Genomic DNA, 72,089 nt, shown 5'->3' on the forward strand with positions numbered 1-72,089 from the left:
CTTAGAAGATTCCAAACAGCATCTTCAACGCATTCTGGTTCACTCGCTACATGGTGTGGTAATTGATTAGCATACTTGTCTTAGTCTGCACCTCCCCTATAATTTATTTTGGCGATAAACATATGTCCGTGCCAACAAGGGTGATGAGGAGTTGGGCTATGAACCTCATATCAATGGCATAGCTCACATTCCTAACAACCTCTTCACTACATCTATGTGGGGTGTATCTACTGATCACAAAATAGTGCTCATATTTTGGCTTATGTGCTTGTGCAAAGTAAGGACAATTCGAGTGCTTGATACACCTGACCTCATACTCCGTAGGGTTAGACCGGGTGTAGTTGTTGTCTCCTCTTGTCATTACAACATAGTTGCTAATAAAGTGTATGACCTCCCCATGTTACGAAACCGTTGTCTGACCTAGATGTCACTATTCTGGTATCCCCAATTAGATAATGTGTTATACTCCATGGTGCCACAATCCAGCAGCCCAGCACCACGAAAGTACTGGATCGCCAACACCGGGTCATCGTTGTCAGCATCTTCTTCATCCCCACTACCACCAGCTTCATTGTCCATGCATCTTGCATCTATCCCAGAAGGGTCTAGTCTAGCTTCCTATGTACCGGAACTGCTCTCCCTGACATGCCCTCCCTCCTCTTCATGCATCACCTACTGGTCTGATCCTTGTGCAGTAGTCACTGCATCACCTTGCACCAGTCATGGCACTATGTTTACGTACACCCCCATATCAAAGTTCTCCTCCAATGTCTTGCATGAGTTCAGAGTCCATGCATTGTTCCTTCTATCTCGAACAATGTATTGACAATGACCGAGCTATTTGGAACAAGCCGTGACCGCACACCCTCCAGGATAACAGTATGTGACTGCTGGTTCATACATAAAAGGCTCATAACATGTGATTTTAGGCCATCTAGATCAATAGTAGCTCAACCAAACTCTCTATATGCTAGCAGTTCTAAATTGTTATGAGCCTCCCGTGCAAAACAGCAGAACGTTCTCCATAATAAATTTGAATAGTCATATTGTATCTAGCACAAACGTACTTGTAATAAGATAACTAGTTAAATATATGTAAAATACATACTAATTATTTACATGTAAGTAAATTAACAATACAAATTAAATAGTACAGTACTTAACAATGCTAAATATTTAAGTAATTAACAGTGCTAATTAAATCATCTATATGAATTCAAATGAAATAATTAATATTTAGATTGAATTAAAATATTAATTAAACATTACCTAAGTACTAATATACAACTATTATGATTAAATATTTAATAAGTATTAATGCTTTCCGCTAGAATTCACTTTGCAAAATTTCAATTTGACAATTTTTTGGTGCATTGTGATTTTAATCGAATCTTTCTGTCCAACCGTTCTTTGAATCTTTCTAAAATTTATTTAATTTTCTTTTTGCTTTATTTTTCTCTATTTTCTCGCATTGCACCGATACGCTACTTACACATATAGAGAGCATGCATGTACTAGGCCATCACCCTATGCCACCACTTGCACAAAGTGCCACTAGGAGGGGAGGCGCCTATGGGCATGTGGGGCCACCACCATGCATCTTTGCTGCTGCGGCACACTATCTTCCATGGTTTTACTAAACCTAAGTGATGAAGCTAATTAATCAAATTAATTAAATTAACCAAATTAATTGAATAAAACTAGTTTATCTGATTAATCATATAACTATAATAACTCTGATTAAATTATGTAAATACTCTAACTATACTGGTTAATGACATTCATATAATTATACTAAAGAAATAATCTAATTATACCAATGAATAAAATCATGGTATTAAACTAAGTAAATAATCTAATTACACTGACTAATCAAATTCATATAATCAAACTAAGCAAATAATCTAAGTACTCTAATTTATCAAATTAATATAATTAAACAAATGTAATTGAACGGATTAAATAATCTACTTACTCTACTTACTATTATTATTGCAAGTATTAATTAAATACATAATCTAAGTACTTGCCGTAACTCACGCTGCAGCTCCTTCTCGTCTCGGGTTGATTCTTCTCTCCTCGCGCTGCTGCTACTCCTCGCCTCGCGCTGCTTCTCCTCTCTTCGTGCTGCTGCTGCCCCTCACCTCGCGTTGCTTCTCCTCTGCTCGCATTGCTGCTCATCTCCTCTCTTCTTGCACTGCTGCTCCTTAATAGCCCGCTCTCATTTTATAGCAAAACACTGTAGAGCGGGACAGCTGTGCGTGGGCTGTAAAACTTGACAAAAGTAGCACGGTGCGTGAAGCGGTGACAAGACATGGTGACAAGATGCGCGAGCGGCACAAGCAACAAAGGCCAGCTGTATTCGTCACCTGAGGTGCGGAATATAGCCAGGCCCACAATTTTTCGATTCCTCAGGTACCAAAATTGAGTTTTCGATGAATGAGGTGCCGAATACAAATGCTAAATTTACAATACGTCAGCATGTTATCTATTTTGGCAAATACGGTGGCATATGCTATCTATTTTTGGATTTTTATCTTGAAACTAGCTCCATGCATCTATAAATACCAACTCCTACCCCTCTTCCTCTCCATCAACCCAAAAGTTCCTTATACGTATACTTAACTAGCTACCGACAGCTCACACTCACACCATGCGAGTCACACGTTTACACAGCCAATATTCATAACGAGAACCATGTGCCCAAGCTCCCTGCCGTTCTCCTCGCTGTTTGCGCTCACTATAACAGACAGAGTCATCTCTGTCTCCCTTCATTTACCGTTTAGAAATAACCGGCAGCGATAAGGTATCACTAATGGTTCATAAGCTGAACTGACAGATCTAGTTGTGAAGTCTTAAGAACCGCAGTGATAATAACAATCACTGCTGGTTCAAAAGCTCACCGACACAGTAATAATTAAGCCAATACGATCTGGTAGTGATAACTATTGATGTAAGGATGGCCCAATCTTTCGGGAGGTAATGCGATATGTTGATTTGGTGGAGTTTTGACATTGATGATCCAAAGGCTCTGACCAGAACATATCGAAAACCCTCGCAACCACTGTAAGCGAAGAAGACCTTCTTGGCAATGTTGACCTTGCCAAGAAGGCTTTCCCTGCAAATGAATCAAGAAAATAAGCAGGAGAGTAGAAGATGCAATCTGAAATTATATTATGAGTTTAGATGAAGCTCATGAATTGGGGTTCCACAAACTAATATACAACGAAACTATCTAAAACAGAATAATCTAAGCAAAATCCGAGCCTAAACTATAAAGAATACTGAATATATATAAGAGGAATGTGAGGAGGTTGACCTAGGGTTGTGTGGCCGTGGGGAGGGCACACACAACCTGGATTCGGACCCTGATACACTTATAAGGCCCAACATAGCCCAAAACAGTGATGCATCACCTTATTTCATTGACTCTGATTGATTTCTAAGGAATATAAGGGTGAGATCAGATTTGTTGGAAATGGCTCATCGTAAGCTTTCTAGCAAGTCGATGAACTTCTTAATTGGACTCCATATACGAAATTTATGCCCATTTTATTGACGTGTTATCCACAGAATCCGAATCGAATTTGGAGTCCTACTTAAAGTCGACTTTGAATCGGATTAGACTTGACCTTCGAGGAGTGTTGTTCAGAAGATGTTGTGGTGTTTCCCCCATATTCTTAAGCAACAAAAAATCACAAGAACTTAGTAGCATCCTATCATTTATCACGAAAGCATGAATAGCGAGGAACGAGTTTACCTGGTGATTTAATTATCTCACACGTGCTCTTGTAATTGGTCTTTGTATGTCTTGAGGAGTATTATTGTTGCACGTATTTGAAGGAGTGATGTCCTTATCATCCTCCCCCTCTAGAATTGGAGTCGTCCTCGACTCAAGCTCATCTTCTTCTCCCTTGTATGGATTCAAATCTAAAATATTAAATGTGAGACTAACCCCAAAATCTACAGATAGATCTAATTTATATGCATTGTTATTTATTTTCTCAATTATCATAAATGGACCATCAACTATAGGTATAAACTTTGATTTTCTTAACTCTAGAAACCTATCCTTTTTCAAATGCAACCGAACTAAATCACCTGGTTCACATTTATTTTTTTTCCTACATTTACTTCTAGCAACCCTATACTTTTCAGTCATACGCTCTATATTCTCTTTAGTTGTTTCATGCAACTTAAAAATAATTTCATCACACTTCTTAGCATCTAAGTTAAGTTTTTCAGAAGTGGGCAAAAGTAGTAAATCAATAGGTGCACATAGATTAAAATCATACAGTACCTAAAACGGACTTATCTTGGTGGTGGAGTGTACTGACCTATTGTAAGCAAATTCAATATGTGGTAAACACTCTTCCCACATCCTCAAGTTCTTCTTTAAAACAGCCCGCAATAAGGTGGATAATGTGCGGTTAACGATCTTTGTTTGTTCACCAGTTTGGGGATGACACGTAATAGAAAACAATAACTCCCCAATTTGATCTAAAGTGATCTCCAAAACTAGCTCAAAAACTTTACATCGCAATTTGAGACAATAGTATTAGACACTCCATGTAGGCAAATAATTTCCTTGAAAAACAAATCATCTATATTTGTAGCATCATCACTCTTACGATAAGGTATAAAATGTGCCATTTTAGAAAATCAATCCACAACTACAGATATGCTATCCCTCCATCTCTTTGTCCTAGGCAACCCTAAAACAAAATCCATAGAAATATCCTCTCATGGTACATTAGGAATAGGAAGATGCATTTAAAGACCATATGGATTTAAGCGGAACTTAGCTTCATTGCAAGTAGTGTAGTGTGACACGTAATGCTTGATGTCGTGTCTCATCTTTGGCCAAAAGAACTTATCTTCAGTCTTCTTTGCTCCAAAATGTGCCATCGAACCTCCTCCATGCACTTCTTGCAACAACAAAAGACGAAAGGAGCTAGCAGGAATGCATATCTTGTTAGCACGATAGAGCAAACTATCATTCAACACATATTTATTCCAAGTTTTCCTTATTTAAAATGTTCAAGCACCTTTTAAAGTCTAGATCAGTAGTATATACGTCTTTAATGATTTCTAAACCAAAAATCTTATGAGCAAATTGAGATAAACATGGTATAACGCCTAGAAAGCGCATCAGCAATCACATTCTCCTTACATTTCTTATGATTTATGACATATGGAAATGATTTAATAAACTTACCCATTTAGCATGTCATTTATTCAGTGTATCTTGATTCCTAATATGTTTCAGCGATTCATGATCAAAATGTATAACAATTTTTTGGGTCATAGATAATGTTGCCAAGTTTCAATCACACGAACTAAAGCATACAATTCTTTATCGTATGTAGTATAATTCAGGCATTGCCCATTTTATTTCTCACTAAAATATGAAACTAGTTTACCTTCTTGAATTAGCATACTTCCAATTCCAATCTCGCTAGGATCATATTCTAGTTCAAAAGTCTTACCGAAATCCAGGAAGCAATGGAGCGTGGGTGAGCTTTTCTTTCGACAAGTTGAATGCCTTTTCTTGTGTAGATCCCTATTTGAAAGATACTCCTTTCTTTGTCAACTCATTCAATGGGGGCAACAATGATGCTGAAATCCCACACAAAACACGATAGAATCCTGCAAGACCTTGAAAAATTCTCACCTGTGTGAGAGTCTCAGGGGTCGGTTAACTCTTTATGGCTTCAATGTTTGCTTCATCTACCTCTATTTCCTATGGAGTAATAACATAGACAAGAAAAGAAACTCGATCCATGCAAAAGGAGCACTTTTCGAGGTTACCAAACAAACGTGCATCTCATAAAACCTTAAAAACAACACGTAAATTATCAAAATTTAGTTCATATGACTTGCTATAAATCAAGATATCATCAAAATAAACAACCACAAATCTTCCGATAAAAGCATAAAAACTTTGTTCATCAATCGTATGAAAGTACTAGATGCATCAATTAACCCAAAAAGCAATAACCACTCATACAAGCCAAACTTAGTTTTAAATGGAGTCTTCTGTTCATCTCTAAGTTTTATTCTAATATTGTGGTATCCACTTCGCATGTTAATTATAGTGAAAATTATAGAATCTGATGAGGACAACCTTACGACACATTCTTCACCGCCACTTAATGATCAAGATATAGGCATCGAGTTCCCAACTGGACCAATTACAAGAGCACATGCCAAGAAAATAAAAGATCAGGTGAACTTGTTTCTTAATGACCATATCATTAATTTTAAGGAGAATTTTATACTACCCCAATCTTGTAATTTACTTGTGCTTAGGTATTTGGATCAATACGATGCACAAGAGGAAGAAGAGCTGCATTGTTTGTTGGCACATAGACAAAAAAGAGCTGAGGGATGCGTGGGAGAAACAGGTTATCACAAGGTGTCTAAATGTCATATGCGTACATGGACTTTCCAAAGGCATTGGAGACTTTCCTTTCAAGTTCTATACGGAATCAATCAAGGAGCAGCAAAATAGGAAAGATTGAAGCCGACTCGGAGTCGGTTTATTGCAGCCAAATAGATGTTGATTAAAAGTACCATAAGTCTCTCATAAAGGTAGGATTTGGCTGTGTAAATACCCTCTGGAAAGCTTATTTGATAACCTTTCCAATGGATCCAGCCCCATCACCAAATCCGTATCAAGTTGGTCTCAGTCGTCAAAATAATACATCGGTCTTAGCTTAGGTTTCCTTTTTTTAAGTTGTAACGAGTCCAATTCGGTTTCCATAGTCCTAGGTAGTATATATAGTAGAGTCCACCACCCATAGAGGGCAGACCACTTTATGCATAAGATTGAAGCATAGCTATTGCTTGTTCTTTCATACCAGCGTTCATGCGAGGACAACTGAGAGAGAATTAGGCAATCATTGTTTATTGTTCTGCAATCCAAGGTCAAGTTGTTGTTCCACTGAGAATTGGGGACTTGACGATCATCACTCATGGTCTCATGACAATCATCTACAGGTGTGTGTTGGGCATATTCCGAAGAGTTGAGGGTTTGTACATTGGTGCGAGTCTTTAGCTAGAGACATCGTCTACTTCACATCTTTTATCATCGGCTCTTCTTGAGAAGATCGGGCCGCCCCTGTACTATCGTGGTATCAGATTCTAGGGCTACTCGGTGAGAGCTATTTACCTGTAGATTAGTTTTGTTTTTCTGCCCTCTACAACAAACAAAAGTCTCACAAAATTTTGAGACCTTCCTAGCTGCTATTTCTTTCTTTGAGAACCAATATATCCTTTGCGTACCGTTGAACCTTTTGAGACTAGTAAATTGATTTGATCAAGGGACAATTCTCATTTTCAGTTGTGCGCATCAGTTCTATCAATACAACACTCCTATGTTGGATTTTATCTTGTATTTAGTCGAGTAAAAAAAGAAGTAAAACTTGTACAAAATAGAAAAAAAGAGAAAAAAAGAAGAAAACAAAGAGGCAAAGAAAAAGTTGCTCGATTGAATAATCCTTTTGTTTCGGAGTTCTAAGTCTCAAGTTATCTACTCCTGTTTTGCGCACTTTGTTGTTTTGAGCAATCTTGCGCCCTCAGTTATTTCGAGCAATTGCTAGTGTCTCTCCTTAAACTATTGCAATACGAGCTTGGTTTGGCCATCTTCTTAGCTCATTCTTGGTTGCAATAGTCCCATTATCATTGTGAGTCTGTTGCTGTCCTTGATCGTTCGCTGTCACGAGTGTACTTTTGCTATCTTTAATGCACTTTGGAACGGTAAGCTTGTCTTGTTTCAGAATAGTGAGTTGTGAGCGTTGAGTGTTCCACTTATATCCACATATATTTTTCACTCAGTATTTATGAGCTTTTGCCATGTCAGGACAAGAGGAGGATCCGCATAATCTGGATGTACCGGTTTCATGGTCTGAATACACTAGGCTACGTAAGATGCTACAAAAGCAACTCCAAGATGATGACAATGGTGTGCGTGATGAGCTCGGGGAAGTTCAGACTGGATTGAACACACTCGGGGAGGAGGTCACACAGATGCATACAAAAATCAACAACTTCGAAGAGTTATGCGCTACATTTGCAAATCTCCATGTGCGTGGGGGTCTACAAGCTGACGACACAAGTGTACACGGGCCTCAAGCTGTTCAGCGCACCAAGACCGAGGAGGAGCGCGCTATTCGCATGGATGAGGAACGACGACAGCGACAAGCTCATCATTTGGCGGCACAGCAAGATGCAACGGCGCATCTTGTTGCTTCCGGGTGTGGTCGAGGCAACGGTGTTTTTAACAGTGCCCAAGGAGGAGGTGTCAACATAGGCGTTCATAATACTGTTGCACGTATGCATGGTGCACGAAGCTGGGCTGATGATGCTGAGCTTTCCATCGATGATTATTTCCCTGCTGACGCTTACGATGAGTGATAGCCCCGCAACCGCAACAACAACATGCATCACCACAGATAGGACATCGACGAGGATTTTATTGCTAAGCCCAAATTTGCTATTCCTATCTTTTTAGGTGGTACAAATGTGGAAGAGTACCTTACATGGGAACTGAAAATTGATAAGCTATTCCGGATGAACAACTATTCCAATGAGAAGAAGCTATTACTTGCATCCAATGGATTGGATGATTATGTCACACATTGGTGGGAGCAGTTTGTTCACAAGCGGATGGAGTGCCATGAGTTGCCTATTATCACATGGGAGCAAATGAAGCAACACTTGCGTACACGTTTTGTTCCTTATCACTACAAACGCTCACTGTTTGAGAAGTTGACAGGGCTACGACAGGGTCTCAAATCAATTCATGAGTATCATAAGGAGATGGAGGCCATCATGATACATGCTGATGTGCGCGAGAATGAAGAGCAAACAATGGCAATATTCCTAGCTGGTATGAATTATGCCATCAAGCACATCGTCAATCACCATCCATACAATGATATGATTGAGTTGCTTCACCAAGCGCGTGAAGCTGAGTGCCATGTTAGTGAAGATGCAAAGTTTGCTGCCCCGTTCACGTTTTTCAGCAAGCGTGGGGTGGCCATACAACATAATTCATACCAGCTTAGGTTTCCTTTTTTAAGTTGTAACGAGTCCAATTTGGTTTCCATAGTCCTAGGTAGTATATATGGTAGAGTCCATGACCCATAGAAGGTAGACCACTTTATGCATAAGATTGAAACATAGCTATTGCTTGTTCTTTCATACCAGCATTCATGCGAGGATAGCTAAGCGAGAATTAGGCAATCATTGTTTAACGTTCTGCAATCCAAGGTCAAGTTGTCGTTCTGCTGGGAATTGGGGACTTGGCTATCGTCACTCGTGGTCTTGCGATGATCATCTACAGGTGTGTGTTGGGCGTATTCTGAAGAATTGAGGGTTCATATATTGGTGCGAGTGTTCAGCTAGCGACATCGTCTACTTCACATCTTTTATCATCGGCTCTTCCCGAGAAGATCGGGCCGCCCCCGTATCAGAATCACTCAACTCATCAAGCATGTCATCTAACCTAGGATAGGATGGCGGTATCTTATGGTAATATTATTAAGGCCACACCCAATGCTAGTTTCTTGGACATTAATTCGGTGTCCGCCTAAGCAAAAAGATGATGTGGCAAGTAATTTAAAGATAAAAGAGAAGGAGTTTGTTTCTTATGGAAGAAACTAGCTCTTTGAGCAATCCTAGGTAATTATGAGATAATATATTACTTTGGGAGACCTTAAGAAACTAGCAAGACACATGCATCCATTGGAAGCTTGTTTTAACATCCATTTCTTACTTTCTCTATTCTCTTAGACATCACCTAAGAAATAAAGTATTGAGAGTGGCCTAATGGCTCTACAATCAACACACATTCGGGTTCAAAAATTCACAAAAACTGGTCGAATATCACGAAAACCGATCAATTTGATCCACACCGGATTCTGAATTCGATGGGTTTTCAAATTTTAATTCAAAAAATTCAAAAGAATAAAAAATCCACAAAAAATTCTAAAAAACCAGATACAATTCTATGACCTTATGTGATATTTCTCCCAAAAATAATGTCCTTTGCACATATTTTAAAAAGCGTGTAGATCATTCAGTAGGGTTCATATTAAGGAAAATATTAACATGCAAACTCATATTTTTGTGTGTAGGGTGTGCCTTAAGAGGATCTATAAAATTAGTTTCACTTCATTTAGAGTTTTATTAATTTCTCCATGATTTATACAAAATTCACAAGCATAAAGTGAACATGTTAAAAAAGCCTTGTAATTAACTTTGTCATATCGACCATTATTTTTTCTACACAAATAGTTGTTTAGGTAAACTAATTAAAGTGGTTTCACTAATTTTGGGGTGTATTGGATTAGTTATGAATTAATCTAGTTGCAACACATTTACTCAATCTTGCATATTTCAATAGCTATTTCATGATTTTATGTATTTTTAGAAGATAGAGGATCATGTAAGAAGAGTAAAAAGATTGGTTTCGTGATTTTTGGATTAGCAAATAATTAACTATGCATTTAACTAGGTTTAGCAAATAAATTTTCTCACAGAAAATATATGACTTTTTCATTAGTATAAATACTTTTATCATGTAGATCATGTTATAAGGAAAGCAACAAAAAAAATTCACTTGATTTGAAGCTCATATGAATTAGTTATTGATTTTCCAATGTTGAGTTATTTTTTTGGTTTTTCCTAAACTTTACTAAAATTCAATAAAATTGAATGGTTTTTGATGGAAATCAAGCGGTTTTTGACCACAAACGAAATGCGGGATATGCGGTCAATTTTCGGTAGAATTCGGTCGGTTTTCAATTGAATTCGACTGGTTACCAAATGGTCGATTCGATCGGATTTTACCTCTGTCAAACTAGTTTGACCGATTGAATTCGCCAAATTCTCACTGAATTTCGACCGCATTTTTTGATATTCGCAAATTTTGGAAAATCACTAACATCTGGTTTTCGGATGTCAAACGAATTTGTGAACCTTGACACACATACGCCAACTACTGTTTTTTTTAGGAACCAAAATAATAGGAACAACACAAGAACTAAGTCTTTCTCGTACATACCCACGGTCTAAAATACCTTGGACTTTCCTTAGTCTCATCTGGATTGGTCCTATATGCAGCATGGTTTGGCAAAGCCGCTCTTGGGATCAAATCAATTTGATACTCTATCTCTCAAATTGGTGGTAATCCCAGAGTATCTCAGCTGAAAATACATCCTTATACTCTTGCAAAAGGTTAGCAACAATAGGAGGCAAAGAGCTAGATATATCCTGTTGAAAATAAAACATCTTTGCATATCAAAGCATAGTATGGCAGCTCATTATCATAAATTTCAGCATGTCAGATCTAGTTGCAAGTATAACACACCCTTTCAATTTAATTCCATCGGACTTAGAACTTGGGGTCATTTTCTCATTTTTGGGTGGAAAAGTATGTTTTGCTACTTGCTGATTTTTAGATTCATGCTTACACTCTTTTTTCTCATTTTACAATTTCAACAGGGGTTAAAGGTTACAAAGTTATTTTCTTTCCTTTATGCATGAGGGTATACTTATTACTTCTACCATGATGTGTTGTATCAGTATCAAACTCTCATGGTCGGCCTAACAAAAGAGAACATGCTTGCATAGGCACTACATTGAAATCAGCATAATCATGGTATGAAGCAATGACAAAAATGCACCATAGCTATTTGCATTACCTTCACCATACTATTGTTGTTGAACCACTGAATGTGGTATGGGTGAGGATGTGTTCTTATTGGCAAGCTAAGCTTCTTGATTAAATTTGAACTCACCAAGTTGTTGCAGCTCCCTCCATCAATAATGGACGATCAAGGTAATCCTTGACTATGAGGAACATCTAAAATAAATTATGGTGTTGTAGCTTTTTTGCTTATTCCATTTTAGTGCTTAGCACTCACTGCATAATAAGGGTCCTATAGTTCTCGGTGGCAGTGGCACCCAACACTTCCTAGCTACCGCTATCTGTCTCATGTTCGTCCTCATCACTTGTATAGTTAGCTACAAGAACATAATCATCCTCAACATCACTAGCACTTACATAACCACCGTCTTCTATTGCAATGTACGCTCTGACTTGGGCAATCCTTCATGACATGACCCATTCCCTTGCAATAGTGGTAAACAACCCACGTGGAAGCAATTGAAAAAGAACTCTTGGCTAGAGCCTCCACACTAGTAGATTTTCTTATCTCGGGTGCATGTGGTAGTGTCGGAGGTGCTGCTAAATGCGCCCTACTCCAGAAGGTGGCAGCAGATTGTGTAGCAGAAGATGGGGCTATTTTAACTTGTCCCAACATTGATCTTGGTTTAGACGTGCTTCTAAATTGTTCCTTGGCCTCTGCTGTCATCCCTGCAATTCTTTTTCTGCCAAACATACAAGTTAGAACAATCTAGAAACACTATCATATTCTTTGTAATCAACTATGTCCTGAATTTCATGTCTTAACCCTCCATAAAAATATTCCATACCAGCCTCTTCATTCTCAATAATATCGCATCGCAACATACTAATTTTTAGCACATGATAATATTCTTCTATGGATCTATTACCTTAGTTTACGTGCTGCAATTTCTAATGTAAACAACGTTTAAAAGAGGGTAGAATAAATCTGTTACACATAACAACCTTTAAAGCATCCCATGTAGTATCTCTAAAAAAAGCATCTCATGTAGTAGGCGCTAACCCATCGTTGCATACCCTATTTCACCAAATTATTGCAAAGTCTTTAAATTCACTAGTGGTTTGCCTAACTCTATGCACTTTAGGAACTAAATGAGCATTAAAGTTACTACCGTCATATCCCAATCTAGATATATTTCAGCATCATAAATACCCACAATAGATGGTATGGTAAACTTAACTTTAGAAAATGGGTCATCATTAACACATGCATTATGTTCCTGAAAGTTATTGCCTCGCATATCTTAACTGTTGAAGTTAAGACGGTTCCTTTGTCGTGCATCTTAGGTAGCAAGAGCAGCATTAGCATCACATTCTTGCCTCAAAATATCATCATCTGTGATGGACTCCTCATATTCAACAAACTCAACTTGTGACACCTCATTCCGAGATCCATTTGCACCATTGAGATGGCCATTGGCGCCATGAACACCATGTCATAATGGTGGTTGCTCTGGAATACGTGGCTCCATCCTGTTCAACCTATCAGTGAAATTAATAATAACATGGTTATTAGAACCTTGTGCTTCATCCACATAATGAAGTCGGTCTCATGGCTCCAAAGCGTTTGTTGCATCTCATTCGACTTCTCAACCAGGTCATCGACCTTTTGTCCATAAATCCTCATGAACTCCCACATCTTCTTCTCAAACGTTCTACCTGCCATGGTTAGTAGCAAATAGGAGACAACAAAAATTTATTATCCCTATCAACTACTGGGTTGTGGAGGTGGAATCACACACTCTCAAGTATCTTACCATGCTCTTACAAGTGTTCTTACCAATCACAATAGGTGGTACAACCGGTGGCTGGTTCATGATACCTTAACAGGTGTGAGTGAGACGGTTGCAAGGGGAAAACCCATTCTGATCAAGAGAAGGTGGATCTCGGACATGCAATATTTAGTAGCAAGAAATAGCAATAATGATTTTAGATTAGCAAAGAGTCCATGGTAATCGTCATAGTTGCTAGCCCAAACGCATTCCTAGAACTAGCTTAAGCAAGCCCAAAATAGGATACAAGCACAATGCAACAAAAAGTGCAATGCAAACTGAATTTTCTTTCCTTATTTTCTTTTTGAATTTTTTTTAATCTTTTTTTGGCACTCTTTGCTTCTTGCTTCTTTTTTTCTTTTTTCTTCCTTCCCTTTTTCCTTTTCTTTTGTGAATGTGACACAAGCTCAAATCTCTTCTACTACCTTTTCTAGGTCTAGTGAGGTGAGCGGGTCACAGTCTCTCTCTCTCTCTCTCTCTCTCTCTCTCTCTCTCTCTCTGAATTTAGCCTAGCTTATGTTTTGGCTATGGAATTTTTGCTCGGACTCTGATTGGCAGGGCACGATATGATGAGTGTATGGAGTGTCCAAGAGCAACTAGAAACAAATAGGTTTGGTTTAGGTTGTGTGAGGTCAAATCCAAGTAGGTGGTCGAATCCGAGTAGGGGGTCGAATTTGAGTTGATGGTCGAATCCGAGTAGGGGGTCAAATACAAGTAGGTGGTCGAATCCAAGTAGGGGATCCAATCCAAGTAGGTGATAGAAGCAGTTGGTGAGACACAATCTCAGCTATAGTAGACAAAACCCTAATTGCAACTGGCGCAACCTAGGGCAAGCTGAGAGACATGACGACTACACCAGCAAAGGCTCGATGATAGAAACTAGAGCGACGAAGACTAGACCAGCAACAAAAAGACCAACAATGAACTCAAACTCAACAATGCAAAAACTAAAAACAAAATTACAAAGGCACAAAGTGGTTTGGACAGCAGAAGAACTAAGATCTGAATCTTTTTGTGGGGCATTTTTTGAACTCTAGGTGATGGAACACAACTAAACAAACGGGAATAATCGAGATTACCTAACGGGCAATCAAAACTTTGATGCTACTTGGTGGAAGTATGGCCCAATGCTCTGAGAGGTTATGTGATATGTTGATTTGGTGGAGTTTCGACATTGATGATCCAAAGGCTCTGACCAAAACAATTTAAGAACCATCGCAACCACTACTTCATAGTTATCAACCATGCCGAACATGGTTAACCACTCTAAGAAGGCTTTCCCTGCAAGCGAATCGAGAACACAAGCAAGAGAGTAGAAGATGCAATATGAAATTATATTGCGAGTTTAGATGAAGCTCACTAATTGGGGTTCCACAAACTGATATTCAACAAAACTGTTCAAAACAGAATAATCTAGAGAAAACCCGTGTCTAAAATATGACAGCTATTGAATATATATAAGGAAGATTTGAGGAGATCGACGTAGGGTTGTCTGGCCATAGGGAGGGTACACACAACCTAGACTCGGACCCCGATACGCTTACAAGGCCCGACATGGGCTAAAATGGTGATGCATTACCTTATTTCATTTACTCTAATTGATTTATAAGTAATCTAAGGGTGAGATTAGATCTGGTGAAAAAGGCTCATCGTAAGCTTTCTAGTAAGTTCAATAACACCTCAATTGGACTCCGTATGTGAAAGTTATGCCTATTTCATTGACGTGTTGTCCATAGACTCCGATCGAATTTGGAGTCCGACTTGAGGTCGACTTTTAATCTGATTAGACTTGGCCTTCGAGGGGTTATGTCTAAAACATATTGTGTGCTTCTCCCATATTCCTAAGCAACAAAACATCATAAGAACTTAGTAGCATCCTATCCTTTACCACAAAAGCATGAACAACGAGGAACGAGTTTACCTAGTGGTTTAATTGTCTCGCACGTGCTCTTGTAATTGGCTTTGTATGTCTTGAGCAGTATTACTATTGCATGTATCTGAAAGAGCAATGTCCTCATCAATTATTATCTTTGCCAGCCCATATTTAAAATCGACAGTGATAAGGATTATCACCGCTAGTTCATATGCTCATCGACGGAGCAATAATTGAGAGTATATGATCCGATAGTGTTAATTATTATCACCGTTAGTTCGTATTCCAAACCGGCAGTGATAATTCTTCTATAAATCCCAAGCCCACATCCCTTAGCCGCGCCTATTCTCACTTCACTCACAATCTCCAGAAGTCGCTCACGAGGGGTAGTGGTGGTCAAAGTGGTGCAATGGTCACCGTCACCACTGTAGCTCCTGTGCAAGCGTGAGATTATATTTCGTAGTCTTATGTAGTTTATCAGCTTGTTTGGATGTTAGGATGGTTACACTTTCAAATTTTCTTACCTAAGACATTTGCTCTCTACTAAATCCTAGGGATAAAGGTATCTGATACAGGGTTGGCTCCACCTAGCCATTGACATTTGGTTTCGGATAAATAGATGACGCAAGAAGAACAACCATTACAACCATTACAAGAACAACCATTACCATTACAACCATAGGGATGTGATTTCCACTGACATGAACAATGATGACGTCTCTCAGTGTTACAACAACAGGGCTAGTATGGCAATTGTTGTTGCTGTTCTCATGATTTTTTTAATTGTTTAGAATTTCATCATTTTTTAATTGTAAATATGTTTCCTTAGTATCTTCTATCCTTAGATGTTGTATAGTAAATTTGGACATATAATTGAGCTGTCAAGGACCAGCATAGGGTGAACAACAATGTAGTTCTGTGAAGCTTGATTTCCTATGTAGATTGACTGGAACTAAGCCTTTCTGCTTATAAATAATGTACAGGTTATCGGTGTGCACTAATCGTTATCTAATTAAAGGTTTCTAATTTTGTCAAGGTTTCTTTGTTCTGGAAGATGCTACCAGCTTGTGTAGTTGATGGTCTCGTTCAGTTTTTTTCCTTTGGAATTGTTTCTTAAATCTAGTATGCGTGTTTTTCATTTACTTCAAGAATGTACAGTTCTAGATTTTTAGGCTTGTTAAATGATCTTACTATTTATGATTGTTCTCATTTTTTTATGATTTCAGGCGATGAGACCTCTTGGGAAATTACTGGGCAGCATCCGTGTGCCAACTTCAGAGAGTAACCAATAGGCATGGCATATAGAGCTCAGTTGGATCACTGGTCATGGTTAGGCATAGGCACTATACATAGCCTTGTTATGACGACGCTTTGGCTCCTCTTTGTGTCGTTTCCCTCTATCTGGCTCCCATCACCATGGATCCAACTCTTCCCCATCTTCTGAGGCCAGAGGTTGGGGAACTGATGAGGACATCCCTCTTTCAGATATAACAGCAACAAATAATTCTCTGGTTGTCGCACATGCAACATTCCATTATAAGAGCATGTCCATTTCAATTAAATCATGAGGTTAGCGTGTTCCTTTCTGTTCGTATCTATACTTACGAGGATAGGATGCTACTAAATAAATCTTATGATATTTTGCTACATAGAAATATGGGAGAAGATATGTTAGTATGTTGGTGCAATTCAGATTGACGCCAAGTTAATTTGGCCACGTCTACACCATCTTGGCACATATTCCATAGGATACCATCACCTTTCCATAGCCACAACACCACCTAGACACCACTGTTCCACGTCCAAAGCAAATCAAATTCCAATTTGTCTACAACTCAATTTTAGAATTCGATTCGGATTTAATAGACCAACATGCAACAAAAGGAACATATCTTTGTCATACAGAGTTCTATGGAAGTGTTTAGCCATAGTTTGGAAAGATTATGTTGTGATTTTTCCAACTGATCTGGCCCTATTAATAGATTCCTTGTGAACAACTTGGAATTATTAAAATGAACGGACATTGTAACAGATAGAGATAGAGTCATATTTTATTTTCTTAGTTTATTTCATAGCATCTAGGAGGATTGCATGCCCGTAAAATAGAGGCTGAAATACTTTGGTTTTTTGTAGATTGAAATTTAGCTCTTCTCTACTTTATCATGTAAACACATGTGTTGGTTAAACTGACTATTTTACCATCGATGAAACCCCACCTTATTGAGTATTCAGAATTCATGATTGAACCTTCAGATTCTTATTTGCAATTTCAAATTTCTTTGATCTTATTCTTGCTCATTCTTTGGTTGCTTGCAGGAACAAAGACTTTCGTGGTCAGGTTGATTGTGCTCCAGCATGATAAATAACACTCCTTGGTTTGTGTAGTGTTTGCTAAGGCACATCTTGTATGGTTGTAGTCAGATTATCAACGTCTTCTCCAGTAAAATCTCCTCTTTCATCAAAAGATCAGGACCGTGAGATATATTAAGTGGCATCAGAGCTCCAGTTGATAGGTGAGCGACTTTATGTTTTTAGTAGATTCATTTTTTTTTACCTATAGCCCACGAAAACCTAAAAAAAGGCTTAGAACCTATCCAAGACAATATGAGCTTTTCGCCATTATCATCTAGTCATTGATTTTGTTAAATCGTTGGTTGCATCATTGTGTTGAGTTGCTGGTCTTAGTGTCTAGTTCCGTTAGAGTTTTGAAATATGTTCACATTATGTCACGCCACTACTGCACCAACCATTACCTCCCCACGCCGCCGCCATCACCATCCAACATCATCCCCATGCCGCTGCCACCAAAATCTTCACCACCGCCATTGAGTCGGAGTCGGATACAAAGACTAATCTACGCATTGTTCTGTAAAACACCAATAACTTTTGCTTATAGACTCCGATTTTGACGTTCGACCTCTACTTTCAAATATCAAGGAGGCACATCTAAAATAATATCCATGTTTATACTGGTACCTTTCTTGACCCCAAAAAAGGCTCAGAAGACCATCAATAGGACTTCTAAAAGTTTTGGTAAAAAATTAACCTTGTCCGAATTGGCTGAAATTTTTTGGAGACACAATGCTACATCCAAAAGTTAGTGCTGCATAGGTGTTTCATCAATCCGAGTTACCAAACTCACAACAAAAATCTTTCAAATTGTAGTTTTCAACTTTGTGGCCCTATGTGTGGCCTTTTCAATCCCACCTACTAGTGTTACATTAGAATCGACAGGTTACTTTATGGTCCAGTGTATGGCTTTTTCTTAGTTAGATTTGTAGAGTGAGTTTTTGAGGTTAAAAGGAAAAAGGAGAAAAAAGAGACAAAAAGAAAAAAAAAAAGAGAGAAAAAACCTCAGGAATTATGTTCTCTTATCATTATTGTGCTACGTTCTGACTTAGTCTGTGTCTAGGCTCACATCTCTAGTACGGTCAAGCTTAGAACCAGCACAATACCATCATTGAGTGATTACTCAACTTTCTTTGGCTAACGTGGTTGTGACATTTTGTAGAAGATGGTTGTCCTCCTAGCTCCACAAATCTTGTTACCGTCATATAGGCTCTTTGTTCTAAGGAAATCAATATTTCCAATCTTCAGAAGGAGTGATTTGGGATCGCCAATGCATGTCATCTTTTGTTTAGCTTGGTAAGAATGGTTAAGAGCTTAATTAAAAGTTGAGTATTTTGGAAACAAACCACATCCTAGTAGTTGATAGGAACATATTATTACTGTGATTTGTTTCTTGTCTTCTGCTAACCATGCCTGACCAGATGAACACTTAGATAATGCATCATCTCATTCACCACGTACCAGGGCAATCATATCACATTTTGAGCGACAAGTGAAGATTCGTACATAAGCTCTTGACGAGGATGTACAAGTGACTAATAATCTCCTTGGTCAGTTTAAGATGGCACAAATTGGAACCAACACCAAACTTACAATTCTGGAGTCTTCCATAGGTGTCATCAACACTTCTCTTGCAGAAATCACACGATGACTTGATGCGATGGGGTGACTTCTTACTGCTGCCAACAATAATGGCATTTTGAGAAGTGAGAGGGATGATAGCGGCGATGAATACATCGCTGATACTGAACTTGATGATGCCAACAACCGCAACGACCGTCAGTGACACCGCCTTCAACACACGACATGGCATGGGGCCTTTGTGCCCATGTCGAGAGGTACGTGATAATGATGATACGCTTGGCAAAATTAAATTCTCTATGCCCACTTTTGATGGTGAATATGAACCTGATGCTTATCTTACCTAGGAATTAGTTGTTAATAAAAAATTTTCTTGCCATGATTTTCCTGCAAGTAAAAGGGTTAGAGCTACTACTAGTGAGTTCACTGATTTTGCTTCTATGTGATTCAGTGAATATTGTTGTACTCACCTAAATACTACACCACAAACTTGGAGTGATTTAAAAAGAATTAGGCATGCTAGATTTGTTCCTTCATATTATGCTCATGATTAGCTGATTAAATTGCAACATTTGAAACAATGAACTAATTATGTAGAAGAGTATTATCAAGAGTTATAAACTAGTTTGAATCATTGTGGTCTTAATGAATCTAAAGATGCAATAAAGGCTCATTTTATGAGTGGTCAAAATTCTGAGATTACTATTGCACTTCAACATAATTATTATAGTAGCATGCATGATCTTGTGCAATGTTCTGTTGAGGTGGAGAAAAGAATTCAGAAGCACAGGAAGATCATAGTTGATGCTAAATTGCATCAAAACCAATGTGAGTATGAAACAACTAGCCTAATTGAGTGAGAGTGTTGAACATAGCATTCTGTGTGATTTCACAATACGTGAGGTTGAGAGCATCAAAATTGAGATTGTGAGAGATCCACAAAAAGAAATGAGAGAAGTAGATGATATCAAAAGTGAGGATATTTATGAAACTAATGAGTTCATATCTACTTCTAGTGTTTATTAAATTGTGCAGGTTAATAAAGAAGAAGAGAATGTAATTACTACACAACCCACATCACTTGAGAAAGAAGGTGAAGACATACCACCTACAACATTTACATCATGTAAGGATGACACTAAGAGTAATGAAAAAGGAATTCGTTTGGCCCTGCAACAAGAAAATGCAACTAGTTGTGAGTATACACCTACTACAATGAATATATGTGAGCCTATATGTACAAATTTTATCGAATCCCTCGCAACCACTACACCAATACTCTGTGGTTATCAACCGTACCGAATACGGTTTATCTCGCCAAGAAGGCTTATCCTTGCATATGAATTGAGAAGACAAGCAAGAGAATAGAGATGCAATCGAAAATTCTATTGCGAATATAGATAAAGTTCACAAAGTGGGGTTCCTCAAACCAAACAAGTGGCAAAACTGCAAAGTGGCAGAATAATCTAAGAAAAACCAAAGTCTAAACAATTATGCTACAAAATATATATGAAAGGGGGACATGAGGAACTCATCCTAGGGTTGTGTGGGCATGGGGAGGGGTGCACACAATCTGAGCTTGGACCCCAACATGCTTACAAGGCCTGTCACAGCCTAAAACGGTGATGCAACACTTTGTTTCAACGATTCTGATTGATAGATAAGGATTGTAGGGCTGGGACTAGATCCATTGAAAAGGGCTCATCGTAAGCTTTCCAGCAAATACAAGAACTCCTCTGTTGGACTCTGTATGAGAGAAATATGCCTATTTTATTGAAGTGGTATACACAGACTTCGAACTGAACTTGGAGTCTGAATTGAGAACGACTTAGAGTCCAGTTGGACTTGGTCTTTGAGGTGTGACATCCAAGTGAAGTTGTGGTACTTATCCCATATTCTTAAGCAATAAAATATCATAATAATTTAGTAGCATCTCATCCTTTACCAAGAAAGCCTGAATAGTGAGGAACGAGTTCACCATGTGGTTTGCTTATCGTGCACATGCTCTTGTAATTGATGCTTATATGTCTTGAGAAGGAATATTAGTGTTGCATGTATCCGAAGAAATGATGTCATCATCATCCTCTCCCTCTTGAATTGGTGTCTTCCTCGACCCAAGTTCATCTTCTTCTCCAACGTATGGCTTCAAATATGAAATGTTAAACGTGGTGCTAACCCAAAAACCTGCAGGTAGCACCAATTTATATGAATTATCATTTATCTTCTAAATTATCTTAAATGCTCCATCAGCTCTTGGCATCAACTTTGATTTTCTTAATTCTGAAAACCTATCCTTTCACAAATGCAATCAAACTAAATCACCTGTTTCAAATTTTATTTCTTTTCTACCTTTACTTCTAGCAACCCCATACTTTTCAGTCATACGCTCTATATTATCTTTAGTTGTTTCATGCATCTTAAGAATAAATTCAGCATGCTTCTTAGTATCCAAGAGGTAGACAAACGTAGTAAAAACCATATACTGCTTGAAACGGATTACCTTGGTTGTTGAGTGTACTGACATGGTGGATAATGTGGTAAAGACTCATCCCACGTCTTCAAGGTCTATAAAACAAACCAAAATATGGCGGATAATGTGTGGTTGAAGATCTCTATTTTTCCAACAGTTTGGGGATGACACGTAGTAGAAAACAACATATTTGTCCCTAATCTGTTCCAAAGTGATATCCAAAAGTGGCTCAAAAACTTCGCATCATGATCCAAGACAATAATATTAGGCACCTCATGTAGGCAAATGATTTTCCTGAAAAATAAATCAGCTATGTTTGTAGCATCATTGCGCAAGTGACAAGGTATAAAATGTGCCATTTTAGAAAATCGATCCACAACTACAAATATACTGTTCCCCCTCTTTGTCCTAGGCAATTCTAAAACAAAGTCCATAGAAATATCCTCCCAAGTTGTGCTAGGAATAGGAAGAGGCATTAAAGTTCATGTGGATTGAGATGGGACTTACCTTTTTTGCACATCTTCAGTTTTTGTTGCTCCAAAATGTGCCATGGAACCTCCTCCATGTGCCTTTTGCAACAACAAAAGACGAACAGATGTAGATTGAACACATAGGTTGTTAGCACGATAGAGCAAACCATCATTCAACAAATATTTATTTCATATTTTTCCTTCTCTACAATGTTCAAGCACTTCATTAAAGTCCAAATAATTAGCATATTATTGGGGGAAAATAAACCAGCCTAAGCATAATGGTTGAAGATTACTATCCAGGTCCCTCCGGAGCCTTGATCTCCGGACCCTCAGCTAAAGGCCCGACCTCCGAAGTCATCAGGTCCCTTCACGGTACCTCTTTGTACCTGCGAACCTTCCCTTGGCTTAACCGGCTTGGCCTCCCGAAGGCTCAGCCTCCAAAAAACCCGGCCTCCCGAAGCCTCGGTCCCCCGAAGCCTCGGCCTCCTGAAGCTCTGGCCTTCCGGAGTCCTGCTTCCCAAAGCCTTCACCTCCCGGATCCATGCCTCTCGAGGCCCCCGCCTCGAGCTGCTTGGGCCGCCTTCCCGAAGTCTACAAGGTGAGTCAGCAGGCCTTAGGAAAGATCTGCCAGAAGGGGAGCAACGGTCATGCTTTGCCTGCAAGGAAGTTACCGGCATTAAAAGCCTAGGCTGATGGACGCCGCTTTGACACTTCGGCGTAATGGAGGCTATCCCGACACCCTTGACAGTGCGGTGCCAGGCTGCAATTGGCTACCGGCTCGCCGCACTCCAGGGAGCAGGCACCACGATAGTTACCATGATGGATATTTATCTTCGCGATAGGGTAGAAAGTAGTTATCCGGGATAAGGCCTAGTAATTCGGTCAGATCCCAGATATTTGTACATTATGATACCTTGTACGCCAAGCTATGCACAACCATATAAATAGGGGGCCATGGTGATTTGGGAAGAGGAGGACGGGCAAGACAGCGAAAAAGACACAGAAGTGAAAACACACCAAATCACGCTGTGATACTCCTCCCAGAGCGATCTATTTTTTTCTACCATCAATACATTCGTTGTGTTCCTTCCTCTTAAACTTTGTCACCAAGCTTGAGTCTCCTCCTTAGAAGAAACTCTCGCCGTACTTGCTGGGGCAAGACGAACTCTTACTCCAACAGCGCGCCATCCGTGGGGATTCAAACACAGAAGTGCTAAGAGAGGTAGGAATCCACCAGCAAAACCGCCAAAGTGATAGCCAAAACTGCCATACCCACCGTTGCAAGCATGCAACCGTATGCATGGCTGTCTCAGCCATACGCATGTATGCATGCTCCAGCCCCGCTACCGTATAGGACGGCGTTCCTTCGACCTTGGCCAACCTAGGACCCTAGGTCGGTACAGGAACTCCAGACGGTGCGGAGGCTTTCCAACCTCTGCACGACGATGACCTCACCGCCTCAGGAGAGGATGTGGCCGAAGCCACAGCTAAGAAAGCCGCCTTCCGATGGTTCTGGGCGGTCCAACCCAGAAGTGTTCCCACCTGAGCTTGGTCCCTAGGTATCACCATCGACCACACCTGGGATACCCCGAGCGAGCCAACATCTTCGGAAAGTCTGTCCACCTAGCGCCCTCCTTGAGCCCCTCAAGCGAAAGAGGGTTCCAAGGAGATGGAGGGCTCCGGGGTGCATGGACCCCACCAACACCTTCAACGTCGCCCTCGCAACGCCAACCGCGCGCAGGGAACCTTAAGCCCACCTCGTCCAGGAAGGCATAGTCAGAACCACTTAAGCTCCAAAAGCCAATTCACCGGGTAGCCTTGATGGTCTCCCAAAGGGGAAGGAGACCCTGGGGAAACCACAGGCTCCGAGACACACTGCCTTCAGCAGTGACCCCAACGACAACTCCAAGCTCCGGTGCCCCCGGAGGCACACGGGTGCATCCTGCACGGACCAGGGTGTGGCCACAACACCAATGACTGCTGCACCCTCATGACCTTTCGGGAGGAATACCTCGGAAGGCAAGCAGAATACCTGGCCACGGAAGGAGCTGGCGAAGGACGACGCAGGGTTCGGAGGCCTAGGGCAAACTCCCAGGCAAATCCCCGGCCCCTCAACCCTTCACCGTCACTACCGACCCTATTACCGACAGTACCATATCCAGCAACGAGAACTGGGTTGAGGACACACCGTCGCTAGGCTCCGGACGGAGTACCTCCGGAGCCAGGTAGCAGCTAGGGACCGAGGGGGTAGGGGACCACCTCTCCCACCTAGCCCTTGGTTTCGCCTCCGACACGCCGTCGCCAGGCTCCGAAAGGAGTACCTCTGGAACCGGGCAGCGGTTAAGGGCAGAGGCGATCGAGGACCGCCTCTCCCGACTAACCTTCGACTACGCCTCCAACATGTCGTCACCAGGCTCTAGAAGGATTACCTCTAGGGCCGGGGAATGGCTAAGGGTTGAGGGGGTCAAGCATCGCTTCTCCCGGCCTAGCCACATGCTTCGAGGCCTCCAAGCCAAACAATAGAGGCCTTATTCCTACAAAAGTACGCCCACTGTTAACTATCAATAGTTTACCTAGGGATCCGTCTTTCATACTGCAAGGTTAGAGTATGTTGGAGGCCTCCAACCTCATTGCTAGAAGTCTTTTGCAATAGATAGCCACTAGGTAGAAGCAGAACAACTTAAGTTACATTCTCATTTAGCATGAATAGTTATATAACGTAGCTATATTTTATGCTAAAACTAGCTTCTTATTGCCAATAGTAGACTGTAAAACTTAGCTAGTATAACCATCCAAAATCCCTACACTCCCGCAGACGCATCATGCCTAGGTCGCCTGGGGGGCGGGTCTACCCAGGTTTCCTGGAAGGCATTATGCGGCCTCAGAAGTGTAGTTGCCACGTATCAAGGGATTTCCTTAATAGATCATGTTGCGGCGCCACCCGTAGGACATCTTCGGTGGCGTGACAAGCTCACGTACCGCGAACATAGCATACCTAGATCACCTGGAAGGCAAGACTGCCTAGATTTTCTGGAAGGTATTATGTAGTCTCAGTAGATAGTGAGGCCTAACTTGAGGATAATGGTTGAAGATTACTATCCAGGTCCCTCCGGAGTTTTAATCTCTGGAACCTCAGCTAAAGGCTCGACCTCCGAAGTCATCATGTCCCTTCACAGTACCTTTTCGTACCTGCGAAGCCTTCCCTTGGCTTAACCGGCTCGGCCTCCCGAAGGCTCAGCCTCCCAAAAACCTGGCCTCCTGAAGCCTCGGTCCCCCGAAGCCTCGGCCTCCTGAAGCCCCAGCCTTCCGGAGTCCTACTTCCCGAAGCCTTCACCTCCTGGATCCATGCCTCCCGAGACCCTCGCCTCGGGCTGCTCGGGCCGCCTTCTCGAAGGCTTCAAGGTGAGTCAGCAGGCTTTAGGAAAGATCTGCTGGAAGGAGAGCACTGGTCGTACTTTGCCTACAAGGAAGTGACCGGCATTAAAATCCTAGGCTAATGGACACCGCTCTGACACTCCGGTGTAATGGAGGCTATCCTGACACCTCTGACAGTACGACGCTGGGCCACAATTGGCCAAAAGTTATTCTGTGGCCAAAACTGGAACTAGCCAAGAAACTATTCACTAACACACAACAAAGAACGTCAAAAAATTAGTCTGCAATAATGGTTTATCTTACCTGACGACTTTGTACTCTTCTGTGCAGCCAGCAGACCTATATATTCAGTCCCACTGTGTTCTTCATATCCATTGATCTCAATCCTGCTGTGAAGCCACTGGGAAGCCGCACATGTCATTTATAAATGATACATCAGCTAACAAGAAATTAACTTATGGATCTATTATAATTCATTTGCTAGAAGAAAGGATATGCAAGCATTGCATCCACATACTCGAATTTTAAAGTACCTCAGGAAAACTTCTACGTATCAGCAAATGAACAAATCAGGGCAATCTCTATTTTTAAGATAACGAATCTTATTAGAATATATTACAAAACTTACTGGTAATACATTAATCAAATTACAGAATTACACAGATGTATTATACCAGAAGGAAGATGGGTCATCGAGATAAAATACGACCACCAATCCATCGAACAACCTTAAGCAACCAGTCTCCCACTCTTTAAATCAACAGGTATTTTTGAGAGCTCAGCACCTTCCTGTCCCGATGGCTCATCTATATCAGGTATAGGTCGAATCATCTCTGTACAACCATCACAATATACCAGTATGAGACAAGCTCAGACGACTAAAACTGTGGTGATGGTAATCATTTCCTTCTAGATCTAAAATAGTAGAACCATAAGAAGTGGTAGGATAAATACCCAATCGTTTCTTGTGCTCAAGTTCACTAGTTGCAACTAAGCTGGACACGTCAGATTCCAAAGGCATTGTAAGTTGTATTTCTTCACCATTGACACCATGTGAACTTATCTGGATGACAAAAAAAAGTTTAAAAATTACAATAAAGATGTGACAAAAGAATAGAAGGAAACTAATAGGCATACCATAGCACCTCCACCAAGTAATATATTTATTTCCAAGTTACGTTTTGGTCTCTTCCATGATCCTTCAGATTTCAAGACTTTGACAGTAACCACTGATGAGTGGAGCTCAGCAACATAATATGTCAAAAGATAGTCTCCCTGTGTGAAAACATATCCATCTCCAGCATATCTTCAGCTTTACCTGTAAAACAAGTCCAGTCATTCATCAGAAATTATGCACACAGTTTTGAGACAACATTAAATCAATATCTTGAACACAAAATGAGGCTAACTAATTCAGAAAAAACATGAGATATAATGGAAACACAAATTAATTTGTTGCAGACAAAATTCTGTTATCTTATCCTCTCAAACACATATGATATCTACAGAATACCAACATCTGATTTTCAGAAAATGCGAAGGTGCGTACCATTTTCATCCAATGCAATAATAAGCGACAAATCATCCTCCAAACTTGCTTCACCAACATGCTTAATAGGAAGACCTACAGGAAGTATTGCTCCACCTTGTAAATACAGAACCGGCAGATCCTACATAATCATCCGTTTGTAAATAAGTTTCTGAATAGCATTGAAGTCAGTAAAATAGGAGTTTACAAACCACCTTACAGGGTGTGAATCCCCAAAATCAAAAGGCAACCAAATGCCCTTTGGCAAATTAAGTGCACATTCATGAGCTCCTTTATTAGGTAAAGTGCTGCCAAAAAACGGGAAAGATTAAAGACACCAAAGCAGAGAGAATAATGCAGAAAAAAGAACGGCTATTAGGGAAGTTTTTATATATTTGGGGAGAAAGGTGACAGCAAATTGCAAAGTTTCCAATTTATGATGTAAAATCTTCTCTAACGCAAGCTTAAACACACATGGCCACTGAGGCACTGATACATAGCTACATGAAAGAAAATACACAAGCATACCAGGAATTGTGTTTTTGTTTTCAGTCATACTAACTTGTCGTAATGTTATTTTGCAGCTGTAGTGATCTCCTTGACGAGTGACTATGTGTCTATGTCCATAGCAAGCTATGCAAAGCAAGCAGTCATCACTAATATAGTTATTTCTTTTGAAAATGTTACCAAATACATGAGCCATATTGGCCGCCCTGAATCATCTTCAGGGCGCATTTCCCCGTCTTCCTTAGCTTGGGTCCAAGGGCACCTGCAATGGCCATGCACTACTATAGAACTGGGTTTATATGTCATCCTATGACTACCGGTTCATTAGCTGCGCGTGAAGAATCAGCCATCGTGGCTTATGAACAAGCAGTAATAAGGGTCATCACTGCCTGCTGATGGATTGAGCCAGCAGTGATGCATCCACACCTCATCACTTTTGGCTTAATCTACTGACCGATAGTGGTATCTTTACATCACTGCCAGCAGATTATATGAGCCGGAAGTGATATCCTTCTCTTCCCCACCTTCTTCTACCTCGAGCTAACAGAGCCATTTCAATAATCTATCCCTCACAAAATCTCCTATGGCAACAACCACTTCATCCCTTCTCCCGCATTGATTCCCCCACCACTCAAGCTCAATTTTGGTCAAGAAGGAGGTATAGATGAGCTCTCTCTAGCTATCCAAACAAAATCCCTTCTTTCCTCTCCATTTGCTCATTTGCCTTTTCTTCAATTTTTAGGACAAGTGAACTCTAAATTTTCTTCCAACAGTAAGCAAGCTTCTAGAAGGAGCCTCTTGAGCTCAAGTAAGTTGAAATCTCCAAGGTTAATCCTATATTTAGCATTTTAACTCAAAATGTTACCTGAAAAACCGAAGTTGATCTTATCCCTAAAGAGACCTAGGCAAATCTTCAAAGTTGATCCTAATGAACCATAGGAATAAATTTAGAACTCTAAAATATAGAAACTTTAGGTATGAGCATATTTCTCTTTTATTTTTAATGAATTATAAAAATTAGCCATGATATTTAGCTATGTAGCAAGATCCAATTGTATTTTTTATATTTTATTTAATTAGCAACCTCCAATATAGAAACTTTAGGTATGAGTGTATTTATTTTTCATTTTTCCTTAATGAGTCTTAGATAAGGGTTGAATAATAAAGAAAATTTCTAGGGATGGCACCAACAAATACTCATCGGAAGCCGATGCAAAAGCATACAAAAGACGGCTCCTCCAACCCGAGCCAATTGCCGATAGGAGATGGGGAGATAATTTATTGTTGGTGATCACAAAATCTTCCATATATTTTGAATTTGGGTTTACAATAATGATATAATTGTAGATGGACAGAAGATAGATATACGATACGAGCTGTGTGAGCGCAGAGTACAAGAACGGCGTGCAGGGTTTCCTGGTAGCAGCCGCAGCGCACAAGTCAAATACACAGTCTCAATACATGTGTTGTCCATGCGTCGATTGCGAGAACAAGAAGCAGTTCTCCACCACCTAGCAGATACATTCCCACTTAATGCCAAGGGGTTTATGCCTGGCTATACCCGTTGGACCGAACACTGTGAAACTGAGATCGTATAGGAAGGGCAATACATTGGAAGACAAGACAAAGACATGTGCACCGATATGCTGGTTGACGAATACATCGATATGCCACCCGCCGGAGATACGTTGGCCGATGATGATCTAGAAGAGATGTTGGCCGATGCCAACATCGATGATTTGGAGTAGATGTTGCGTGATGGGGAGAAGAACTTCACCAATGAAAGAGAGTTTCAAAAGTTCCTGCGTATGGTAGAGGACTTTAAAACACTGTTATTCCCAGACTGCGAGAAGGAGCACACAAAGTTGCATACCATGCTTTCACTATTTTAATTGAATGCAAGTAACGGGTGGTCTGATATAAGCTTCACAGAGTTGTTATTGTTCTTAAAAAAATTACTTCCAAAGGAAAATGTGCTAGCAGAAAACATATGCCAAGCCCATTAGTGCGCTACAGAGGAGGTCGAATGCTCAAACCATACTAGCGTTCAGGAGTTGGACTTCGATGTCTTTGACACGCCGGTGAGCCTAGAGCTTAGACGATGCTGCGATCGATCAAGTGTGGTTGGGTCCTCCGCTCCACCACCATCGGCCCCCCGCGTCCATGCACGTACAGACGCCATCAGCTGTCCGTGCGGAGACACGGTCCTCATCACGGGAGAGGTAGAGGGATACTGGACTGGCTCAACTCGATCGACTTTTCGGAGGTGACCTGTGAGAACTATTTTGTATATATGTGTGACATGAATTACTATATATTTATGAAGTGCCTTTATTATTGATTTACATTATATATGTCTCATTGTATGCATGTATTGAGTGGGAGAGACGGAGAGATCGTGGAGAGAGAGGGAGAACAGAGAGGGAGGATAGGGCCGGAGTAGAAGGGGGAGGCACAACACTGCCAGCTGAAGCTTTCAGCTGGCAGTGATGCCTTGGGAATCACCGCTTGCTGAAACCACAAGCCGTCAGTGATACCCCCTTTCACTACCGGTACATTGCTGGCTCTAAAATCAGCAGTGAAGGGGGTTTTGGAGCCAACAGTGAAGGGGATTTCTGTAGTAGTGATGCAATGATATAGATGGCAGAAAACTAAAAAAAAACAGTAGCAACAAACCTCTGTACATATATTCACCTTTGTACATACACATACATTCAGCAGGCAATGATACACATTTGTTACCCCCAAGCAATCCGTATAAAAAGCCATACAGCTTTGAGAAAAATTAAGCTAAATTGACAAGTATATGAAAAAGAATGACATAGGAGATAACATTAATTTCTTGCCCCTGTAGTGCAGCAGTCCATGTTGATTATAATGAACCTCCTAGTAGAAATAAACCAAAAAGATAAAATGACGTTTCAGAATGGGATGCATGCATATTTCCATGACCACGACATCACATGTATGTGTAAGACATAAATGATAATTAACATTGCAGGTTTTCTGGTGTTCAGTTTACATAATAAGCTGCTCCCTTTATTTCCCAATATTTGAGCGGTCTGCATACCTAGGTTGCATATTATTTAGAAAAAACAGGTCTGCAACCCTGAACAAGCAAGCATAGATTCCTAATCGTAATTGGCATAAAGCACGGATATCTTATTTGCCCAGACATAGGCAATCGCATTTGACAATCGTAAACAATGTACTATCTTAACACAGTTTCACTATTTTCATTTTTGGCACTCTATAGTTGCTTCAGTAAAGTAGTAAGTTGACAATAGTTGCTTAAGTTACTATTTGGTTGATTCAGGGCATGAATAGTAGCATATTTAATCTAAGACATTGACCACTGATCAAATATGCATGAGAATCAAACATAAAGCCACAAAATGGAAAGATGTAGACAAGGAGAACTAACCTTGGATTTTTTGGAGAGAAGCTATGCAACCAACAACATATATCGGCATATAAATCAAAGCAAAACAAAATGGCATCTACAGATCTAGATCCAGTAGCAGGCACGCAGAGGAGAGAGAGAGAGAGAGAGAGAGAGAGAGAGAGAGAGAGGGAGAGAGAGAGAGAGAGAGAGAGAGAGAGAGAAGGGGGAGGAGGACACTGCTGGAGTGGGGAGCCTAACGCTTATGAGGTGGAGGAGGATCTTGTTGGTGTTCCGATGGCAGAGGACGACCACATTCGTCAATGGTGGGTGACTCGATTCAGTAGCAGTGGACTACCTCGCTGGGGTTGGTCAAGTCGAGGAGGCTGACCCAACGAAGGAGGGGGAGGACAATTCCGCACAAAAGAGATCAAGATGTGGACGCGTGACACAGGATAGTATGCAGAGTGGCTGCCACCGGAAAGAGAGGCAGAGCGGTGGACACGTCGCACTGGGGAGGCAAGAGTAGTGGTCTTCCCGGTGGGCATGCGAAGGCAAGTGCAGGGTTAACGGGCCGTAGAGGCAGATATGGAGCACCACGGTGGGGTTGAGGTGCTAGGGTTTGGGGGCCTTGGGAGACAGATGTAGTGGCATTAGAGGTCAGCGGATGCTGGGGCCGCATGGGGAAGGGCGTGCGTGGAGGTAGGTTGTCGGCAGAGATGGAGATCAGTGCCGACAACATCTGTTTTTGTGATGGTGCATCGGGGCTGGAGGCGGTGGATGCTAGGGGTATGGCATGTGCGGAGGTAGGCAGTCGGTGGAGATGGAGATCGAGGCCGCCGATCCTATGTTTTTGTGATGGCACACAGGGGCTGGAGGCGGCGAATGCCGGAGGCAAGGCACGTGAAAGTGAAAATATCATATTCCGATATGGTACTTCGAACATAAATGATGGCTCCGAAATTTAATGTTGGAAGGATATTGGTTAAGCAACTCAACACCGAGAGTCCAATTTCCTTCATTATATAACATCATGAGAAACAAACAAGCCTCGATAGATAAGGAGATGGAGTCGTTCCCCACAATTATTTCTTTCAAGTGGGACCTGACTGGCTTGAAATTAGTCGTATGGAATGAATTGATGGCACGTCTCACCAATATCATTGTCTGGGGACTGAGATGAGTTTAAATGGAGTTTAAACCAAACTGGAAGGTTCACAGTTGGCTCTTTGTACAGGGCCTTGGTGCAAGGGGATGAACGAATCCAGAACAACCAAATGTGGAAATTAAAACTATCCTTAAAAATTAAAATCTTCCTTTAGTATTTGCACAAGGGTGTTATATTAACAAAAGATAACCTAAGTAAAAGACAATAGCTTGGACATCAGAAGTGTTGTTTTTGCCACAAATCAGAGACAATTAATCACCTCTTCTTTGTTTGTCGATTAGTACATTCTGCATGGCTAACTGTCCAGGTTGCATCGAATCTTTACCAACTTCAAGAGTTCAAAATGTGTTTGGGAATTGGCTTCAGAGTCTTAGTAAAAACTTGAAAGGCTATATACTGGCAGTGGCGGTGGCGGCCACATTTTGTTGGTCCCTATGGCTATGCAGGAATAGCATTTTCTTTAACAAGAGGAAAAAAGTTCCTGCTTTACAAGTTATTTTTGCATTTGTGGTCTGTACTACATTGGTAAGAGCATTGCGAGATGGTTACTATGACATGTACATGACTAGAGTGGGTGGCAAGGGAGTTATTTACTTGGTTTGGATAGCAGTCTAGGTCCCGTATCCAAGCCTAAGCAGAATAACCTCAGCTGAGGAGATATATTTCAATCTTGTTAGACTATTGCTTATTTTGTGTCTCATGAATCGGGTTGATGTTTCTTAGATCGTGGTTGTTGCATCTTAGTTATGAAAAGACTGAACATAAACTCTTGTGCGGTTATATCAGTTTAACGTAACGATCAGAGTAAATAAAGCTCCCTTTAAAAAGACATCTCTATTTATTCTGCATTTCCAATAGAATAGAAGCATTTATAGGGTACACATTCTACCTTTTCACTCATGTCATAACCATATATAGCAATCAGGCAACATGAAGAGATTATATTGAAAATACCTTTCCTCTTCTATTTTTCCAACCTCCAAGTGAACTCTAGGAAAGGAAAAAAAATGGAGATATGTAAATCCATGTTCTGAATACTGAACATCGATTGGTTACAGTGTATTTTCTATGTCTTTTAATCTTGTTTCCCACTATGCTCGACTGATGACCAACTTTGTGTACTTATGCCCTACCCATTGCTGAAAATTGATTGGCTATCCTAATTTTTATGAAAAATTGGGTAAAGGAAACCTGGAACACCTTGAGGGAGCGAAGCAATTAGGGCCAGAAGGTCTCTTCTTATTTGGCTGTACAATTTTCCTGTCTTGGTCCGCATCTGCTCTTCCCCCACTCCAGCTGCAGTCATCAGCAATAAAAACCTAGCAACAGGTTCTAAGAAAGTCAAGCATCTGCTCTTGTGAAACATAGCATAATCTTTTGTCTACGGAAGTTAAAGAATTTTCATTGTTCGCGTTTAACCGTCCTCTCTAATTTTACTTCGTAATCTCAAATGCAGATTTTTTGCAAAGGTTATATGCGTGATTCATTTACCATGATGTGGTGTTATGTAGAATATGCTTGCAATTTAATATTAGAGCAAAAAGTGATGGTCAAATATGAGAAGTAGTTCTATATTTGTTAGATGATGGTCTATCTATTCTGTAATATGCGAATGACACTATCATTTTCAGGGACCATAATTTAGAACAGGCTAAGAATATGAAACTTATCCTACGTATGTTTGAGCAGCTCTCAGGGTTGAAGATAAACTTCAACAAAAATGAGTTGTTTTGTTATAGAGAGGCAAAGGAATATGAAGACCAATACACACATTTATTTGGTTGCAATACTAATATATATCCTTTTAAATATCTTGGCATTCTAATGCATCACCGAAAATTAAGAAATACTAATTACAAGAGAGTTGAAGATAGGTTTGAACGAAAGTTGAGCAGTTGGAAAGCGAAGATGATGTTAGTTGGAGGCCGATTAGTGCTTCTAAATTCGGTCCTCAGTAGTCTTCCTATTTTTATGATGTTTTTCTTTGATATCCCACGTGGAGTCCTAAAAAGGTTGGATTACTTGTGATCTAGGTTCTTCTGGTAAGAAGAAAATCATAAGAAAAAAATATAGGCTAGCACATTGAGATATTCTTTGCCAACCTAGGGAGCAAGGGGGATTAGGAATTACCAACCTCGGTCAAAAATATCTGTTTCCTAAGCAAATAGCTTTTGATGCTGCTTAATGAGGATGAGATTTGGCAACAACTGCTCAGGAATAAATATCTTGGCTCCAAAGCGCTCACTCGAGTCCATGGACAGCTAGGAGATTCACACTTCTGGTATTTCTGGTATGATATTTGGCTGGGAAATTGTCCACTAAGCCAATAATTTTCCTTGCTGTATAATGTGGTGAGACATAAACAAGTCAAAGTTGCAGAAGTAATGAGAAGCATACCTCTTAATTTATTATTCTGACGACTGATCACTGGGAACAAGCTAATTAAATTGAAACAATTGACGTTGCAACTTGTTCATATCTAGCTCTTTGATGATAGAGACATTTACAAATGGGATCTACATGGGAAGGGACATTTTAATGTCCAATCGATTTACATACAAATGCTAAACCACCCCATTAGCACCTCCAACAAGTGGCTTTGGCAACTCAAGCTCCCGTTAAAGATCAAAAAATTTCTTATGGTGCATAGGACATATGGTGATTTTGACCAAAGATAATCTGGCAAAAGAAATTGGAAGGGCAACCTCAAGTGCTCCTTTTGTAATCATAATAAAAATATCCAACACATTTTCTTTGAATGTTCCTTGGCTAGAACAACCTAGGATATAGTCAAAATAGCCTTAGGGATTAACAAACCGAGGAATGTTTCACATATGATGGGTACTTGGTTACAGAATATAGGAGCTAAGAAAAAGAGAAGAATCTTAGTTGGGATAGTGACATTTTTTTTGGCTAAGCTTTGTTGTAATGATATAGTGTTTCATAAAAAAAACAAGTATGTCATTCATGCAGACACTATTCAGAGGAACTACTAGCTAAAGTTTTGGAGACCGCTACACAGGGAGGATCAATGAGAAGAATTCTGAAGGTTTGCCATACATTGGAGGTTGTAGCAATGGAGCTCTTCGTCGGGTGGTCATATAGTTATAGATTACAAGCTTCATGACACTCATATTCTTTTTAATCATGTTTTCTCCCTGTGTGATGTTGGCTAAATATGCCGGGATATTGTAATAATCAATTGTTAGCTATATGCATCTCTTGATGCAAAAAGTCGGATATTTTTATCCATTTTTCTAAAAAAGTCTTAAACTCTTCTATATCGTAGCCGTCTACATCAGCAGGAGAAGTGAGCTGAATACATCTAATGTATTGCTTGGTTATATGTTAGGACTTATTTGGTAAACTTTTGGATTCTCACAGAAATATTTCGGATTCGGTTTCTTCCTAGAAATGTTTCTTTGGTGAAACAGAACACTTCTAGAATTGTTTGGCTAGCTGGCTGGATTCGGTTTCATGAAAGAGAGGATAGTGGTGCAATTGACTTATTTACCTTTATCCTAATATGCTATTTTTTGCAATAAAAACATCTAAAATGAGTGCTAACATAATACATGCTTTTAAAACGACATTACAAAATGCATGCTTCATTTAGGCCTATTTGGTAGGGTTCTAAATTCTCTCAGATTCAAATTTCTCCCTGGAAACGTTTCTTTGGTTAATTAGAATAACTTGTGCAATCGTTTGGTTAGTTGGATGGAATCTAATTCTCGAGAGAAGATAATATTTGTAAATGAGAAGGAAATGATTCGGAATCCAGAGAAACCACCTTTTGCCTATTTCTCTCTTGCAATGTAAAGAAGAGAAATGTTTCTCCCGTCTCAGATTCAAATCACTTACCAAAGCACTGTTTGGCATGGATTCCAATAATTCTGGCTAGAATCCAAAACATTTCTTACTGTCAAATGCACCCTAAGTTCCGGTGGGTGCCTCATCCATCAGGAAGCTGGTGCCCATACCATTGGTAGGAAGGTCAAAACTTAGATTGCATATCACGTAATGCTTTTTTTATGTATGTTTTTGTTAAAGATATCATAATTTTTTTGAAAAAGAAGAGGTATATATGGAATAACCGATGGATCCTCAACCCCTTGGCGACATCACAAGAACGATCTTTTGACCGACTGTCAATGGAGTTAGCTCAAGATCTCTATTGATTCTCTCGAACACACGGAAAAATTACATATCATTATATTAAAAAAGAGATAAACAAGACCAGACAAATAACACCCAAAGTAAAATAAAAACACACATAGAGCAAGCACAAACTGTGCTAAACACACACCGACACACACATGACTAAACACACAAAACACAACACACGTCTCAGAAATACTGATAAGACAACAACAACCTTAGGCTCTTAATTAGCACCTGCAGAGCACCACAACCTATCTCTGTTGATTCAGGAACTTGGTTGTAATCAGTTTGTCATGCTACTAGAGATTCGAGCATTGATTGATTAGCTTGAACAATATGCGTGTATGTCAGGATTAGCGAATCCACGGCGCCGCATCCCAGCCACAAGAGAACACATATATAGAGGGGTGCTGCATGTTCTCTTTAAAAAAAAACTCTCACTACGTGAAAAAAAGCAATGGGTGATGGGTGATAACCGTTATGGGTGACTAGGTCCCACACCCATTACCTCGAACATGTCACTGATAACTAGACATAAGTGATGGGTAAGGATCTGTCACAAATAGGGTAATAGGTGATGGGTCGTAATTGTGACCCGTCACTAATATGCGTCTCCTATGTGCTGGGAAAGAAGACATAAGTGATAGGTAACCTAGTTACTCGTCACTTATGTCTTAACATAAGTGACAAAAAATACATAAGTGATAGGTAACAAGGTTACCAATCACTTATTACTTAACATAAGTGATGGGTAAAGAGATTACTCGTCACTTATGTATAGATTACCCTGTAGGATTGTCCTATTTCCTGGCTACATCTAGAGCATAGCTAGGATTTGGTAGTCATTTTCTCCCTGCAAACAACAGCAATGCATCCAAATCCATATTGACAAACACATTTATATAAGAACCCACTTCATCACAGAATCGCAAAGGTTGTAAAGTTCCAATCAATTCATCATAGAATCGCAAAGGTTACAAAATTCCAATCAATTCATATTAAAGACCTCACAAACTAGAGTTTCTATAGTGCAACTCGCCATGTGGGTTGATGACTTCATACATTATGAAATCAGTGATCCGTTGTCGAATCTTCAGGAGTGCACCATCATCAAAAAATAAAGCTGTAAAATCCTGCATAATTTGACGTGTAACCAATATCATGTCATCATTAAATTAAATAAATTACTAAAATTAGTTACGAATAATCTTGTATTGAAGTTACATTGGGGGATTTCATATCCTTTGCTCGAATCGTGCGGAACATGTTCCACGCAACATAGAATTCGCAGGCGTTGCCCAGTAGTTGTTGGTGGTATTGCTGAAAAGAAAATTTACTATTAGATAAAAAATGGCAGCAATAGAGAGCATTAAATAATCTGTTTGGTATCATTTACCATGAACCTGGTCTTGTGTGTTAGTCTGCAGCTGTCTTTGCCGTTGTAATCAGGATCAGCTCGAATGTACTTGTCAAAAGCCCAGAATAAAGAGGGATCAATTTGGGAAAATTTGAATGTTAGAAAAGTTAAATTTGTAAATTAATCCAGGCATAACTTACGCGTCTAGGAGTCCTTTTATAGTGCTATAATCACGCTCTCTAGGTATGCCTTTTGGTCCTATTGGTCTTAATGAGTCAAGGTACCACACCAAGTTTCACTTGAGGCAAATGACCAGTAAGATCCAAAAGCCACCGGTGTTGTGGGTGCCTAATATGCAGTCCATTTTGGAATAGTGTTGCACTGTCTTGGCCATATAGTCCACAACATAATCACTATGAAGTTGGATGACCGAGATTGTAATAGCCTTAGAGTCAAGAAATCCGATGGGCTCATTGTTCTTCTTTGTTTCTTTGATCAAGTGTCTATAGATAAGATTATAGTTAGATTCAGGACTTAGTGGTATTAATTAATAAATGTCTAGTTTCATGGGACTTACGATGTGAAGATCCATAATAACGATACGTCCATAGCATCAAGGTTGAAGAGGTCATATAAGTTATTGAAACCCACAAGGAAGTAACTGTCTTCAGTTAAGAAGTGACATCTTGTATACCGTACGACTATGGATTGAGCCTTGGTATCTCTAGAAGTCTACATGTAGTAATTATGCAAGTTGACACATGCTTGTCCCGCCCTTGTTAAGTCACATACTGTCTTCAAGGGCTTCCCATATTGAAATTTTGTGTGGGCACTAGTCCACGCTGCTCCAATGTCCGTGGACTTCTTCGCCGGTAGAATGACCTTTGACCTCTTCGGCAGGTGCTTCTTAGAGCCTTTCTTCCCGGCTTCCTTTTCCTTTTTCTTTGGGCTCTTTGTGGGAGACAGAATTGGAGCTAGATGCAAGACTGCTGGATGTGGAGGAGAAGGCAGTGAAGCTAGCTTCTCTGGAAGTGAGGGTGCAGTGGTGGTGCACTTGAAGCTCATCCAGACTGGGATGCACTGGATACCATGATGTCGCCCTTCTTCCACTAGATCATTTGACAAAAAGCTTCACCCAGAGTTATAAATTCATCATTGGGAGGGGGAGCTCCAACACGTGATCGGTGTCATTGCTACGTACCATGTTCATCGTAACCACAGTATAGCCAGCACGTATTTGGAATGTATGTACGATATGAACGTCTGGAAGCACTTGGCCCCTTGCAATCTCGGTGTATTACCCGCTAGGACTGATTACAAGGCTGTAGGGCATGGGCCCTTCTAGCAGGTCAATCGTATCCGGCTCAATCATGGTGTCTACTGGTTGATCGACCTCCTTGGAGGTGCAGCTACTCTTCTATGTAGTTCCAAGGCTAGCTTCCTCTAGGATTAAAATCTCTATTCCATGTGCTACAAGCATTTGCATGATGTTTGCATAAACTTTCCAGGTGATGTGCTGTGTTAATGTATCCACGTCCACTGCACCTGACCTCTTCCTCTTCTTGTACATTCTGAGGTCTTTGGGAAAGCCTTATTTCCAGCCCTGGGAACTGGATACACCTTGCACTCAACTTGGGTGCTCTGGGTTTTCCAACGCCACTGAGAGAACATCATGTTCCCTGACCCCAATGATAGAACCTTGGCTAGCTTCGGCTGCCTTTTCTTTTACTTTGTGTGTAATTGACTGTGTTTCGCTATTTCTAAATGCGATTTCTCCGCTTTCGGATAGTTTACCCCTTGCACACAAATATAACTGCAATCATCTTGGGAATTGCATCCAAGGATTCTCACGACCTTCTTTGGCTAACTTTTTATCCTCTGCTTACCATTTCGCCCTTTTCCCCACGTACTCGGTTGCGTCGGTCCTGTGTTGTGCTTATTCCTAGCCCAAAGCTGCTTCTTCTCTTCACTCTCTTTTTTAATTGTTATGAGATCTTCATCTTCACAAAAGCATTACGATCTTCCTCTTTCAAGTGCTTGTAGCTCTCGAAGGGTGCCACCCCTTTAGCCAAATATCGATTAAAAAGCTTGCTCTTAAAGCTTCAGTGAAGTTTCATGATTGCTTTCATTGTTGCATTGACCATAGTGATTGTTTGACGCTCACTCATGTTTTCAGGGTACTCTAGATACTCCTTGACAACAATATCAAACAAGTCTATCTTCGCTTCAAAACTAAGGTCATTGAACTTAGTCATTATTGGCGCCCTCTCCTGAGCAATGAGCCTTGCGACCCTTCGGAATCTATTGAATGCTTTTTCATCCATAGGCAGCCTATCAGCATCAATTCTTGTGATGGTAACTTTGTCCGTCATCCACTATGTTTGTGTCCTTAGCTTTCGAGCTCGTGCACCATTACTAGCTGTCTGGATTGGAGAGTGTGCTTGCTCCATCTAGAGAGAAAACAAGGGGAGTTGACATAAATAAAAAATATTCCTCCATTGAAGAAGTATAAAATGTATTGACTCATATCAATACCTCTTCGGCGGGATCATATTCGGAGCTACTTGCCCGACGTCGGTTGTCCCGCTCGCACGGAATAGGGCTTGGGCTATGATATGAGCGTTGGCTTTCGTTGCTGCTAGAGGAGGACGACGAGTACGGGCTTGGGCTTCTATCCGCCCCACCTTGTGCCGGGGCGGCCTCTAGTGGGAGCATCCTCTGTTTTTGTGGTTTCTTAGGGGTGACAATACTTGTCTGCCCTATGGTTTCTTAGAGGAAAGAAAAGAAATCAAGGATTTTCTTTTGATCAAGTGTAATATAATCATGGTGATTAAATCTACTAGTCCAACTATCATGTAGATTATGGTGCATGATACGTTTATCAAAGACAAACAATGGTATATCAGAGACATGCTATATCAAAGACAGATTTTATTACCAAACTAACCTTACCTTCTATGTGGAATATTACTACTTTAAGAGTAGAACAACATATAATGGTAAAATATGATCTTGCAATAATTGTCAATATATACACTAGCAAATAACAAGATGTTCCTTTGCACTAAAAATTCCCCTAGTTATGTTTCTATTAATTTTCATTTCAACTTTTCATATTTTTTATAGGATTATATAAGTAAATAGTAACAAATAATAATAGTTCAAACTACTTTAAAAAAATAACTGATAATATAATTTGTATAGACAACCAGTATAGTTTCAAATATAATGATGGGAAAATATTAGGATGTCATGCCATACGGTAAATGGTGAGTCAGAGGTGTCATGCCAGACGGTATCATATGAACCTGTCCATACAACACCTCGCGGTTCACCAACCCGCGACGCACTTGCAACTCCATTGCGTGTTGCAACTGATTGTAGCGCCTTTGTGTTTCCCAAAGCTTAGCCTCCACGCAACGGTAAGAGTGATCAAAGGAGCAAACCAACTCCACCATGCGATGCTCATTAAGAGGGGCCGCATTCGTGACATCTTCGAAAATGTTGGCGTTGTTGCCCCATCTTGGAAAGTAGATGAACTACCATCCACGTAGAACTGGCAGCTCACCACGTAGAGTCATCATCGCCTTGTACACCACTACTTGGACTGCTATTTCTTCAGAAGTCCCAATTGATTCAAAGTAGTGCAAATTGGTCCCGCCTTCAATGATCCTTGATTGAATGTCCACAGTCGCGAAGTAATCTACCAAATCCGGCCCAACTCCTCGTGCATACACCGCATACTCCGGCGCATAGGTGAAGTACGCGCGCCATAGCATGTCCCGGAGGAGTGCGGGAAAACCTTCCACACCCTCAGCACGAGTAGCCATCACCAACGTCATAGCGGCCATCCTTAACCCGTTAAGAAAGACATGAGTTAGAGATCAACTTCAGGTCGGTTTACAACAAGAAGAGGGAATGATTAAGCTCTAAGATAAGATAAGGAAAAAAAATAGCACAAGCACTTAGGACCTAAAGATAAACTTTAGTGAGTTGTATTAGTGAGATTGACAAAATTTTATTAACCCATTCTAATCATTTTTATTCTACTTTATTAAACCATGCTCTGATACCAAACTATGAGGACCGTCTAGATAATATTCCAATTAGCCATTAAGTCGATCATTTGTGTAATCACAACTCTCATGATTAACTGGAATATCACCCCGGTAGTCCCGGCATGTGTTTTTCTTACAAGATTAGAACACACGCCTTTACAATAAGCACATCATCACAAGATATAATAAAGAGCGAGTAATTAAAAGTAAGTTACAAGTCTTTAAGCAAATTAAACTTTACAACAAAAATATATGATCCAAACACCAATAGCGTATCTACGCAGTGGAAAGTACATAACTATAAAAGGTGGGTAGCGTCGTTTGCCCTAAGTTGCCACCCCAAAATATCCACACACGAGTAGTAGGCACTACTCCTGCCCGTCGCCAATGTCGGTGGGCATAAAGTAGTAAAAAACTAATACTTCCTCAACTGAAAAGCAAACAAAGCACGTGAGTATGAAGGTACTCACAAGGTTTAATCCATAGTGGGCATTTATAAATAGCCCAACTCCAAGGAGAATGCAATTTGGATAATTAGCAAGAACTTGGCCTCAAGGTTAAGTAAGTTCTTAAGCAAATGCAGCAATTTTGACTCAAGTGTAGGCATCTACACCTAACCCTAAACAACCTTCTATCCTGAGATCATTACCATACCATAATTATAACTTAAACCGTATCAAAACTTCAACAATAGCACCAATCATTTCCCAACATACAATCACAACCACGACCGGAACTCTACGACTGATGCAAATGGACAGGAGCGTGCTCATAACCGAGAGCGTGGTAATTCGAATTATTTTACACCCTGCAGGGGGTACTCCATTACCCACACGACTTGAGGACCATACGGCTTGCGTGACCACACAGGTCCACACAAGGGGGTACTCATGTCAACCTTCCCCAAATAAGCCCCAATCGTTTGAACATGTGCATCGGCATGCGGGGGTCATCTAGAACTACTCCCAGAGCAAACTAGATACCCCTTCCAAGCCTATTATACTGACAACACCCGAGACTAGCACACCAAAAGATCATAGCTACGTAAGGTATTATGCTCGTCTTACCATTAATTCGACATGTGGTAAGTACGGTAATGTGCTAAAGCCAACTGCAACAACGGACAATGCTTAATGGACTCAAGCGGGCCTATAGCATCCAAGACTCCCTTCTCAAGCCATCCCTATTGCCCACCCAAATCTCGGCTCATTCTCACCATCTCACACCATCCACCATATTCCTTATCATTGTGTAGAATAGTAAGCCCTAAGCTCGCAAACGACAGCCGAACCATCGCTCGACTTCTATCGAGGACCTGAGTCTTGCTAAGCATAACACGTTCATTTTTAAGTTAGACCATTAAGTGACATGAACAACCCAGGTTAAAATGGACCAAGGGATAAACAACGTCAAGGGAGGATAGTGCAACAATCAGGATCTACCTATCTCAACCCGACACTTGACTCATAACAATGCGAACATATATAAATTATAGCATACAAGATCCAAAGTAATAGGTGCAGTATTCTTAGATGCTTGCCTTATGGTTCAGCTTGATCACAATTCACCGCAAAGAATTCCTGATCCCCCTCGATCAAGCCTGCGTTACCCTCTGGCCCTTCGTTCACTAAGAAGAACGCATGCAATGATGAGTATGTAAGAGATGTGATGATATGTGCTACATGATGTATAACAGTACAAGATGCATCATAAACACAAACTAAAGGCACAAGACATACAAAGGAACAAAGAAGATTTGTGAACTAAACAATGTTGGAAAATAATAGCTGCCTGGATAGTCCGAGTCAGGCCGGAGTATCCGGGTTCGGACCCACCGGGTGGGATCGGACCTTCCGGGTCAACCTAGGTTCTCGGTATTTTTCTAACTCAATTGGTCCAGACTATCCAAGCTGGACTGGATACTCCGGGTTATACTCCACAGGGGACTCTTGGGAAGTTCTACCCGAATTACCCAAAGTCTCTGGCTGGATCCGGACACTCTGGACACTGGCAGCTCCAAAACTCGCGGCGATTCTCGCGATTGATTCAAAAGTGCATGTTAAATCCCTTCCATCCAAACATGCATAAGGACTAGTACAAGAGTTCTAAGCTCAAAAGACACTCTAAATCGTAACAATTTTTGAATATAAATCAACGGGATGCTCGCTGTGCCACCCAGACTATCCGAGTTAGTTCGGATACTCCGGGCTCACTAGAGAGCACTTTGCAAAGCAACATTATCGGTGGATTTGATTTGCGTGTTAAAATCCTTACCACATAAACATGCAATGGTACTCATACTCTAGTTCTAGACCTAATACACTCACTCTAGCAACACGAATCACTAGCTCTTGCTCATCCAAACATCTCATCCATCTTCATTTCATCAAGAACAAGAGGTACTTCGCAACCACGCATACACAGCTCCAAAACCTATCCAAATGCCAACTAATCATGCATTCTCACAGGGAAAATCCTAGGAGACTTACCCCAAGTCCCTTTCCCAAGTTGGTGACCGTCGGTGAAGAAGAAATCGAAGGAAGAAGCTCGGAGGAGACATGAACTAGCTGCTGAAATTGCAGAAAAGAGAGGTGACGAAAATTGATTGAACTCCTCCAAACCTTCATGCATGTGAGAATTTCTTGGGTGGCAAGGAATCTTAGGAGATGGGGAAAACAATGAGATAACATGCACACATTGATTCCTTGATCTTGAGGGAGATTTTTAGTGAAGAAAGGAGATGTTTGAGGGAGGGAGAAGGAGCAGCAGCCCTGCTGCTGTGTTGGCCGGTTGGAGTGCAGGGGAGAGTGAGTGAGGGTGAGAGAGGGAAGTGGGGCTGCTGGTGGGGAAGGAGAGGAAAAGTGGGGCCGGCCCAAGGTGGGTCCCACGAGCTAGAGAGATAAGCTAAAACTGCTGCTAAACTATTATAAAAACATGTGCAACGATTATAACTCCCAAGCGAGACTCAACTAACGAAAATTCTATCATCAGCCATTTTCAAAAAGCAAAGCAATTAACAAGAACCGTATGAAATAACAAACAATCCACAATGCTCAACAATTAAATATGATGCTTAATGATGCATGATTATGCTTAATGACATGATTAGGGAAATTTCGGACATGGCACCGAGCTGGTACATATACAAGCGCATCACTAGCCTAACAGAAATTGAGAATCCGAGCTTATTGAGATTATGTGAGAGGCCACACGAAGGCGGGGCAGAAGGGTAGCCGAGTTCTTACCGGAGTCACGCCGACGAAGGGGAGGGAAGTCATCAGAGAGGAGTGCAGCTGGGTTGTTGGCACTGAATTCAATGGCGACATGTCGATCAAGTGGAGGGCGGTGCGGTGGCACAAGGGAGGGAGGTCATCGAGGTCGTTGGGAGGCAGATGTCACCAGAGGAGAGAGGGCGGTGGGTCGATGGTGGCCTAGTGCTTAAAGGCGGCTCGGGGTTGATGGAAGAGGCACGTGTTGGAGGGCGAAGGGCAGCAGGGCTTCGAGACGGTGGGGGGGGGGGGTAGAGGGTGGAAGGGCTTTGAGGGTGACAAAAAGGCTCCGAGCGGCGGAGAGGTGTGGTGGAGCGGGGTGATGGTGAACCCTTGCCCGAGCGGGTGCTGCGGGTGAGTGGGAAATGACTTTGGCAAAATGACACAGAGGAGGGTAGGAACTCAGCATATATATACATATATGGTCATAGGTGACGGGTTATACTCCGTCACCTATGATCGTCACCCGTCACTTATAATAAGTCACTAGTGACGGGTTAGTAGTGACGGGTGAAGATAGTAAAAGGTGACAGGTGAAGAGTGTCTCGTCACCTTTTACTTATAATGAGAGCGCCATCCCGTGAAGACAAATTTTTTTTGCTAAACTAAAATTCAAATAACTTGAAACCTAAAATACAAATTTGATATTAATATTACAAATTGAAATAACTTGAAACCTAAAATACAAATTTGTCATTAATATTACAAATTCAAATAACATGAAACCTAAAATTCAAATTTGACATTAATATTATGAATTTGACATTAATATTACAAATTTAATATATAAAAATTCAAATTTGACACTCAAATTTAATTTCACCGTTTTCGTGCTTTATTGACATGGATCCCTTCATTATGGTCGGAGCGCAGGTAAGGAGTTTTCTCGGTCGGCAAAAGGTGTAGCACGATTGAAGTAGCAAAGAGGGATTTCATCGAATTGATTTAACTCCTCCTCATCAACAATGTTTGCAATTTCAACGATACGTCTTTTCCTAGCGAGAACCACTTGAAATTTCTTCTTTGTTGTGTTAGTCACATAAAAGACTCAGCGAACATGTTTAGCGTGTACGAAAAGTTTAGACTTGTATCCGACATGTTTGAGATCCACACTAGTGAATCCATACTTGTCATTAGTGACGCCCTTTGCCCCATGTACCTAACAACACCGAAATAGGGCTACATTTAATCCCATGTAGTTCAGCTCCGAGATCTCCTCTATTTGACCGTAGTTTGTGCCCCACAGCAAGTCGTTGTCATAAGCATCTATACGGATACCATTGTTCTGGTATATGGTCTTCTTATATTGGGCAACAGTGTAAAATGTGTATTCATTTATATCATACCCTTATATGTCATAATTGTGTATATAGGTCTCGATACCATTTTTTTAATAGAGCACTTGTAGGAGTACTTGATTGCCTGATTCAATCTCGGAACCAAGTCATGAACCTTTCCATATGATGCCTCGCAACCCAAGCTTCGGTCTGCCCTGGATTCTCTTCAAGTAGCATCTGCTTGTGCTCATCGACATATGGGCACACTTCGCTCATTTGTTGCAGCACAAGAAAAGAAGCTTGGTCGTATGTCTTCGGATCAAGAGTTATTGTCATCTTCCCCAGAACCCCTACACCTACTAGCCTCCCCTCATGGAGAGACTTAGGCACGTCAATTGGGTTATTTGGGTCAATGTAATCAACAAACCACTCCAATGCCTCCTCCATTGTGTAACCCTGCACGACGCATCCCTCAGGAAATGCTCGATTCCTTACGTACGACTTGAGAGCACCCATATATCTCTCGTATAGAAATATGTGATGCAGGAACACGAGGCCAATTTAGTGTATCTCCTTCACAAGGTGAGAAGTGAGATGTACCATGATATCGAAAAAGGATGGTGGGAAATACACTTCAAGAATACATAGAGTCTCAAAGTATTTTTTTAGCTCCTCCAGTGAGTCTAGATCGAGCACCTTCTGTTCAATTGCATTGAAGAAAAAGCACAGGCTCAAGATAGCCTCGTGAACCTTAATTGGGAGGGTGTTCCTAATAGCTACCGCAAGCAGTGACGTCATCATCACATAGCAATCATGGGACTTCATCATAGTGAAATTCATTTTTAGCTCTTTCACCAAAACAATTCTTGCGATGTTGGACGAGTAACCAGAGGGAACATTCACACTGTGCAAGAACTCATAGAATTCATTTTTCTCCTTATTGGAGAGAGTGATAGCTACTGGTGGTAGGTGTTTTCTTTTGTCTGTATCATGTGCATGGAGCTCCGGCCTTAAGCCCATTTCTTCAAGGTCAACTCATGCATTCTCATGATCCTTTTCTTTTCCTTTCATTTGGAGCAATGTACCGATTAGACTTCCGCAAATATTCTTCTTTACATGCATGTCATTGATAGAGTGATGAACATCTAGTTTTTTCTAATACTCTAGCTTGAATAGTATTTATTTCTCATTCTATATTCCTTTTTGTTCTTCATCCTTGGAGGATCATATTTGCTTGCCAAGGACAACATTGATATTCTTAACCTGATTGCGGACATCTTCCCCGTTGAAATACCTTGGAGGTAACACTTTCTCCCTTGTGCCATCGAACTGCTTGTCCATGTTTCGGTACGGGTGCTTCCTGGGAAGGAAACATTGATTCCGTATGTACATTATTTTCTTTCAGTTGTTCAACCTCGAACTGCATTTGTCATCTAAGCAATAGGGGCAAGCTTCACTTTTTCTTTTGCTCTGACCTGACAAATTACAAAGTGCTAGCAGATCATTGATGGTAACGAACAACATGTCATGCAAGGTAAAGTACTCTTGCTTGTATTGATCCCAAACATCGACACCTTTTGACCAGAGTTTCTTAAGGTCACCAACTAAAGGCCAGAGGAACACATCGATATCATTACCAGGTTGTTTCGGTCCTGATATTAAGGTTGACAATATAATGTATTTCCGCTTGTTACAAAGCCAAGGTGGAAGGTTGTAGATAGACAATTAACAGGTCAGGTGGTATGTGAGGTACTCATGTTACCGAATGGATTCATGCCATCCATGCTCATAGCAAACCTAATATTTCTCAATTCTTCAATGAACCAACCAAATGTGGAATCAATGGTTCACCACTAAGCGGAATCCGTCGAGTGCCGTATCATGGCGTCGTTCTTACAACCCTACTTATGCCAACGCACCAGTTGTGCCTCCTTTCTGTTAGCAAACGAATGCTTAAGACGGGGAATTATAGGAAAATAATACACCACCTTCCTAGGATGCTCTTTACTTCTCTTGCCTCCGTCCCCGTCGCCACCATCATTTATACACTTATATCGATGGTTCCACAAATGGGATATTGATCTAGCTCTGCATACTCTCCACAAAATAAGATACAATCTTGCTTGCATGCATGCATTTTTTCTTTTCCAGTCCTAAAGGACAAATTATCTTCTTCGTGTTGTAGACTCCCTTGGGCACCAAGTTTCCCTCCGGTTGTACTTCTCCTTACAGTTAGGATAAAGGGGTGCCTTGGAATCTCGTACAAATGCCTGGAATTTAGCAAACTCACCACTATTATACTCGTTGTGCCACTTGACATTCCGCACCATCTGGTCCACATTCTCCACAAAATCCTCGAGATCGTTATCATTGAAACATAATATGTCCTCGTCCCTAAGATCATGATCCATATCATCGAGTGTAAGTCCAATCCGCACTATTGGCATCGAGGCCTCGATCCATCTCTTCTTCATTAAGGCCTTCCTCACAATGTTTGTTCCAACATGTATAATTCTCTTTAAATCCATACATGACCAAGTGTGCATGGACATTGTTTGGTTTCATAAACTTCTTATCATTCTTGCAATCACGATATGGAAAATACATTGCTATTTTCCCATGATCTTTCATATCCACCAAACCAGCACTCGTGAAATACTTCACCTTGGCTTAGGTACTCTAGACAAGTACGGGTCTCAAGGTACATCCAACTTCTGTCCACCATCTACAATGTAAAAACATTCATTCTTCATTAACAATTACCTTAATTGCATAATTAAGGATGCAATTAAAAATTACATACAATTACACTAGATCTATGGCATCTCGTAGTAGATCGAGCAAACCTAGTATCAAATCTAACATAAATACAACTCACTTGTACGAAGATTTTGGATAAAAATGCAAAATGGTTCATTACAACTCAAAGCACAAAAAATCTACCAAATAGGGGTTAGAGGAGGAGGAAAGGGGGAGATGTAAACCTTCAAAGATGTAGCAACAATTAAAACTTCAAATCAACAATATATTAGAGAGTCTCTAGTGGAACCAAAGGAAATCACCAAATCTACTGTGCGCTTAGTACTGTTGAGTCCTGTACTATTGAGTGCGCACAGTAGCTGACGAGCTCTTATAACAGAGCTAAGTCATCAGTGACAGGTCACGATATAACTCGTCACTTATGACTGGCCTAGGGAGACTCGTCACCTATGCCAGGTCATAAGTAACGGGTCGTAACATGACCCATCACTTATGACTACTGCAGGGAGACCTGTCACTTGTGACTAGGTCACAAATGACAGGTCGTAAGATGATTCGTCACTTATAACTATTGCAGGGAGACCTGACACTTGTGACTAAGTCATAAGTGACGCGTGTAGTTATGACCCATCACCAATGTGATGAGTGACGTGTTACATTATTACCCGCCACTGATAACCGGTTATCAGTGATGGGTAAAGGTCCGATCCTGACTCAAGACTACAAAAGTGACAGGTCGTAGAAGGACCCATCACTAAATCGTGTCTCCTTTGTCTGTTTTTCATGTAGTGTCCAAAGTAGAGAGCACACCTGCAAGCAGGATCCATGGCCATGGTCGGAGGTGTGTCCGATCTACTACTGTTCACCTTCTTCACCCTCCTCCTCAGTACATGTGGTATGTACTACTCAAATATAAAATTATGTTTTTTTTGGAAAAGGAAGCTTTATTAACTCTCAATGTTGCATCAAGGAGATACAACACAAGAGTTGTTTCCTGGCTTTTACATAGCTAAGATGCACACAACCAAAATAAGAATAAAACAAAGTGGCAAAAACCATTTGGGAAACCAGCAAGCCAGAATGAAAACTCTTAAACACGATTATTGTGATTGGAATCAATGTATAACCTAAACTCCATCCAAACAGGCTGAAGAGCTTCCTAGACACGCGCTCCAAGCTTGCCGCTAGTGTAGTAACCAGCTCGCAATTCTCCTACCGATGCAACACAGACCACGAGCGGAGCCAGTGTGTACATGTAGAAATAACCTACAATGGAGAAAAAAAATTCTTCTTGTTAAAGACAATATCATTTCTACACAACCATATGGACCAACAAAATATAGCTACTACCGTCAGTGCATTGGCTTTCAATTTTTTTTTTTACTAATACCCCGAAGCCAACTCCCAAACATATTCGGTACATTTTGTGGTGGGTAAAGATTTGAAGCCACCTGGACTACGAACCATGTAGAACGGGCGAAATGATAATCATAGAATTGGTGCTTAATTGTCTCCTTTTTGTGACAAAAGAAACAATTCTGATTCCCTACTATAGCATCTAGGCCCCTAGGTAAGTGGTAAATGTTTTGGTGATTAATGACCGAAAAATCAAGTTAAAATATGTCTTGGTTTATATGTGATGAGTGATTGACAATGTTGCTATTTTGGTTTGTTGATTTGTGAATTGTATGACCACAATTATATACTGCAATTATGATTTTGATAACCAAAATTGTAGAGAAAATGGAGTTGGCATTTTTATCTCTGAGTCCAGTAAAATTGCATACGCCAGATGGTCCGGCGCTGGGTAATTTGTACACGCCGGATGATCCGGGGCATTGGAAGACATCACGCCAGAGCATTTCAGCAACGAAGCAAAAGTTGAAGTACACGTCGGATAATTCGAGGTTGAAGTGAAGAGAACACTGAACTATTTCTTGCAGAGAGATTGCAAAATGAGTTCTAGCTAGAATATACACGCCGGATGATCCGGTAATGGGCAAATGTACATGCCGGAGTATTTCATCCCAGAGGCAAAGATTGAAGTGTACACCGAATGGTCCGAAGATGGAGTGAAGTGAACGCTAGAGCTTTTCTTGCAGAGAGATTGCAAATTGACTCTGGAGGACTTGTAATCGCCGAATGGTTCGTTGTTCAAATGGATGAATGTTGGATGCTTCATCGGAGCATTTCTTGCAGATAGGTTGCAAGATGGCTGGTCCGGAGAAGTAGACGTCGGATATGCCTATAAATAGTGGGGTATGGCTATGTGAGAAGGCTTGAGCCAGCCTATGTGTAGGTGAGAGATTTTGTGAGTGAAACTACTTTGTAATTTTTCTAAAAGAGGGCTGACCTTTGCAAGAAATGAAGTGATTGTTTTCTCCAATGCTTGTGTTCATCAGCTTTTAGTTTCCTTTTACTGGCTCCCTTGCTTTGTTGCAAGTCTTCCGTTTTTTTTTGTGATTTTCGTTTCGGTTCAAGGCTGAAATTTTTCAATCTTTTGAAGTTGTTTTCCTTGTTACTAGAGGCATAAAATTCACTTTTAGAATTAGTCTTGAATTCCCTTGCCTCTAGACCATTAACTTAGAGAATCTCTACTTCAAGTGATCTTTCTTTTGGAGAAAAGAGATATTCTTTTCATTTGCAATTTGTTGTGGCTGTGACCCATGGAATGAGTTTCAATGGAACCTAATGTTCATTTACATCCATGAGAGCCAAGCTTTCTTTGAGAATCTTTTGTTGAAGCATGTCTTTCTTAAGTTTTTTCTTCCACTTTTGGTTTTGAGGAGCGTTGGGTGACAAAATAGGAGAAGACCATTAAAGAAATTTGTGTGGTGCCTATTCAACCATCTCTAGTCGTCGTTATCGGTCCTACAATTGGTGTCAAAGCTGGTTTGATTGCTTGTTGACACCGGTTTTGTGATATGTAGGCGACAATGGAGAGACATGAGAAGATCCAACTCTTTGAAGGTCGTAACTTTTTTGTTGGAAGGCACGCATTTAGGCTTATATTCTAAGCAAGGAAGTGCAATATGGAAGGTTGTAGACTCCAACTATATGAACGATATGAAGCCAACAACAAGCCTCAAAATATATTGTTCACCAACGTAAGCAGTAATGAGTTTAACAGAGTCCATCACCTATGTACCGCTCGTGAGATTAGGTCCACTCTTAGTGTCTTTTATTAGGGCACTAACCTAATCAAGGCTCGGCACCAAAGTACGTACAACCAAGAATATCATATGGTTGTGTACGACCTCAGAGATTCTTTTGATGCCATGTTTGCTCGATTTGATGGGATTGTTAGCAATCTTAGACCAAGTGGAGTTTTGCCCTACTCTGACCATGAGAGGGAGATCAAGTTTCTCTATGCTCTTGACCGTAGCATATGGGAAGTGAAGATCTTGAGCATTGAAGAGTCATCCAGTTAAGACATGTTGACACGTGATGAACTCTTCAGCAAGCTCAAATCCATCAAGATAGCCAAGGTAGCTAGAATAGGCCTAGGAATCCCCATGTCTCAGAACATGGTGTTGGTTTGAGGACCTAGTAGTGGTAGTCCTGCTGGAGTTGGCTTTTTTTGTTCTAATCCTTCACCCATTGGCTTTGTTTTGTCTTTCTTGGTTTCTATCATAGAGAAGCAGGTGGACATACTTGATGATGAGGATCTTGCTTTGATCATGAAAAAGTCATCCGCTTCTACAACAACAAAAGAGACCAGAGGAGAGGTGGCTCTCAGGCTTGTTATGAGTGCAATGATACCACTCATTTCAAGGCAGATTGCCCAAAGGTCAAGAAGAAGGAAGATCACGACCACGACCATTACCACAACAAGCATAAGAAGAATAAGAAACCCTTCTTCAAGAACCGATACTAGTTGGCCAAGAAGGTGGCCAAGGTGGCATCTCGAGCTTTTGTGGCGGTGCTCAGTGACATTGACACTTCCTCAAGTGAGGACGAGAGCTCGGAGGAGGAGGAGGAGCCCATGAAGAGCAAGAGGAAGAACAAGGACTTCACCAGCCTCTGCTTCATAGCGGATGACAACGACAGTGATCATGAGCATGACCCCTCTGAGGTAACACCTACCTATGACCAACTTTCAGTTCTGGTTGATACCTTGAATGATGCTCTAGTTAGCTAGGATAGATTGCTTAAGAAAGCTATTCGTGAATTGAAGGAGGTCAAGTCTAGGTATGAGTGTGTGACAACTGAGTTTGTCTTGTTTAAGTGTAGGGCCAAAGATGAGGAATGTGATATTTTCCTAGTTGTCATGAGTGAGCTTACTGAGCTTCAAACTTTGCGTGCTCAAGTCACTAGTTTTCTTGAGATTGGTGAGAAGAAGTTCCTTGATGAGGAGTCTAGACCTACTCTCTTAGGTGCTTGCAAAAATTATCCTTTACTCACAAAGGATATTGAGATGAAAGTCAAGCGTATGAAAGAGCAAGAGTAGATTAGAGAGTGCTGAGTGTTCTAAGGATGTGCAGCCAAACTATTTCATCTACATTGTCCTTAAGGACAAGCTTAGCTGGGTTAGAGCGTAAGTGGAAAACCTCATAGCCGAGAATGAGTACTTCCTTTCTCTTGTGGAGAAATGCTCAGAAGGTAAGGGCAAGATAAACTTGATTTTGGCCAAGACCAAAATATACGCAAATAAGGCAGGTTTAGCTTTGGGGTTAGGTTTTGAGAGGGTGGCTTACAATGAGGATGGTAAGACTGTTTTCACCACACCTACTACCCTTGAGGCAGAGAAATCCAAGATCAATACCCCATCACAACCCAGAAAGAAGAAACTCACACCACAACTCACAATGAAGAAACACACACCACAACCCAAGAGAGCTCTACAACCAAAGATGAAAGTTCCTATGAGAGAGCCTAGAGTGACTGGCAGTCTAACTTTTGAGAGACGCTATCACTGCACCTACTGCTAGAGATAGGGTCACCTAGTTGGGTTTTGCTTTCGCCGTAGGAGGGATTAGCGGTGTGAGTGGGAGTGGAGTACTCGGGACATGTACCGCCCCTCTTTTGGTGTACATGAGACTTTTCCTTGCTCTTACTCATGAGATTTTGGTGCTTCTCAGTTTCCTCATTCAGGTGGTGCCCGTCATGGATCTTACCATGATTCATATGGTTTCGGTTCACATATAAGAGGCTTTGAGTTGCAGTGCTATGACGGACCATGTTTTCCCTATCGTGGCACTCGCCCTCAGTGCACTAGTGTTGATTTGCATGCACATGCTTCTACTGCTTCAAGGCGGTTGAATCAGTACTGGATTGTCAAGAGGCTTTTGTCTAAACCCAGTACTGAGCCATCTACCAACTATTCTTCTCATATGTAGGTGGTAGGCGGAATCCTGGAGAATAAGTGGTTCATCAACTCCTGTTGTTCATGCCATACGACCAGAGATGCATCATAGTTCTCCAGCCTCACACCGACGAAGCGACACAAGTACATCATATTTGAGGAAGAAAGAAAAAGTAGAGTGAAGGCTAAAGGTATGGTAAGAGTAAGTGGGAGTTTCACTCTTAAGGATGTGATTTTGGTGGAGCATCTAGGATACAACATGCTTTCTGTATCTCAGTTGCTGCATGAAGACTTGGAAGTGCGTTTTGTTGGAACAAGAGTTCGTCTTGTCCCAGCAAGTACGGCGAGAGTTTCTTCAAAGGAGGAGAGTCAAGCTTGGAGATGAAGTTTGAGAGGAAGGAACTCCACAAATGTATTGATAGTAAAAATATGGACTGGGCTAGGGGGAGTATCACAGGAAGACTTTATGATTATTCTCCTCTGTGCTGTGTTGAGCAGGCTCTCTTGCTCAGATGACCATGGCCCCTTATTTATAGGTTTGGATGTAGCTTAGCGTACAAGTTACCGCTATGTGCAGAATATCCATGATCTGACCGAGTTACATGGTCTTGTCTAGGATAACTACTTTTACCCTACATAGAAGATAAATACCTACCATTGTAACTATTGGGGTGCCTGTACCCAGAGGAGTGAGCCAGTCGCCAATTGCGGCCCGGCGCCGTGATGTCAAGGGTGTCAAGATAACCTCCATTGTACAGAGGTGTCAGGACGGCGCCCACTAGCCTAGGTAATTTATGCCGTTCACATCCTTTCAGGCAAAGGATGATCGGCATTCCTCTCCTGGTAGAACTTTCTTGAGGCCCGATGGCTTACCCTGTAGCCTTTGGGAAGCCTGCTCAAGCCCCGAAGATAGGGGCTCCAAGGGGAGACATGGCTCCGGGAGATGGAGGTTTTAGGAGGTATGGCTCTTAGAGATGGAGGCTTCGGGAGGCAAGACTCCGAGAGATGGAGGCTTCGGGAGTCATGGCACTGGGAGGTGGTTACTCCGAAACCTGAAAGTCAGAAGGTGGCCTTCGGGAGGCGTGGGCCTATGGGGCCGTCGGGGGTCCTTAACAATAATCCCCAATAGTAGCCCCTCTCGAGGGCTGCCAGTGAAGCGGTCGGGCGCCTATTCACTGCCCCTTTAGGAAAAGGCCATCAAAGAAATTTGTGAGGCGCCTATTCACCACCCCTCTAGTCACCGTTCTTAGTCCTACAATTGGTATCAGAGGCGGTTTGATCACCTGTTGCCCTTAACTGGCTTTGTAATCCATAGACGATTATGGAGAGACATGAGAATGTCCCACTCCTTGAAGGTCGTGACTTTTCTTATTGGAATGTGCACATGGAGGCTTCTAAACAAAGGAACTACAATATGGGGGGTTGTATACTCCAACTATGAGATTCCTATTGCTTGTACTTCTCAGGCCAAAATTGAACAATATGAAGCCAACAACAAGACTCAAAATATATTGTTCACCAGCCTATGTCATAATGAGTTTGACAGAGTTCAGCACCTCCGTAACGCTCTTGAGATTTGGTCCACTCTTAGTGTCTTTCATGAGTGCACTAACCAAATCAAAGTTGGGTGCCAAAGCACGTACAATCAAGAATATCATATGTTCGTGCAAGGCCCCGGACAGTCTTTGGATACCATGTTTGCTCGATTTGATGGGATTGTTAGCAACCTTAGATCAACTGGAGTTTTGCTCTACTCTTACCATGAGAGGATGATCAAGCTTCTCTATGCTCTTAATCGTAGCGTATGGGGACTGAAGATTTTGAGCATTGAAGAGTCATCTAGTTTTGACACATTGACCATACTATAAAAAAGGGCTAGGAGTAGTAGTTTGACCTAGTTGAGTCTAGAAATGGTTGGATGCACACTTGTGAAATTCTAGCACTAGGTAGCTCAGAGAAGGTCATGGTTGAGATGTCAAAAAATTAGAGCTCATGATCATTTGAATTGGACGAGTTCAGAGAAAATTACACTCAATAGGTGGTCCAATGCTCAGATTGTTGTACACACCGGAGTATTCTTGGCTCAGGAGAAGCTTTTTAGAACAACACACCAGATGGTCCGGTATTAGAGTGGTATGAACACTGGAGTGTTTTGTAAGAGAAGTGTAGTTTTCAGAAGAAGAAGGATGAACTCACCGGATTATCTGGTGACCACTGAGATAGCCTCACCAAAGTGTTTTCCTGAGTTTTGTCTGTTGGCTCATTGCAAAGTGCACACCAGATGGTCCAGTGTGTGGATGGAAGACTTCACCAGAGTATTTCAGTAGTAATGGCTAGTGATAGCTGGCAGTGACCAACCATTGGAAAAAGGTACACACTGGATGGTCTGGTGTGTTAGAAGGTGTGCACCAGATCATCTGGTGTTCACAAAAAATGTGGGTAGTTAGGCAATGGCTATATTTGGACCTCTAGCCAATAAATACCCCCTCATTTTGTTTCACTTAATGATCTCGAGAACTCAGAAGAATCTATACAATGTGTGTGTTATCAAGAAGCAAGAAAGCGCACTAGAGTAATTTGCAAAGTTCTTAATTGAAGATTAACGACTTTATTAGTGCATAGAGAGTAGCAAGTGTGCATCTAGCTGTAGTCTAGGCTTGATCTTGGTCAAGTGAAGCTATTAGCTTATTACTCTTGGTGGTTGGCAACACCTAGCCGGTCTTAGTGATTGGAGGTGTCTTGGTGAACTCTTGGAGATCTTGTGGGAGCCCCAAGAGAAGCTTTGAGCTTGGTTTGATGTCCGCTAATCCATAGATTGAGAAGTGGCAATCATGAGGGAGCACTTGAGTCTTGGTGGCTCAAGGGGGAGCGATATCTTTAGTGGATGCTCCAACGAGGACTAGGGGGAGTGCCAACTCCTCGATACCTCAGGAAAAAATTCGGTGTCTTCTTGTCGCATATTTATTTTGAGCATTTACATTCTTGCAAGCCTTCAATTTCGCAATTTACTTTGTGTTCTATCTTGTTTGTTTACTTGTCTTCATCTAGCTCGCATGTTTACTTGCCTTCATCTAGCTTGTTCATATAGTTGCATTATCTTTCATCTAGGATAAGATTACAATTTGTTCTAGAATTCGGCAGAAGTATTTTTAATTAGAGCCCAATTGACCCCCTCCTCTTGGGCTATTTGATCCTTTCAATTCGTATCAAAGCCTTGTCCTCTTGATAGACTTAACATCCTAGAGCAATGGCCCCTGGGAATTACGGTAGTGTGCCAAAGTTCAAGGAAAAGAACTTCGCCTATTGGAAAGTTAACATGGCAAGCTATCTTGAGGCTATTTCCCCTGAAGCTTGGGTAGCCACCACCATTGAGTTTGATCATCCTTTTATGGAGCAACTTGTTAGATGGAATGCTAAGGATAAACATGCTATTTTTGAGGGAATTGGTGAAGAAAATTTCTCTAGAGTAAGGAGCAAGGAATTAGCTCATGATATTTGGACCAGTCTATGTGAAATTCATGAGGGTTCAAGGAAAATCTGAGAGGAAATACATCATGAGCTAATGAACAATCTTAATTAATTTAAGATGTTTACCAATGAGTTATGCAATGATATGTATTCTCGCATAAATATGCTTGTTGAGAAAATCAATTCCTCTGAACTTACTCAATTGTCTCAAGGAGACATTATTCTTAGGATCTTGATGGTGCTTCCCAAACCAAAATACAACATCGTCATCTCTCTTATTCATAAAACAAACATCAACGACATAACCATCACCAATGCCATTGGGAAGATTTTTGCTCACAAGATGTTCTTGTTTGGAGATCAAGGTGAAATGCCTTCGTCCAAGAAAAATCTTGCTCTCAAGGCTAGGATGGTTGACAAGAACAAGAAGAAGATGACACTTTCATCATCAAGTGAAGGTGATGAAGATGATGATGATGATGATGACACCAAGCTTTCTCTCCTCATGAGAAGAACCACAAGGATGATATCCAAGTTGGGTAAGAAGGGCTACAACTATGATCCAAAAAAACAAATTTCACTCAAATAAATTTTACAAGTCATATGATTGTCCTCATCCTGACAAGGGAAACAAGAACAAGAGCAAGTCAAATGATACAAGTGATGATGAGGACAAGCACAAGAAGGGCCAAGACAAGAAGAAGAAGAATCTCTACAGCAAGAAAGGTGAAGGCCGCAAGGCTTACATAGTTTGTGAATGGGTCTCCGGCGAGAGCTCAAGGGATGATTCAAGCGATGATGAATACAACAATTTCATGAGGCTCGCCATCATCAATGATCCACCACTTCTTCCACTGCATATGTGCCTCATGGAAAAAGGTAACAACAAAGTGAGTAGTGATGATAATGATGTTTCTCCTAATGATCTATCTAAGCTTATGAATGACTATGCTACTATCATCAAGAAGCAAAAAAGCTAAAATCAAGTCTCTTGAAAATGTTAATGCTAAGCTTATCTCTAGTCATGATGAGTTACTTGCTAAATACAACAATATTCTTTAAAAACATGATGAAGTAATTGCATATAGCAAGTCTCTTGAAGAGAGCAACAAGAAGCTAAAACTTGAGCATTTAGACTTGAAATGCAAATATCAAGAACTTGAGCTAGCTTATGATGCTATTGATCCTAGCATTAATGAATTTTATACTATTGGTATTGTTAAGGTCAATGTATATACTTCTTGTGATGATATTCTTGATGTACCTTGCTCCTCTTCATGTGATACTATATCATTTTCCAAAACTAACCGTGTAAGGGAGCAAGAGCTCAAAAATGAGATTTCTAGTCTCAATATGTGTGTGGCCCAGTTGACTAAGCGGGAGTACAAGCACAAGAAAATCATCATGAGGAATAAAATGTACTACAACAAGAGAGGTCTTGGATGCTACCCCAACCCGGTGGAGAAGATCATCAAGTCACCAAAAATCAAGAGTTGCTTCATCAAGGAAGTTGTTTCATATTGCTAACATTGTTAAGTCATCGGCCACCACATAAGGGAGTGTCCAATTCCTACTCAACCCCTCCCTACATTGCCTTCTAACTATAAGTCCACTTTCAATGACAATCATTTCTTATTGCATAAGCTTAAGAGTGGTAAAATTATGGCTAAATTCATTGAAACTCAATCTAAGGGCAAGCTTACTAAGCAACTTTGGGTGTCTAAAGATCTTGTATCTCATGTCAAGGGTTCCAAACTTATTTGGGTACCTAAACAACAAGCTTGATCACTTATGTGTAGTTGAACTACAAAGCCGGTGACAAGTACTGGATGCTTGATAGTGGATGTACACAACATATGACCGGAAATGTAAAGATATTCACCTCTCTAGAAGATGAAGTGGGTGGCAATGATAAAGTCACTTTTGGTGATAATTCTTAGGCAAATGTGGTAGGTTTTGGTAAGGTGGCAATCTCCAATGATCTTTCTATCTCTAATGTTTTTTTAGTAGAGTCCCTTAATTTTAATTTGCTTTCCATAACTCAACTATATGATATGCTTCACATATTTATTTAGTGATGTTGATGTTGTTATAACTAGCAAGAAACAAAATGATCTAATCTTTAAAAGCTTTAGACATGGACATATCTATATTGTGAATTTTTCCTCTACTGAAACTAGCTTGACAATGTGTCTCTTCACCAAGACTTCAATGGGTTGACTTTGGCATCGTCGACTTGCACACATTAGAATGAGCCAAGTCAAGAAGATGTTCAAGAATGAAATAGTGGTTGGTTTGAAGGATGTTGTATTCGAGAAGGACAAGTTGTGTAGTGCTTGCCAAGCAGGGAAGCAAGTTGCAAACTCTCATCCATACAAGTCCATGATGTCTACATCATGACCCCTAGAACTTCTACACATGGATCTCTTCGGACCAACTACCTACAAAAGTCTTGGTAGTAATCTCTATTGCCTTATCATTGTTGATGATTATACAAGATACACTTGGACTTTCTTTTTAGATGACAAGAGAAAAACCGTTGGGATCTTCAAGAAGTTCATGAAGAGGGCTCAAAATGAATTTAAGGCCACACTTTTGAAGATCCGGAGTGACAACAGGACTGAGTTCAAGAACACTCAGGTTGAAGATTATTGTGATGATAGAGGCATCATGCATGAGTTCTCATCAACCTACACCCCTCAAGAAAATAGCATAGTGGAGAGGAAGAACAAGACATTGATCCCTCTAGCAAGAGCTATGTTGGATGATTATGGTACGTAGGAGAAGTTTTGGGCGGAAGCAATCAACACGGCATGTCATGTATCCAACCGAGTGTACTGCCATCGACTATTAAAGAAGACGTCATATGAGCTTCTCATTGGAGAAAACCCAATATCTCCAATTTCCGGGTGTTCAGGTGTATGTGCTTTATCTTCAAGAGAAAAGAATTCCTAGGGAAGTTTGAGTGTCGTTGTGATATTGATTTTCTTGTTGATTATGCATCAAACTTTAAAGCATATTGAGTATTCAACAATGACAGCAGTTTTATTGAGGAAAACTTATGATGTGTAGTTTGATGAATCTAATACCTCCAAAGGAGAAGGTGTCTCTTGTGATGATATAGGTGATGAAACCTTAAGATATGTGATGAAGAAGATGGCATTTGGGGACATCAGGCTAAAGGAGGATAATGAAGATATACCTTCTACTTTCACTCCACACACCTCCATGGATCCTCAACTTGATCAAGATGATGAGAAGGATGATCAACCACTTCCATCATAAGATGTTTGTATCTCTCAAAAGGAAGCTTAAGCTCAAGCTCAAGCTCAAGCTCAAGCTCAAGATGTTGGACCACCTCAAAATACAACTCAAGAAACACAAGTGAAGCAAACACACATTTTCAAGTTCTCATTAATATGTTTCATTTTGTGAACATTACTCGTTTGCCTCTTGTTTGGAACCCACACATGTAGATAAGGCTCTTGAGGATCCAAATTGGGTGATTGCAATGGAAGAAGAACTCAACAACTTTACCCACAATGAAGTATTGATTCTAGAAGAGAGGTCTCAAGACAAGAATGTGGTTGAAACCAAGACGGTCTTCCACAACAAGCAAGATAAACGTGGTGTGGTGGTACGCAACAAGGCAAGACTGGTCGCAGAAGGATTTGCACAAGTTGAAGGTTTGGATTTTAGCGAAACATTTGCTCCTGTCGCAAGACTTGAAGCCATCCATATCCTTCTTGCATTTGCTTCACATCATAACATTGAACTTTATCAAATGGATGTAAAGAGTGAATTTTTAAATAGCTTCATTAATGAACTCGTTTATGTTGAACAACCCCCCAAATTCGAGGATTCTAGATATGATAATCATGTTTATAGGTTGCACAAGAAGTTTTATGGACTGAAGCAAATGCCAAGAGCTTGGTATGAACGTCTACGTGACTTCCTCATCAACCAAGGATTCAAGATCGGGAGGGTGGACACTACATTGTTCAAAAAGATCATTGATAATGAGCTTTTCTTATGTGAAATTTATGTTGATGATATAATATTTGATTCAACTAATAAAGAGTTTTACAAAGAATTTGGTGACATGATGTCTAGGGAGTTAGAGATGTCGATGATTAGCGAGCTCAACTACTTCATTGGATTTCAAATCAAGTAATAAAAGGAAGGGACGTTTATCCATCAAGAGAAGTACACGAATGACATTCTCAAGAAGTTCAAGATGGATGTTAGCAAGCCAATCAAGAACCCCATGACTACAAAAGGACATCTCGGCATGGATGAAACGGGTAAACTGGTTGACCAAAAGCTTTATTATTCTATGATTGGGTCACTTCTTTACCTTACCTCATCTAGACCCAATAGTATGTTTAGTGTATGCATGTGTGATTGTTTTCAAGCTAATCCAAAGGATTCGCATCTTAGCACGAATAAGTGAATCCTTAGATACCTAAAGCATACACCTAGCAGAGACTTGTGGTACCCCAAAGACGCTAGTTTCTTACTCTTGGGTTACTCGAATTCGGACTTCACTAGATGCTATGTGGATCTTAAGAGTACATTGGATGGGTGCGACTTGCTAGGACGGTCCCTAGTTTCATGGTGTTTTAAGAAGCAAAACTACGTAGCCTTGTCCACCGTGGAAGTGGAATACATAGCCACCGAAGCATGTTGTGTTCAAATCCTTTATATGAAGCAAACCTTGTTAGACAGTGGTATTCATCTAAAGAATGTTCCACTCCTTTATGGCAATAAGAGTGCTGTAAAACTTGCAAACAATCCCGTTCAACACTCTCACACAAAGCACATCGATATCCGTCATCACTATCTTAGAGATCATGTGGCTAGAAATGATATTTCTCTTAGCAGTGTAAGGTCGGAAGATCAATTGACAGATATCTTCACAAAACCTCTAGATGAAGCCACATTTTGTAGATTGGGAGGTGAGTTGAACGTACATGATAGATGCTTCAAACGTTATGTGATGCCTGCACTCATGTTTACTTTCGCACATATGTTTTGCATTGCATATGCACTGGCGGTAGAGAGATCACAATAGAGAATATCACTCTTTGAGATTGTTGCCCAATCTCAATGTGAACATACACATCCATAAGTGTGATTATAAATAGATGTTTGTGCTAGGTGCCTATTGAGTCATGTCCTAGCGAATTTAAAGCCTTAATATTTGAATTTGTTGGCAATATGGCTCATACATTTCCTTGGAGTTTTTTTCCTCCTTTCTTTTTGGTTTTTATTGCCTATTGCAAAAATTATATATGGTATATCCTTATAGGGCAAATATTTGCAAATGAGTGTTTGAGAGGGTAACATCTTCACCCAAGCTAGTACAAACATGTGTTTTTCTTGAGTGTTTATTTGAAGTTTGGACCCAGTGAGAGATTTTAGTTCATCAGAGAGTTTTTCGTCTCACCGGATGGTCTGGTGTTCCTTTCTTTGTTCTCAACAGACCATCCGGCGCTCAGTGCCTCTGTTAGTCCTAGAAATCCCTAGAAAAAGGTATGGCATGAGCTAAGTGTTCTTCACTGGACCTTCCGATGTTCAAGTCAGTGGCAGCATCTTAGAACTTCTGAAATTCTGTTCGGTGAGTACAATATTTTTATCATCAGACCTTCCAGCATTCAAAATTGATTCCTTTTTCAGAAAAGTTCCGGTGCTCAGTGCTGAGATTAGCGGATATTCCAGTGTGTGGAAAAATTGGTTTTGGCTCAGTTTTGGTATTCTCTTGGAAATTAGTCTAGTGGTATATTCGGTGCTCAGTTTGAAAATCATCGGATCATCTAGCGTTCATGTTTTTTGTGGGACCCACTTGTCATATAAGTTTTCGTTCTCAGGTGTGTTTCTCCTCTTTTTTTTATCTGTTGCCATCACACGAGTTCACCGAGTCACCGCTTTACCACCACCCGAGCCATCTACTTTGCTGCCCTGCTCTATCATAGGCACCGCCGCCACAGAGCACTTGCCGCAGTGCAACAACACCGCCCTCACTCCAGCCTCCTCGCAGGTGCACCGCTATGGTGCCCTAGTGTCGCTACAGTGCCTCCAGTCGTCATGCCCTTCCCTCACTACAAGCTTTCTTCTTCTTCATTGACTTATTCATTGGTGAGACCCCTCGGCTGGTTTTCCTAAATTTCTTCTTGCGCTAGTTGATAAATTCATGCAATTTAGTCAAAATTTGATCAATTTGGCTCAAATTCATGCTAAATTTATGCAAATTCAGTTCAAATTTCATGCAATTGATAAATTCCTAGTGTTATGATCCTAAATCCGCAGCATGTTCATCTCAATTCTCATCCAAAACATGCTTAGGGCTTTATTTCGAGCAAATTTGATGTCAATCTCTTAAACCCGAAGCGCTCGCTCATCCGTTTTTCATCAATTCTCTCTATAATATGGGTCGTGAGGGCTGCAACAAGGGCAAGATAGTAGAACCTCCTAAGAAGAAGAAGTCTAAGGAGCATAAAGAGTGGGATCGAGCCATAGCAACCGTAGATGCTCCAGTCACCCAGAGTAGACGAGCTATTCATATCGGAGGTGACACTTCTCTACCGCATTGGTCCACCTGTACTCGTTCTACCATGGGGTTGGGTTCGATGTCTTTCGGCTAGTTAGGTAGCAAGAGCCAGAGGAGGAGGAGGTGGAGCAGTAGACAGAGCAGCCTCCAGCACAGGCTGAGATCAGGTTGCTTGACTTGACATCGTATAAGTCACCAAGGATTAAGAAGCTGAAGTTTTTGCCTATCAGAGAGCGCTTTACCCCGTAATGAGACTAGGGGGTAAATCCCAAGTTTTCGACCATTCTGTAGGGGAGCTTCCATGAGTCCTATATGAGGACGAAGATCCGCTTGAGCAAGCATAAGACACTCAATTGGCATTACATGCAGTTAGTGTTAGGAGTGGATATGAGGCAGCACTTTAACACCTTCCCAGGTCATTTATCTCTTCTCATGGACGTGAAAAGATATGTTGAGGAGTGGTGTTAGATTATTCTACGCCACAGTGTTTATTGCACCAAAGAGGAAATACATTCAATTTATGTTCCAAGGCGAGCAGATGAGACTATACATGAACAACATAATTGATGCTTTGGAGGTTGAAGCGAGTGCCCAGTACCTACATGAGATAGTTCATCCGAATGCCAACCCCCCTCGCTGCCCTCTGATTAGAGGTGTCTTCCCTACTGATGACGAGATCAGGCCGCTGTTCATACAACCCTTCACTCTAGGTTCACTGAGACTTCCTAATATGCTTACACTTGAGGAGAAGGTCATTCATATGGCGATGAGACATAGCTTGATGCTGAGGATTGGATATGCAGAGGCTATCACTAGTATACAACACCAGCAGTTTGATATAGTGGATTTGATCTTGTGTGAGATAGAGGATGTGATAGCAGATGGGATGACCTTGGCCAGACAGCAGCCCTATGCTCACTTGATCTCTTATATGCTAGCTCACTCAATCATGTTCCCTGAGTTTCTTCAGACCTACGAGTAGTTTCCAAGTTACTTTAGGTAGTATTCACCTACTGCACCTTCTGACAGACGTCAAGGTCAGTATGCCATGTTTCATGCTCAGGAGCAAATTCCAATTGCCGAGAGATAGAGAGAGTAGAAGTTGAGGATCAGGCCCTAGCAGAGGCCAAGGCAGAGCTCCCTCATGCGATGTTTGACAGTGATAGCGATTTGGACTCAGACGATATTGAGTACTTTTATCTAGTTGCTAGGTCACACGATGCCAAGGCAGGAGGGTCTTCTTAGGTAGTACCTAAGTCATCAGCTCCACACTCTTCAGCACCTGAGACAGCACCTTCCGTAGCTTCTACTGCACCAAGTTCTCAGTTTACTATCATTCTTCACCATATGCAGTAGTAGCAGGCAGTTCAGAAAGAGATACAGGGGAAGCTTTAGGCAGATATGATTTGCCAGTAGAAGCAGTAGCTAGTGCTTATGCAGTCACTCCAGCAATAGTAGCAGGCTATATTCGCAGCACTTCAGTTTGACAAAGAGAACAACGACAGGATGTTCCCCTTTATCTCAGGTTGTTTGGGCTCTCTATTTCAGGCTTTAGGTCTTCAGTTGCCAGATGCACCTCAAGCACCTGCTCTAGCCCCGAGTCCTCTCCCAGACAGTGTCAGTGGTTTCTTAGGTACTCTAGTGTCAAGCTTCCCGCTTTCACCACATTTCTCCACTGGAGTCTTCTCTCGGCCTGCTGAGACTTCTCAGAGGCTAGTGTTTACTCTGTTGATGACACCTTTGACTGCTAGACCTCTCAGCTTTGAGGATTCTTTGCAATCAATCGCCCCTGTTCAGCAACCGTCTGTTGAGCCTCCTCCAGTTGTGCAATCAGTGTTTGATGAGCTTGATGCCACACTTTAGGAGATGGCTGCCCAGGGTCACGATTTCTCCAACTCCGACCCCTGTCCAGATGTAGTTTCATCAGAGGTTTCTACTCTATCCATTTTTGTTGAGCCCTCGGCGGGATCTCTCTCACCTAATGTCGATGCCGTTGCCACTGAGATCGCTTCTTCTGCGTCTGACTCGGACTCCAATTCAGGATCTCAGATTGTGGTTCGCCCTTCTTCAGCAGCGATGGCTCCTACATCTCCTCCAACCTCATATGTGTCATAGTTGTTTCTTTTTGGTGCTTAGATGCCAAAGGGGGGGAATGTTAGGGGGAGAGGGTTAGAGTGTTAGGGTAGTAGTAGTTTCAAGGGGAGCTTCGGTTTGTTGGAACTTATTGGTTTTTTATGTAATGACAAGCTATTTGGCTCTCTCTATTGATGTGTTTTGCTTGACATCATATTGTGCTTCCTTTCATGCTTTGACTAGCATGATATGTTGTTCCAGTGCTAGACTTTCTCTTGCTTAATTTTTATATGTCATTAATTGCCTAGTATGATAGAGGTATTTCAATTCATATCTTTATCTTCTTATTTGTGTTGTCATCAATCACCAAAAAGGGGGATTAATGACAACAATATCATTGTGACTAGCAAGTTTGTTTTGAAGGTTATTAAAAAATTTAGGTCACAATGATGATTGGGTTTTCTTGGTCCCTAAAATTAATTCTATGAATGATCAAAGGATATGAGCATCAAGATTAAGGATCTTCTAGTTCTAAGTGTCACAAGGAGATGAAGGGCACTTAAAGTAGTATCGATCTTTTTTCTTAGCCTTTTGACCATACTATAAAGAGGGGCTAAGAGTAGTAGCTTAATATAGTTGAGTCTAGACTTGGTTGGATGCACACTTGTGAAATTCTTGGACTAGGTAACTCGGAGAAGCCCATGGTTGAGATGTTGAGAAGTTAGAGCTCAAGATCGTTTGAAATGGATGAGTTCAGAGAAAATTACACTCTTCGGATGGACCGGTGCTCAGATTGTTGTACACACCGGAGTGTTCTTTGCTCAGGAGAAGCTTTTCAGAAACAACACACCGGATAGTCCGGTGTTAGAGTGATATGAACACCGGAGTGTTTTAAAATAGAAGTGTAGCTTTCAGAAGAAGAAGGATGAATTCACCAGATTGTCCACTGATCACTGAGATAGCCTCATCGGAGTGTTTTCCTGAGATTTGTCTATTGACTCGGTGAAAAGTGCATATCAGATGGTCTTGTGTGTGGATGGAAGACTTCACCAGAGTATTTTAGCAGTAACGACTAGTGACAGCTGACAGTGGCCAGTCGTTGGGAAAAGGTACACACAAATGGTTTGGTGTGTGTAAGAAGGTGTACACCGGATCATCCGGTGTTCACAGAAAATGGGGGTAGTTGCGCAATGGCTAGAATTGGACCTCTAGCCTATAAATACCCCCTCATTGCATCTCGCTTAATGATCTTCGGTTATTAGTTTATATAACCATTTGGAAAGGAGGGTGATGTTTTGGATCTCGACATCCTGGATCTCTAGTCCACCTTGGTCCCTGGGTTTGCAAAGGACTTTCCATTTCGCCAGGTGGTACTTCTTTTTCTGGCTATCGCTTTGCCACTAGAATTTGGAGCGGAAGTAGTCTAGCCTTTTGAGTACCTCGTGAGGGATATGGAAGAAGGACACCATGTATGTGGGTAAGCTATTAAGGACTGAGTTTAGAAGGATTAGCCTGCCACCTGTGGTAAGGTACTTAGCCTTCCAACTACTTAACCTCTTTTCAATACGCTGTTCTATTCCTTTCTAGTCTGAATTCCTAAGTTTACGATAGTGAATTAGGATAACCAGATAGCGCAGGTGCAGCTCACCCTTTGCACATCCAAATATCTCTGCATATTGGTTGTTTTTGTCACGTGCCGTACTGAAACAGAACAATTCACTCTCATGGAAGTTAATTTTTAGACCAGAGAGCTGCTCAGATGCACACATCTTCCATGAAGAGGATGGTGCCATCGGTGTATTGAAGGATTGATAGCCCATTGTCTACCAGATGGGGCACAGTTCCTTCACCTTGGCCTTCTTCTTTAGCTCTCTCGATTGGGACTGCTAACATATCTACGATGATGTTGAACAGAATCGGAGAGAGCGGTTCTCCTTGATGAATGCCCTTTTTTGTTTGGAAGAACTGTTGGTTTCATCTTTCACTTTGATTGCTACGCTTCCCCTGGAAATAAAATTTCAACCCAAGAGCACCATTTAGGTGAAAAACATTTCATCCAGAGGGATTGTAGGATAAATGGCCATTTGACTTTGTCATAGGCCTTCTCGAAGTCTATTATTAGTATTACGCCACTTTTCTTTTAACGGTGAAGTTCATGCATTGTCTCATGTAAAATGACCACCCCTTCTAAAATTTTTCGACCTCACATGAAGGCCATTTGTGTGGGACGGATTATTCGGTCAGCGACATTGTTTATTTTGTTGGTGCCCACTTTAGTGAAGATCTTATAGTTATCATTTAGCAGATAGATCGACATGTATTATCGTATGTGACAAGCTTCTTTGGTTTTTTGTAAGAGTGTGATCACCCCAAAGTTTAGGTTGTGAATCAGTTTGTTCACATAATGCAATTTGTAGAACATTTTCATCAAGTCATCCTTGATGATGTTCAAGAACTTCTGATAGAACTCTGCCGGAAAGCCATCTGGGCTCGATACCTTGTTATGCTCCATTTATACAGTGGCATCACACACTTCCTTATCAGGGAAGGTAAGGAAGTCATTTTTGTTATCAGTCACCCGTGTGATGTCATCTGTCCATAATTTCGACATGGACAAGTGACTCCTTATAATACTTAGTTATGTAGGCCTTTAGCTAATTTGGGCCCTCAATTTTTCCTTCGCCTTGTTCTAGGCATATAATGCGTTTTTTACCTATGTTTGCCATTTGTAACCATGTGAAATATCATGTATTATTGTCCCTTTGGAAGATGTTACTGACCTTGGCGTGTTGGCGCCATTTAGTCTCCTCTTCTTGGAGTAATTTAATCAATTTTTCATTGGATATGTTTTTGCAGCTGATCTCACTTTTAGTGAGACAACAGAATTCCGACAATTTGTTGAGCTTGTCAATAATTGTCGGGAGTTTTTTCTTCTCTTGTTTATAAATCCCACTAGGATGGGCATCCTATCCTCTAAGGTGCTGCCTTAAGGAACTGAGTTTTCTTGTCAACCTTTGGATAGGATTCCTTCTGCGCAACGGTCGATTCCATACCTCCTTTATGAAGGTGATATGCCCTAGAGGTAATCATAGAGATGATTGTATCACGTCTATGTGTATATACTTTTAAATAATTTGCTATTCCAAGAATGACTATCATTTACATTGATTGGGAAGTTGTGACTTGTTTGTGGAACTCTTTGTTTTGTTCATGATGTTATTCTATGTATTGATTGATGATCATGTTTCACGGATCGTAGCTATAGAGATATCAGGTCAATAATATAACATTTATGTTGGAGAACATGATGTTGAATCGACCCACCTTGAGATACTGTTGGGATTGTTATTTACAATGTGCCATCAGTTGTTATCTCAGATGGTGTACCTGCAGGATCCTTAGACCTGAGACTGTCATTGATTCCCAAAATGTATAGTGACATACTTTGGGGCTACCAAACGTTATTCCATAACTGGATAGTCATAAAGATAGTTTTCAGGTTTGTAATGAAACATGTCGTAGGGTGTGAGTGATCAAGATGAAATTTGTCCCTCCTTGATAATGGGAGAGATATGTCTGGGCCCCTCGAGGTAGTTGGATTGAGAAAATACATGACCATGTCAATATGATTAAAAAGTTAATCGTGATGAATCTACTACTTGATCGAGCGAATGGTCGAGCTATCACAATGGTGGCACGTATCTCGTCTTGAGCTTGACTGGTATCGTGAGGCGAAAAGATCGGTGCATGTGTATATCAAGGTTCAGCCGATATGACCTTTGTGTATACTCGGGAGTCCACATGTCCTGCTATGCACCACTATTGATTTCGGTTTGGAAAGGGTTTCCGAGTCATAGTCATTTGTACATGAACCTAACGGGTCACACACTTAACGCGTTGGAACAAAACATGCGAATTGGATTTGTATATGAGTTTGATTAGATTGTGATCCATGAGGTGTTAGAGTCTTAAAGGACTTCCAACGTGGGAGCCCATTAGCGAGCTTTATATAAGGAGAGGCGTGGGGTGGGGCGTGGAGAGGTGAGCCATTCTGAAACCCTAGCCACAACCCTCCACACGATCTCCTAAAACCCTATAGTCTCAAGTAATCCAAAGCCAAGCGTCTACCGCAGCTGTCTTTGTTTTCTTTTCTTTCCCAGGGAGACTAATCTTCAGGAGGCCGGGGCCTCGGAAGGTGGAGGCTTTGAGAGGCCGCGCCTTTGGGAGGCTGAGCTGATCAAGCCAAGGGGCTGTCGGGAGTCCTTGATAATGACCCCCAACAGTGGTGCCTAGTGCTTCTAGTCTATTGAATCTCTATTGTGATAATAGTGTTGTAAGCCAAGGAAACTAGGTCGCAGCAGAGGTCCAAACATATATTGCGGCACTATCACCTTATTCGAGAGATTTTAGATTGGGGTGACGTGAAGATACGCAAGGTTCACAGGATTTGAATATTTTTGATCCGTTGACAAAGCCACTCCCACGGCCCAAGCATGAGGTGTACATGAGAGCTATGGGTATTAGATACTTACATGATTGACTCTAGTGCAAGTAGGAGATTGAAGGTGATATGCCCTAGAGACAATCATAGAGATGATTGTATCCTTTCTATGTTTATGTACTTTTGAATAATGTGTTATTTCAAGAATGAATATTATTTACATTGATTGGCAAGTATGTGACTTATTTGTGGAACTCTTTGTTTGTATCAAGATTTTATTCTAAATTGATCTCTGGTCACTTATCATTGTGATGATTCATAAGACCAGCACTTGTATTGATTGATGATCACGTTTCACGGATCATAGGTATGGAGATATCGAGTCAATAATGTGAAACTTTATGTTGGAGAATATGATATTGGATAGACCCACCTTGAGATAATGCTGGGATTGCTATTTATGATGTGCTATCAGTTGTTATCTCAGATGGTGTACATATAGGATCCTTAGACCTTAGATTGTTATTGATTCCCAGAATGTGTAGTGACATACTTTGAGGCTATCAAATGCTATTCCGTAACTGGGTAGTCATAAAGATAGTTTTCAGGTTTGTCATGAAACATATTGTGGAGTGTAAGCGATCAAGATAGAATTTGCCCCTCCTTCATAACGAGAGAGATGTCTCTAGGCGGGTAGTTGGATTGAGAAAGTGCATGACCATGCCAATATGATTAAAGAGTTAATCATGATGAATCCACTACTTAATCGAGTGAATGGTTGAGCTATCACAAAGGTGACACGTATCTCGCCTTGAGCTTGACTGGTATCGTGAGACGAAGGGATTGGTTCATGTGTATATCAAGGTTCAGCCAATATGATCTTTGTGTATACTCAAGAGTCAACATGTCCTGCTAAGGACCGCTATTGATTTTAGTTTAAAAAGGATTTCTAAGTCGTAGCCGTTTGTACATGAACCTAACGGGTCACACACTTAATGGGTTGGAACAAAACATACAAATTAGATTCATATATGGGTTTGATTGGATTGTGATCCATAAGGCGTTAGAGTCGTAAAGGGCTTCTAACGTGGGAGCCCATTAGGGAGCTCTATATAAGGAGAGGCGTGGGGTGGGGTGTGGAGAGGTGAGCCACTCTGAAACCCTAGCCACAACTCT

The 72,089-nt window shown here is 41.0% G+C and overlaps 1 pseudogene; it reads right to left on the reverse strand.

Annotated features, from left to right (window-relative positions):
* Positions 1-25,850: 25,850 nt before the first annotated feature.
* On the reverse strand, positions 25,851-27,919 carry LOC133890240 (uncharacterized; annotated as a pseudogene).
* Positions 27,920-72,089: the final 44,170 nt, after the last annotated feature.

Source organism: Phragmites australis, chromosome 14, assembly GCF_958298935.1.
Source record: "Phragmites australis chromosome 14, lpPhrAust1.1, whole genome shotgun sequence".
NCBI lineage: Eukaryota > Viridiplantae > Streptophyta > Magnoliopsida > Poales > Poaceae > Phragmites > Phragmites australis.